We start from the raw sequence: 72,089 nt of genomic DNA on the forward strand, positions 1-72,089 counted from the left end.
ATCAAAGCAAACAAGGCTTTATAGAAAGTTTTAGTTTGGAGGGAATATGATTCTGGAGAGTTATGACAGTTGCAAAAAAGGGAGCATGGCTGTTTGTTTTGTTTGCATTTTTGGAACTATTTTGCTCTTTACTTTTCAAGAGGGCTTGATTATTTTCTTGATGGTTCTTTGGGTTTTATAAGTAAAGATTTGTCAGTGAGACACTTGGATAATTGTTTTGGGATTAAGTGCAGTTATTTTTGTATAAAATACTTACTAAAGATGCAAACTTTGATGTCCCATACTCTAGAAATATTATTATTTAACATATATATTATAGTACTGCTTAGGAGCAGATGATGGTATCATCACGCTAATTTACTATATGAAGATATAGGAAAGGTAGCTGAAGTTTTTTAAAGTTATTTTTATCATAGCCTGTTTACTCTGAAATGCAAACTTGTACTTGTGCTCCTAAATCAGGAGTTACAGTGCCTTGTGGTTATCTCATTATATAAAATACATTCAAACTCTGCTGTGTAGCTTGTTGTTTCATGAACATTTTAGACTTCTACGGTAACTTCAGTATATAGTACAATTTGCATTAGTACAGTTTTATTGAATGAGTTCCTGGCCTCACTGAAGTCACCTGTAAATCCTCATTAGTACTAGTCGGTGCACAGTTTCACCAAGTGACTTTAGTCACAGCAGTCCCATTTCTCAGGAGGTGGTTATTACCTTGATCAGATACATGCCAGTAGGATGTTTCCCTGACTGCTGCTGTATCTGAAACCAAACTTTTTCACACCTGGGATATGCCACATGCACAGCCTCATTTTCAAAATCTGTAAAAGAAGGATAATATTTATTAACCTCAAAGATAGTTGCTTACATGACTAGTTAAAAAGCAATAAACTCTCTTGAAATTTCTGCATACTATATTTTTCACTATTACAGCAGTGTTTAGTTGGTATTTGTCTTTCTGAAGTGATATTTAGTATATTCATAATTCATAAAATTATGACTTTAATTCACTGACATATTCATAAAACATACTCAAGTACCTGAGATGTCTCCAAATCATCCAGCCTTTCAGATTTGCATCTGTGGCTAAGAGTAATGTTTCTGAAACAAGATTAAATGCGGAAACAATCAAAGCACAGATCTAAAAGAATCCACTTTTTTTTTTCATTTTGATGTGGCAGAAGTTGGTTTCCGAGTGTAAGTGAACAATGAATTTAAAAGAATTAATGGTCTGAGGTTTGTTTTGTAGTATATTGTTCATGTTGTTTACTATATTCCTAAGGGCCTGGCATTTACCATTTATGGACAATTAAAAAGTAGAGTTAAGTGCTAGTAATTAGTACAAATATTAATGTTATTCTAATTATGGCTTTCTTTTGGTTTCTATTAATTAAATCACTATTTTAAAAATAGTCTGTAATTTAGGATTTTGGTTTAACATGATTTCTTTAAATATAATTTAACACAATGTCAAAATCTGCAGCTGGAAATAATGTCTTTTTTTCTAAGCAGTCACAAGGACTACAGCATCTTTTCTATGGTGTATCATGTATACCTGCACTTACTGAGTGTTCATTTCTAGAATAATTTTTTTTTTAATTTCTTTGAAAATAATTATTTTCTATATAGTATAAAAACTAGTTTTACATAAGTATCATTCTTTACCAATAAATGTAGACCACAAACAGAGCTGTTTCCCAGGGAGTAAGAATAGCAGGTATAAAGAACACTCTCTAGGAGTTAGAGTTTTACAGATATAGTTTTCATAGTTGATAGCATATATTTCATTGTACAAATAGTTGCACACTTTTATTTTTTCTCTGTATGTATATTTGGGAAAGGTGTTTTACCTTATGTTGTAACCTTGACTTTGCTTGAATAAATTAGGGTTTTTTTTAACAATTAACTCATCTTACAGTGATTTTCAATCCATTTAAGTGGTATATATAGTTTTCATTGCTTTTTGCACAGGAGTGAGAATTTCCACTCCAAATAATCCAAAGTCATCCATAGCAATGCATATGTATCATGGAGTGAGGGACCAGACTTTGTTAATTTTGCACATGTACTTTCAGTGACCCTAGCTGAAACACTGTCAAATTCCAAATTCAATTTAACATACTGCCAATTTAACAGCAACTGATTTGTCTCACTGTCTTCATAAGGGCTGAGTAAGTTATCCTTGTGCATATGATTTCTTAAGACAAGCCTTATATCCTGGGGTAACTCATCAAAGTGAACAAAACCTGAGTGGGAACAGAGAAATGCAGGGGCACGTGGCAGTATTCTTTTGTGAAATATTTTAAGCCATAAAGACACATTTCACACACTACCAGCTCTGGGCAGGATAGCTGACACAGAGAAATACTAGTTTTTTCCTTTTCTGGTTTTTCAGACTTGAATCTAGGTTAATCTTCCATTTCCCCATTGCTGACATCTTCTGTAAATCAGTTGAGAATTTTGAGCTCATTAGAACAAACAACACTGAAGGGGTAGGTACCTGCAAGTGAAGCATTTGTAAACAGAGCTGAAATAACAATGCTGCACACACAGAGCCATGCACTGGAAGGCAAACAAATTCTGACTGCAGACAGGTGCATCATTTGCTTATGCAGCCTATTGTTAAGCCTTCTGACTTTGAAGAGGCTTTAGAAATACAGAAACACTTCTATTCATGGTACTCTTTCAAACCTTCACATTCTCTTTTTTACATTAATAATTGGTACAAATGCTTCAGTAATTCACAGTAAATAATTACCACCTTGTTCTGAAATGGTATTGACTGTAGTTTTTATACAATCATATTATGTATTTTGTTTTGTTTTGTTTTTTTCAAGGGCTTTGTATTGTGAATTGCCATGTTATAAACAATGTGAACTATGTTAGAAGCCATGATTCTGTTATCACATATTTTTTTTTCCTCACAGGAATAATTCTATTGTGTTTAGACAAATCAGCTCTGACTTGTAGTCAGGTAGTTCAGAAACAAACTCTAGATACTTACAGGATCCTACTTTCTGACTACCCTGTGTTATTTGCTTTGTTTCACTGCATGGCTTCATAATTTTACTTTTTCTTACTGTGTTACAGTTTCTTATTTCATTAAGCCAGTTTAAAATAAAGGTCTTATAAATATTTAAGTTTCTGTGTTTTTATTTCTTACTGTTTTTAAATGATGCACATAATTTCCTGGTGGCAGTCTTAGTTTCATTCAAATTGTAGATGCTTTTCCCATTTAGACTATTCTAATACCCAGAGGCAGCTGAGATTCCAGACCTGTTCTGGAAGTCACTAAATTAACAGAAGATTACTCTCTGAACCTCCACAGTCCTTTCAGCACCCCTCCTCACAGGCAACTGTTTGACAGAACACTAAACTGATAAAAAAACAGTTAAACCAGTTTTATTTAGTCTGTAAATATCTTTTGGTTCATTTAAAAATACCATCCCAGATTTTATGTAAAATTGGCCTTGCACTGTTATCACCATGCTAATACATTGTGTCTTTACTGGTTTCTGTGCATCTTTTGCATCAAAGTTTGGCTCCTCACTAAAGGTTGAGCTGTAATGATTGGTTCCAATCTACCTTTCAGTCCACTATTTGTAGCTTAGCTTTATTCTACTCCAGAAGAATCTTTCTTCCCTACAATAATATTTACACGTTATGTAAACCAACTGGTTTGAGTGGAACTAATGACGAGCAAATTAAGCTACCCGATTTCTTGTGTAATGAGATAACCAGACATCTAATATCTGGACTTTATATCACCAACTTATCTTTTTCATATGACCTCAAGTAAAAAAAATGTTGGATGGAAAAAACCAGAACCCATATAAAGCAAAAAACTAAGCCTCGGAGAGTTTTCTGGTAAATTAGGATGATTTAATTCCTTTACTCCTAAATCTGTAACAAGTGACTGTGTTTTACTTTCCATGTACTCCTATGGGTTAAGATGAAGAATAATGAGACCTGTCACTGCTCTTCTTCCGAGTACTGTTTTAGGGGACTTAACACGGTGTAATTGTCAAGCAGTTGACCAGCTGCAACTCCTAAGTGTTTCCTTAAGTGTTTAAAGAGCTATTCTACCTTTTGCATCAAGCTTAATATGGCCCATGATACAAAAAGACACATTAGTGAGGATTTAATTAACAGCTTTTCTAGCAGCATCAGGAGAGAGGTCCAGAGGTGCATTTTTAATGCTCTGCCTCTGGAGATGGGCATTCTGAACAAGTGGACAAGGAAATACACAGTAACTACCACCTCCACAAAGGAGGTCCTGCACATCTGTGGAGTGGCCAGTGTCCTGTTCTTCCTATATATATAGCTTATGTACTGAGAAACTGGAGAGTTTATAGGGTTATTGTCTTGCTTTTTTTCAAAGTAAAAATGGCCTTCAGTGACACAGTTTTTGAAGTAGAGACAACAAATTGGAGTTTGATCTTCAAAGACTCAAGCCTTTCCCAAAAGTTAGTCTTGTTTGAAATGGAATGGGGCAGGAAATCAAATATGGAGGGAGCTACAGCCACCAATCATGAAAAAAAGTAAGCCAATCCTTCTGTCTTTATAGAATACATAAGTTCCAAGAGTAAATAACAAATTCCTTTTCAATCTGAATTCAATATTTTCCTTCTGCTTTGGGCTCCCAGTTGCATTATTTCTACTCCTTTCAATGGTCTATTGGTGCAATGAGTCACTCTGAACTATAACACATGCTTTAGTGCTACCAGTAAAGTTTGTGCTGTGCCTTTCCTGTAAATTAATCAAGTACTTCAAGGTCCAAGAACCTTTCAATAGCAGTAAAATCTGTATATTATTTTCATAGAGGCTGATAATAGCAGTACAGTGTTACTAAAATGTGTCTGGGAACCATGATGCTGCTTATTGTGATTACAAAACACATAGGTCAGTTGGATGCAAATACAATAGAGATTTACTTCTGAACTCAAATCTACTTCATTTTATCTGCTAATTCTAGCCTGCCTTAGCAAGAAACATCTTGTATTGATTAGCTGGTTTTAAAGACAATGAATGCGTTTAAAGTACATGACTCAGGAAATTAGGTACTTTCTGTAGTCTTGAATGCTATGTCAAATGTCTTCTTTCCAGGCTGAAGTTTGTATATCTCTTTATGTCGAGTCCTTTCAAATGTTTTCTATTTTACTTACCATTTCTTTTTCCCACAGTAGCTGCAGTCTCTGAGCTGTGATTTAATGCTGCTTGTTCAGCCTTTCACTGTGAAGCTGGGACATGGCTTAACCAAGCAATTTTCACCTCCTACTCAAATAAACCATACATTTTAAAAAAGCACAGCTCAAATACACAATACACTAATGTTATGGGCCCAATGAGGTATAACATAAAGTCTGACCATGAATTGCTTTTTTCATAGTCACACTATTAAAGAACAACAGCTCAGGTAAGAACTGGAAGGGGTCACAATGTGTGCTTGTGCTTGCCTCTTGCTGAGCATCTGTTCTCAGCTCCCAGCGGCTCAGGGAGTCACTGCAGCTGTAGGAGTCAGTTCTGGAAACTCAAGAGTTGCAACCAGACCACCAGTGCCACAAGGCTCTATCTCAGGCTGAATGTTCCTTCTGCTAGGCCACTGTCAAGCTTTACCTTTGCAAAACGTTTCCATCCTTTTATTTGTCTGCAGTAGCAGACAAATTTGTCATGCAGTATGCTGTCCAAGGAACTTGAGATAATGACAGTAACTGAGAGAAGTAATGGGCAAAAACTCAGACTGGGTGTTGCCAGGGAATTCAAAAATTATGGGGAGCCCAGTAATTGTGGGGAGTCCTTTGTTGTTGTAAAATGGAAATGGGGTGGAGTTTTGTTGTGTGAGTATATTGTCCCTTTTTGTTGGTGTTGTGATGATGTGGCTTTAATGTTGGTGTAGATTATTTTGTTGATGTAAATAAGTGCATGATGAAGATATATTTTAATGACAATTCAGATCCCTAAGATCTATGACTAATCTACAAAAGAGGACATTGACTATTGAATTTCATCAGTTTGCAGGGACTTTACATGAGCATGGTATTAACTTACTCCTTGGAAAAACATATAGCACTATATACATAAAGTAGCATGACAGAGCTTACATAAAGTAACATGAAAAAGGAAATGGGAAGCTGGCATTGAAATCTATGAATTTATACCCATATCAGGCTGCAGAGAGGGGAATCAGGCTGATACACTTCCCATTTAGAAGCTCAATCCAAACTTCAAGCTCCCTCAGCACATGAAAAGGTTGTAAATGGAAACTTCGTATGGCTGCCCTTTTCTTTTCTTTGCTGTTGACTTGGGGTGGTAAGGTTTTAAGGGGAGTAGCGTGCAGACACGTCTGTGCTGACAGGAATACTGTACTCCACACACTGCTTTGTAAAGGAGTGGCTGCTTAGGGTCTGCACACAGTGATCAAATAGCTGATAGCTGCTCCTGTTTTTCTTTTTTTATTCAGGCATCCAGCATGAGAGTTGGACTATGAATACTGAGCTGTTATTGTTGGCTCACAAATGTTGAGCTGCTGGTATTGATTTTCTGAAAAGATGTCTGGAGCAGTAATACAAATAAAAAATAAAGTCAAGAATGATGAGGCTTTATAAATAGCCAATAAAAGAATCCACAAAAAACTTAGTAAACTCTTGGGCTATTCAACCTTGACAATGTCCTTTTCAATTTGAATCCAATCTTCTCCTCATGTTTTGAGCAGCCAACTGCATTTGTTTCTACCCTCACAATGCTCCACTGGCTCAATGAATCAGTCTGAGCTACAGTTTGCACTTCTAAGCTCTCACACTCTACACAGTCACCCTGGGAAAGCAGAGAAAGAAATGGGTAGTGGAGGACCTGCAGTAAATGATAAAAGTCCTGTTCATCAGAAGGAATTTCTTCTGAAGTCAACGGGAGTTCACAGCATGGGGTGGCTGTGAAGCTAGACCCCTTATCAGGCTTCATATGGACCTCCAAAGCATACATGCTGTCCTTTTGTAAACTTTAGGATTTACAGTGTTTGATTTACCCATGAATACATGAAAAAATGCAGTCATTTTTATTACAAACTTTATTACCTTACTGAATTTTTAAAAATACAAACACAAAGCAGTTGATGATCACAGTAGTTTAAAAAAAGCAGTTTAATTTTTGCTGTAAAATGATATTCCACAAAGGTAGCCAAAACTGACATATAATCATTCCATAACTTTCAAAATAAAAAAATTAATTATCCAGAATTAAATGCTCCATATGTAAGCTTTCCATAAAGGAAGTCCCTGAAGAGAACTGACCCTCAGTGTCTGAATATTTCATTATTTCTGACACAAGGGACTTTTTTTTGTGTAAAAGCAGAATAATTAGTCTCATTTTATTTCATTACACCAACATAAAACCAGAGTAATGCAGCTATAAATTAGGTCAAATATTTCTAGAACTACTGACAAAGATAAAAGATTAAAATAGGCAATATAATGTTCGTTATGGACAGATGGTAACAGCACTGACTACATGGGATAATGTCTTATCCTACCAGCAGTTCCATTAAACTTACTGGGGAGTAAGTTATAGCATAAAATACAGCACACAGTTTACCAATATCTGGCTGTGTGTTTGCACAGTGCCCTCTAGGATGGGGTCCCTGTCTGGATATTACAAAAATACACATAAAGGACAGAATAAATTAATGTGCTTTGAAATGTAACAAAAACATTGAGGTAACTAGAATAAGAAAAGCTCTTTGAGCTCCAAGAGCCCACTTTCCTTCAACCATTGCTGCCTTTGCCTGTGATTCCATTTTCTCCCAGGTGAATACAAATCAGCACTGTAAATCTATTCAAACAATCTCCGAAGAAAGGACTTTTTTGTTGATGTTGATAACTTCATGGCTTTCTTTTTGCGCAATGGTTTCATGGGTTGCTTTTTCAGGCACACCACCTTTTGGGGAGTCTGTAGCCCTTTATTAAGGTCAACGTGGTTGTTGCAGAAGTACTTGACATTTGCTTCTGAGAGACGGAGAAGCATGGTCTCTGAGAGATCCATACACTGTGCGTGGACCCAGTGGCCAGCCCCACTGGAACACAGGATCATTGCAGGCTTGTTGAGTTCTGTCGAATAGAAAGGGACCCAGGTGTTAATGTCAATATTGCAACTGGCACAGCAGGTGATCCAGTAGCCCGTTTCCGATTCATCTTCTTCATCGTCTTCATTGTAAGTGTCAGCATCGTCAACGTCAAAGCTATTGGCTTCAGCACTAAAACAAAACTCCTCCGAGTCTTCAAATGGAGTGGAGTCTCCAGGGTCTTCACTTGATGTCTGACTGCAAATTTGTGTTATTGATTCTTCTTCCTTGTCCTCTTCTGCTCCTTTGCATCTCAAAATGTAAAAGTAGTTTGCATCTGGGCTTAATTGTTTGTTGGCCCCTGGAACGCCCAGCAAAACAGACCCTTTACCCATATCACAGCCAAACCACGTTCTGCAGTGTTTAATATCGGGTGTCCACTCTGGGCTCACACTTTCAACAATCTCTATCTTACTATCTTCCAGAACTATGGTGTTACACACCAACCGTTTCTGGTTGTCAGAGTGGTAGCCACCGACAAGGACAAATTCAGTTTCACTTATCTGGGTCACTATAGCACTTGACACAGACAGCCCCCCTGGCAGGATGGTGCAGGTCACAGCTGGGCTGCCCAGGGGCAGATCAATTTTTACCTTGTACAAGTTGGGGGACCTGGTGTTATTCTGAAGTGAGTGGCCGCCCAAGATGTAGATTGTATCATCTCTGGCAATTGAAACGTGGAAAGAAAGTCCATCTTGAAGCTCTGGAAGGATGTATGATGTACAACATCCAAACTCAAAATCAATGAGAAACACAGATGGCAAGCAGTCAACTACACTGTTCCATTTTTCAGTGGTTCTTTGTGCAAGGGGAGTATACGACCTCCCTCCAAAGAGAACACTCATGCTTTTTCCCCGGCTACGAACTACATTAATTGTATGCCCATATCTAGCTTCAGGGACATCTCCACCCAGGTCTTTCTCAATGCATTGGAACGTCATTTTCTTGCTAGTTTTGCTTACCAGACTCATAAAGTAAATCTTATCAGAAAGGTCATTGTTAGGTGTTTTACCACCATGGATGATATATTGGTACTCATCAGCCTTTGCATCGCTTCTGAGCATGCAAAGAGCGGGATAACGGAGAGGGGGAAGGTAACACGAGTCTTTAGAGAAGAAGGCGGGTTTCATTTTCAGCTCATTCTGCTTTATATCGAGGAGGAAAACACCAGTGGGGCAGGATCTTTTTGGCCATCCTTTCTGACCAAAAAAGAAAACATGCCCATCAAAATTCAGGAGAGAGAAGCCCGGCTGAAGCAAGGATGAGTTACTGACGGTGGATACCATCTGCAGCGACATTTTGTCTGTTGAGTGTGCCATACTGTGGCTGGTAAAATAAAAAAAAACAAACAACAAAACAAACAGATCAAACATGCATTAGATCCTATCACAATTATTTAACAGAACTAGAATAAATCGTATATAAGTTGCGCTGCAGTTCGCACTCTGAGACCCAAAAAGACACATTTGTCTGTGACTCAAGAGATGAATCAAACATGAGGTCTGCACCGGTCCCGCGGTGTTTTGGGGACTTTGTGCACACTACGGGCTGTCGGCACACGCAGCCCGCACACCGTTCGGCCGCAGCTCTGCGCCGGGGCGGCTTCCCGGGCCGGCTCCCATGGGAACGCGGCCCCGTGGGCTGCTGGGGCCGGTAGTTCCTGCTGGGCTGCCCGGCTCGGCCCGGCACGGCCGCCGCTTGGCTCGTCCCGGCCGCGGGGAATCGGGACCGGCGGGCTCAGAGAGCCGGCGGCGGTGAGTGCGGCCGCGGGGCCGGCGCCGGTCTGCTGGCGGCGGGGTTCGGCCCGGGGCGGCCCGGGAGGAGGGAGCAGCGCCGGGGATGCCACAAGCCGGGATTTCCTGCCCGTCTGTCGCCTCGAGGCGGCCGGGAATGCCGGGCTGAAGCCTCCCGGACGCCGCAGGCCCGGGGCCCCTCGGGTGCGGGAGGCGCATCCGCCCGCGGCGCCCCTCGTCCCGCGGCGGCTGGAGGCTCCCGCCCATCCGCTCCCGGCCGGGAACGTGCCCGAGGGCACGGCAGTCGGTGCGCTGGAGGGCGGGCGTGCGCTCAAACTACAGATTGCACGTTTTGTTTACAGGGTAAACGTCGGGATGTGGTGACTGCATTTAGAAGCAGGCGGTGCCCGCTGTCTCTCCAGCCGCGCAGGGCTGCCTGGAGAGGCACAGGCCGCGGGTTCCAGGGCGAATCTCACGCTTGCGCTGAGCAGCCCACTCGGGATCGGGGGCTTGCGAGTCCCGCTGCTGCGGGTCTTCAGTGTACTCGAATTGTCTTTCATCTCTGCTCTTTGCTCATGCTTTCATGAGTAGGTTTCAAGGGGTATCTTTTATAAACCTGTTTGTTTGAAAGGAGTTTATGTAATCAGCCTGGATATTGACTGTGAAAGAGCTTTGGAGAGCACAGACAGCAGGGAGGGAAATAACTGGCTGATTCAGTGGCACTGGCCTTTGGTGACAGCAGACTTGTGTCCTTTAGTAAATGTCCGAGGTCTCTGTCCCAGCCTTTGCCAAACTCCCGGAATTTAAAAGTATGAACTGAATATTAGAAAAAAACCCACTAAATCCTACATTTTAAAATGTAATTACTTTTTTTGAAGTCTTTAGGATTCATATTTTCCTTGTTCCTGCTTGTCGTTTTGCTCTAACAACAAAAACAAGACACACAGTTTCTTTTTTAAGGGAGGATTGGTATCTTCTAGTTATGTGACATCAAAACCTGGGGGAATCTGAACAACATCGTGTACAGGAAGAGTCGCTGTAAAAACAGGGGAACTGATGACACTACATCAATTGCCTTGTTGTACCTTATTGCTGCACTGCGTACCCTCAAACTGGAGTGCAAACTGGTGTGCTAATACAGGGATCTGCCATGGAATGTTTTTTGAAGGTGAGATGTTTTCAGGCCAGAGTGCACAGAGGCATAGCCATTACTGAGTCTGTTTGAAAAACAATCCATGGAATGGCTGTTTTACGTTGTGGAGTCATCTAGAGATCATGGTTGGGTTCTGTTCACTGAGTTGGCTAATACCTTTGCCCTGAAGGTGGTAGTTTTTTCTACATTTAGATTTCTTTTCAGAAGTACTGCACTGTAGGTGAAATTCAGTTATAAGTTAATTAAATTAGTGAACCCTTTTCTAAGCATGTCAGTATACACAGCAGGTTTTGTCCTTATTATGCATGAAGAAAGACTCAGGAAATTATTTACCTTCAGGTGATATGCTAAACAGGAATCTGCTGCTTGTTTCTTATAAGCATTCAAAAATGGCATCATCAGAGGAGCTTGCACTAAGTTGGGTTTACTGGATTAGATGTCATTTGTCTCCTTTCATATTGTCTGGTTACTTAGCTTCTTTGGTTTTACAGGATCTTTAGAAAAGTACAATGTCTTCCATACTGAAGATGCCATGAGAAAATTTCTGTTCTATATGAGAAAATAAAAATTCATTGTTTTGTACCACAAGTGTTCTACATTTGACTGCTGGTGTATATTTGAAGTCTAATGAGAGTATTAAAAGTGGCAAACAATTTAATTAATATATTGGTATGCATCTTATATTTTTACATACTTAAAGAATCTCCAAATATGACAATTATTAGTGTCCACAGTGCCACAAACTGAGCAGTACTCAGTTCTGAGGAGTTTACTGTCTGAAGAGTCTGCAGATACAGAGAAAAATCAGTGGAAATGATTTGATTGATAGACACACGGAATGTACTGGTTAAGCACGTTTAGACACGCTTCCTTGTCATCTTGTAATATTTCTTGAACTTTACATAAGCAAGCAGTTTAGTAAGTATTGGAGGGAATATTTTTCTGAGATTTTTGGACAGAAGTAGCTGCTTAGGCACTGACTGGAATTGTTTTGGCTTTCCATTTTTTAATTTTATTTAGTATTTTCATGCTAATTACAGTGTGTTAATACAATGTGGTTGCTCTTTGGCTATGCTGACCTCCACCTCTAACCTTCCAATACCACTGATTCCTTTGGGCCATGGCTCATCTAACCCTGAGCAGCTTTGGGGAACCCAAAAGGTAAAGATCTAACCTTATAAGCAAAGAGTTTAAAAGTGTTTTTTTGTGGCTTTATGCTCAAAAACTGTCACTGTGGAGTTGGATTAGCATTACAGCTAGTGCAGAGGAAACAGACAAATGCCTTTGTTGTGGTGCAGCACAAGATACCGGGGAAGAGACACTACAAGGAATAAAGATGAATAAAAAGAGAGTGGGGGAGTTACATAAACAATTACCAGTTATGATGACTTGAGTCATGCTTCATCATATTTGGTGTTTTTATAAAAGATTAAGATGTAAGGATTATACAATTAAATGAGAACCCCAGCATTACCTTTATAAGCCCCCTCTTTGGGAAGCAGTAGAGACCTGAGCTGGAAGCTAAGCTAACAGAAAGAAGAAAACTAATATTCTCGTGTTTATTTTGAAATCAAACAGTATTTTGAGCAGGTTTTTTCAGATAAGAGTTGTTTATATGTCAAGAAGAGATGATAAGGAATTCAGATTTAGATAGCTGCATTGGGAGATACATGTATAGAAGGATCAAATGAAGAGAGAAGGTGTTTTTTAAAAGCAGTAGCTAATGTAGTTTGAAATGTGCTTACTGTGGAAATAGATAGACATAGTTACAATTTTTGGTGGTGTACCATTTCAGAAACCATATTAAGTGTTCACCGAGAAGTACAGGATGAACATCTTTTAAAGACAAGGGGTAGCACTGAGTGACCTGAACAGCAAGTAACATTACATATACCTTTGGATATTCTTCCTTCTAGCTTCTTCTATGGAAGCAAGTCTCCCATTGGTTTTGTGTCCCAGGTTCTCATAAATCTAGGCTTTATGAAATGTCGCTAGGTGACAATGTTTAGGCACTGAGTCACTCCCAAACTGTGTTTTTTACTTCTTGTCCTCTTTGACCGTATGCAGAAACTGTTTATTCACCTATGTGGTTTGCCTGTTACCCAGTTAGGCAACAAAAACATTCTAATCCGGAGAACAATGACTAATCAGTGCTGCTGTTTAGTGTGACATCTCATATTTTTCAACATTGAAAGTATTATTTGTAATAATTTCACAGTAATTTGAATGCTGTGAAATAATGAATGATGAATGAGTTGATCTTATGAACTGTAACAAACACAAAGAACCTTTTTTCATTTATATAAAAATAAGATGTTTCAGCTGTACTGGTTGGACACTGAGAGAATGGAATGCAGGATAACATGGAGTCTTAGTTGGTGAACAACCATTGCTGACCATTAAATTAATTAGTTTGCAGTTACTTTGGCATAAAGTAAATTGATTTTGCAGTATTTTTTTTCTCTGACAAATCTGTTTTTTCATTTCCAAAGCAGCATACCCCTGAAAAGCAAGTGCTATTTCCAAATTCTCCACAGTCAATATCATATCCCGACACACAGAGAGGTTTGAAGTCCTCCATAAAGAAGCTTAAGGAAGGCAATTTTTTATATAGTATTTCTCAAGAAATTTTCTAAGTGTATCAACCAAGTTTGTTTTGGGCAAAAGAGTAATTTAGACATACCTGGCTGATAGCAGTTTTTTGCGTCCTCCGTAATCTTTCTGTGTAATTGGGATTCAAATGTGAGCAATGTGAGGAGTCTTCTGTGACAGCACAGGGGGCTCGTGGCATGGAGAGACAGCCTGATGGAGGGGAATCTATCTGCTTAATTTGCAGATGTGCTCCTGAGAACTCAATCTACTGTGGCTAACTGGCTGTGACTGTTTTTTTTTTCCTTTCCTCTCTTGTCTTCAGATGGCACAACAAGAAACCCACCAGCCTCCAGAAGCTTTAACTCTTTACAGTAGAACAAGCTCAGAGTGATGGCAGATGCCTCTTAAATTGTAAATATCTGCAGCATACACTTCTTTATGGTTGAATTTTTTTACACTGTAAACCTATCAACCTTGTGATCATCTTCAGAATTTTGCAGTGCTATTTTAAAATGTAATTTAAAATATATTTTGAGTTAAAAGAAAAAATAATTTTAAGAGGTAGCAAAAGAAAACAACTCTTGCTGATTGGCACACTACTTTCCCCAGGAATGCTCTGCTGTAAGCGGGCAGTAACACTGAAACAGAGCAAAGGAAATGACAAATGCATGCAGTTCACTGAGTGAGGGCTGACTAAAAGTCCAACTCAAAAGGCCACTGAAGTAATTAGAAATGTCTTTTTTTTCTACTTCAGTGGCCTTCTGATCAGACCTTGAAAGACTAATAAAACTTTGCATCCTTCTGTGACATTTTTCATCAGTTTCGCAGTGCTTTTCTCCAACAAAAAATAATGAGACGCTGGGAAGTCCACTGGGAACATATCCTTTCAACAGCTAGCAGTGCTGGGGCACAGAGGATAAGCCACTTGCATTACACACCACAACAAATAAACAGAAAAACCTGGAAAACAATTTACTCTTCATAGCTCCTGCTTTTGTTTTCCTGGCCCTACTTCACCCACTCCTGAGTTACAACATCTGCTACACAGTATTTTAGAAATGTCTCAACTCCCATTTGAAACTGCTGTGAGAATAGAAATAGAAGGAACTTGAAATGGAATTTGATTAGTACAGCAAAGCAAACATACCAAATGTTTGCAAGAATTGTCTTGAGACATTGAATAACTGTAATGCAGATAGGATGTGGTGATGTTTCTCATCTGAAATACAGCAGTGCTAAGGCACTGTGCCCTGTAGAATCCATATGGACCTTTTACTTCTCTACTGAAACAAAGATAAAGGGAGACTGTAGAGCAGAGTTGAATGCTGAAGAACTTCCCGCAAATTTAAGGGCATTCAGATCACATTTATTTGTGTTTTCTGCAGGGCCTAGATAATACTTGACATCTTCTTATCCAAGTGTTTGACATATTCTGACCCTCCTTTGGGTCTGTGATCAAAGATCTACTGGCAAAAAAGATACAAATATTTAAGTGAAAAATCCAGTCCCCCAGTTGTGTCACTTTAATATTTTACATTCATTTTACTCTTTTTCTACCAGTTGACATGCCTTATCTTTAGAAATTCTTTTTCCAATTATGTGGTTGAGAAGATGGAGAAATTGAAGTTTTTTGGCAACAGCATGTCATTTTTGGATGAGGACATGGTCTGTCCAAGCTGCTCTCTTTAACTGTCAATGACAAAGTGCTTTGGAGAAGCTGCAGCAAATAGCTTCAGAATAATGTATCTACACGGTAGGGAAATTATGTTCAAAACTGTCCAGGTCATAGCAAGAAGATCTTGGATTTCCATCCTGAATTTAACTGGCAGAGAACCCGTGTGGAAAGGAATAAATAGACTTTTCCTTCACAATTTCTATTTTAATAACATTGACATAGGTAGTATGTTTTCAGCAGATTGCTCACTGTTACGGAAAGGCTTCATTTCACTTGGTTTTCTTCTTCTATAATTAATTTCTTAAAATAATATGTTGTTTGCATCTTCTTCATCCCAGATCATTCCAAATTGCATTGAGATATTTCCAGGCTTTTCAGCATATTTTCTGCCAGTAAAACACAGTCATCTCTGAGCTGAAATGTAGCTGGCTTCCTGTGGGTTGCAGTAACGCACTCCAGCTCAGCAGGGAAAGGGAAGGCTGCCTTACTCATTTGTGTAGTATTTGCCAGCCAGAATGCAAATATGCTGGATATTTAGCCAGGACCCACAGGCTGAAATCTGTAAAAAAGGGCACAGGGAGTCCAGCATCCTAGTCTTCAATTTTCTGTCTCATCTAAAACTGACAGTAAACAGTATTTAACTTGTGAGGGAGAGGGCTTTATTTAGAGGTCTTATCTAAAATATCTGATTGAGTCTGGCTGTGCTTTGACTGTCAGCTCCCAGACAATTGCATTCCAGGGGACAGTGGCTACTGTGGTTTGGATGAAATGTTACCCTTGCTGTGGGCCTCCAGGTTGTCTTTAAAGGGAGCAGTACTCTTGAAGCCATTGGAAATTCATTAAAAGAAAATTCTGCTCAGGTATGGGGCTGGCATAATAGCACTGAAATCCAAGAGGATCAATATGCTTGCTTGCAATTAAAGCCCTTGGATATATCCTTTAAAAACTCATGCGAGCTGGGCATGAGAGGCACATGTTTTTGTCCATCTAAAGGTCAGCTCTCAGGCTCAGTAATGCACTCAGGCAAGCAGATGCAGCTCCCATCCACACAAATTGCTGATGCATTAAGTGTGTGCCTCCTGCTGAAGGCAATGGCAAACATCCAGTTGATTTTAACAGGATTAGCTGTCGTAGATCACATTGAATTGCAAGATGTTGGAAGGAACCTCATCTGAAAGTTTTTGTCCTTTGTAACTTTTAGTTTGTTCCCCCAGCTGGGTTGACCTGCACCTGCTTGAGGCCAGAACTTGGTGCCTTTGGGTTTGCTCCTGGAGCTCTGCCTCCCCACAGGTGGTGGTGGTAGCAGGGAGGAGGAGGGAGAAAAGTAGGGCAGGACAGTAAGGCAGGGAGGGCTTTCTTCTGCAACTGTAGATTTGCAGATGTCTAGACAAGCAGGAAGCAGTGTTCTGCCTTCAGGAAAATGGGTAACCTTCCTCTGCTGTCTGACTCAAAATGCTTTATGTCTTTCTCGAGTGGGAATTCCCAGAATCACTCCTTTCACTTGGCCTACTTTTAAAGCGCCATCCTGGGATGTTTGTTAAGGCAGCAACCATGGTCCATAGCTAATAGCAAGCACTTGTTAAGGCCAGGCTGGAGTTCCAGCTTTGCCTGCCTCTTGGCACCGTGGGGGCTGATGAGTTGCACTGCAGAGTCCAGCTCAGCGTGGTGGGTGTAGGAGTACACTGCTCCCATCTGCTTTTGCAGTGTGGGGAAGCACAGCTTTCTGGGCCATTTGTGAGGGTGTTTCTGATGAGGCTGTGCTTTCATGATTGCAGAAGCAACTATGACAGGGTGCTAAAAGTGCAGTCCTGTATCCTTCCCTTGCTCCCACTGCACGGTCCCACTGTCCCCTTGTACAGGCAATCACAGTCATGCAGCTGTAAGGCGTATTAGAAGACATGTCTTTAAAACAGAATATATGCATTTGCTCTGATTACTCTCAGGTTTTGTACTGGTAGTTTATTTGGTCTGCCCAAGACATGGACTGGAGTGGTAAACCAGGACGTGAAGAGGAAGTGAAGGTGGTGGTGGTGGCCTTTTTGGGAGCAGCCAGAACCTCAAGAGACTTAAATTGAGTGCGCTTGTCTGATAAAATCTCATTCTTTTTGCAAAGGTGCTACCTCATTCTTCATTGCTGTAACAATATTGTTAAAGGTGCAGTTACTGTGATAGCTCTGTGGGGAAAAGAGATGGGGCATTGTCCAGAGTATAAGATTTAAAGATAGTGTATTTATGTTCAATCTGATTTTTGCAGACATAGATTATAAAGTATTGATAACAGATATACCTAGTGGATATTTTCCATGAACCTATGGATGAACTATAAAAAAAACATTTATTAATCAGCCCCTTTTTAAAATTGAGAATGATTTCTAGGAGAGCAAATTCATAGTGTGAAAACCTGACTGGAACCTATGCCAGAAATGCTAGTGAAGTTTTTTTTTTTTCTGAAAAATTAAATTACATAGGATTTTATTGAGTTTGTAGAGGGGATTAGGTTATTGCTCTTTCCACTTAAAAATTCATAATCTTGATATTTCTTTCATTGCCTCTGTTGTATTTTTAAAAAAACATGAAGTTCTTAAAAATGCAGCATAAACGAGGAAGTCTATATTCCACCACATTTTGTGTTGTTTAATAGAACTAATCGCTGTATAATTGAAAACATGCTAATACTCACTTGACCTGCCTCTGCGATTCAATGCAGAGATTTCTGATTTGTCTTAAACTGCTTGGAAGAAGACAGCATTTTGAGAAATAAAATTGATTTTGCACAATCTGCTGATGATCAGCAAGGCTTAATGAATGATTGCCTCAGGTAACCTCATTAAAGTCATTTGGATGGATGACCAGGAGTGAAATGCAAAAAGAAGAAAGCGTAGTTGCTGCTTGAATGCATCACTTACTGATATTTGACTCTAAAAGTCTCCAAAGCCAGAACAAGGAAAGGATCAGACACCCTTGCTTTACTTTCCTTGAGACCTCCAAGTTTCCTTTTGGGAAAAAAGAGTGTAAGTTTTTGATTTTAGTAGTAGCTATTCTTTAGCAGAACAATGAAGTAATTTCATTCCTAGAAGTGTCATTGTACCCACTTCATAAATTGTGGAGGATTCCAATCCATTATTGTGTATTTTTTCATTTTCTTAAAGAAAATTTAAAGAAGTCATTGCCTTGAGGCTGTGAATTGGGTGATTGTTGAAGCCATTTACTTACGTAGAATCTAGTGGTTAGCTCCTTAGCAAAGGTGAGAATCTTCTGGTCAGCCTGGTTTCAGCTGTTCACCTCACTAAACTTCTCTGCAACTGACACAGTGTGGTGATCATTTAAGAGAGACTCTGAAATAAAATAAGTGGGAAGCAGCAGAAAACGAAGTGGAATGAAAATGAAAAATACCAAAACCTTGATGGGTTGAGATAAGTTTTTGAGCACCCCTCTTGTACCCTCTCTCCTAACCACATGTTCAGTTTCAGGGATAGTAGGTATTCCCCACATACCATCCTCTGCACTTGCTTTCATTTAGGGCCATGTTACAGCATTGGGCAGTTCTTCAAAGTAATTGCAAATGGGGGGGATGGGTAGTTCTGGCTGCCAGTCTCTCCTCTCTGTTGTTTGAGAGAGTGGCTGTTTTTCTGACAGAACCTTGGCTTTCATTAGGACCTAGCTGTTTTTTCCTCTCTGTGAGGAGATGATTCTGTAGACCTGTAATAATAACAGCTGTGCAAGGGAGTATCTGAAGTGAAGTTTCCCAAATTCTGTAGGAGGTGGAAGCTGCACAGCAGAGTAAGAATTGAGATATATGATTTTGGTGTGACCTGGTCTGGATGCTGAATCTCAGGCTGATGATCTGGTGGCTGTAGAGCATGGCATTCACTGAGAAAGCTGTCATGCAGCTGGTTAAGGATACAACTATGCCCCCAAACTGCATATTAATTTTCTAGTTTCCCAGAGAATTTTAGAGTGAATTAATCTAAGATTTGCTGTCAGCCTTCCACTAACCTGTTTTTAAATCATTTAAGTTCTTGGTGACTGGATTTTTTAATCTGTTATTGGTAATAATATTTGTTTGCTCTTCCTTTTGGAAATATTTTTTAAGTTTATTTCATTACTGTTTGTAAGGGAGTTGGATATCCTAGACACCAGACTCCAAAGAAAAACAAAAAGTAATTAACTTTTTCTTGATTAGATATATATTTTTTTCTTTTACAGGAGGCTTACAAATCACAGCACTGTTTCAAATACTGGTTTTAATAACTTAACCATAATGAGGACTAGAAGGCACTGCTTACCTCTCAAAGCCCTGTAATATACATTAACAACTCTGAGAGTCTGGTGAGTTATATTCTGCTTGGTTGGTCCACAGAGATTAATAATGGTTGAATTTTTGTAAAACATTAGAAAACTTTAGGTCATGTGGGTGTGCTTGTATTTTGATATCTTCAGAACATTAGTCTTCCTTGGAAGCAGGCAATTCAACAAAATTGAGGTTTTATGTTAGGAGTCACACTTTATTTTCTTTCTGGTCTCTGAACAATTGTCTTTTGATCTTATTTAGCTTCAATATCAGGTTGGCAGCCTTTCCTTAGTATAGTTGACTTGAAGTTTTGCTGAAGAATTAAGCTTTCATTCCCAAAATCCACTTCTTAGTGTTGTGGTAAATCAAGAGAGGAAACAGAAGCACATGCAAATCAAGCACTTAGTGTATAATGAATTCTTGCATTTTGATCAGGTTTATGTATGCGAACTGATTCTGTTAGTGTGGACCTATGTGTATAAAAAATAAGTAATATGGGTAAGTGTTTGGGATCATGCAGCTGTTAACATGCATTTACACAGCTTTTATGAGTAAGGGGCAAGGTTAACTTCAGCAGACTTCACTGAGGGATGCTTCAGGGCCACTACTTCCCATAGAGCCTGGTTAAGTGATGAAGGTGGGCTGGAAAGCTGTTGCTGTGTGACTGGAGAGTGGAGCTTCTTCCTTCAGCTCTCAGCATTTGTTCCCTTCTCAAGAATGGGCCTCACATTCCTGTGTGGCTGTCCAGCTCCAGCATGCTCTGCCTGTCCTGTGTGCTGCCTCAGCGTACACACACACAGGTGTCATTGTGATTTAGCGTGTGGTCCAAAATCTGGGTTTGTGGCTTTGATGGTACAGTGAGTAGTGCACCTGGAGATGATGGATTCAGTCCAAGTTTTGAATGTACAGGTGTGTCTGGGTTGACAAGTACAACATGCTGATGAGGGGTGTCGCTGTTTCTGCAAAGAAGGCAGGGGTTGAAAGACTGAACAGCTTAAGGCAATAAACACCACCAAGAGAAGCTGGCACTTCTGTGGCCCATATTACCCAAGGTCATAAATGTCAAGCATAAGTGATCACAATTCCTCCATTTGTACTTAAAATTTCTATGTCCACATGAATTTTTGGAGAAATATTGAACAATGTTCCATAGACAAGATCAGAACTTCCCAAGGAGAGAAGAAAAATTTTACTTTCTAGTGCCCATCTATGTGAACTAGAGACTTTTCTGTTGATTTGGTTTCTGCCTGCAGATGTATATAGCTCTTCACTTTCTATTGCAGATATTCCTGTTCAACTCTCAAGGTGTGGATGATCATGGGAGAACAACTGTTAAAGAACAGCATCCTTGATCAATTTATTAATAGCCATGAGCAGTCATATGAAGAGTTTCTAAATACGTTCACATATCTTTTGGAAGGTATGTAATTTCCCAAATCTTTTGTTAGGTACCATAGACAGAAGGGAAGGTAACAAGAGAAGCAGTAGTATTCAGTGTCTTTGTGCTACTCACCTGCTTTGTGACTTTAGGCAAATCCTTGTGATGCTTTTGTTTTTCCATTCAGCAGTGGGAACCCTAAGGACAACTTTTTACAGATTGGCTCCCAGGCTGCTATGTCTCTACAGGTGGTTAGCCATTTATGCTTGCTTTAGGGAGGAGGGGAAACATGCAGTGTTTGGAAGGATAGATGTTTCCTGAGTACATCTTGTATTGTTTTGCTTGAGAAGTCTCCATAAAAGAAGAGCCTAAGGAAACTACTGAATAGTGATGCCTTAGGATTTTGGCTTTTATATTTTTCAGATCCTGTACTGCTTTACTATGTAACTCTAAAACTCCGTATAGCCTGTTAGCTACTGTTCTCCCGTTCTGGTCAGAAATAACAAATCCTCTCTAGGCCTGGATTCAAGGGCACCTTATTGTCTCAGGCCTCGAAATATGTAAGCTAAGGCTCTGAAAAGGGGGAACAAACTTGGGGTAAATTACTTCATTACCTGAAATTGTAAATGGAGAATTAACCCTGATATTCAAATGGACCAAACTTATAAAAGTATGAGAAGCTCGTGAGTGTGTGATGGCTTGAGATTATGAGTGTTCAATTTAGGTACTTTCACAGGTTTTCTAACACTAGCCTGCTCTGCTATGCCGCTGTGTGTGCCTTCTACAGAGTGATTGCCTTCTATGATGAAACAGCTACCTGGAGGGGTTTGGATATTGTCTAAATCAATTTCAGCAAGGCTTTCAACACTGTCTTTCACAACATCCTCGTAGGCAAACTCAGGAAGTGTGAGCTGGATGAGTGGACAGTGAGGTGGATTGAGAACTGGCGGAGTGGCAGATCCCAGAAGATCATGATCAGTGGCACAGGGTCGAGTTGAAGGCCTGTCACTGGTGGTGTCCCCTGGTGTTCAATGCTGGGCCCAGTCTTGTTTAACTAATTCAGCAATGAGTTGTAGAAAGGGGCAGAGGCCTCCTCAGCGAGTTCCCTGCAGACACAAAGCCGGGAGGAGCGGCCCATACCCCAGAGGGCTGTGCAGCCCTTCGGCAGGCCTCAATGGCTGGAGAGATGGGCAGAGAGGGACCTTCTGAAATCCAGCCAAGGCAAGCGCAGGCTCCTGCTCCTGGCCACCAGGACAGGCTGGGGGCTGAGCTCTTGGAAAGCAGCTCTGTGGAGGTCCTGCAGGGGGTCCTGGTGGACAACGAGCTGTCTGTGACCAGCAGTGCCCTTGTGGCCAAGAAGGCCAGTGGTGTCCTGAGGTGCATTAGGAACAGCACTGCCAGCAGGTCGAGGGAGGTGATCCTGCCCCTCTACACACCCCTGGTGAGGCCTCAGCTGGAGTGCTGTGTCCAGTTCTGGGCTCCTCAGGACAACAGAGACATGCAGCTCCTGGAGCGGGTCCAGTGAAGGACAACAAAGATGACTGGGAGAGTGCACCATCTCTCTTATCAGGAAAGGCTGAGACAGTTCAGCCTGTTCAGCCTCAAGAAGAGATGAACGAGAGAGGACCTTATCAATGTCTATAAGTATGTGACAGGAGGGTGTCAGAGGATGGTGCCAGGCTCTTCTTGGTGGTGCCAAGCAACAGGACAAAAGGCAATCGGCAGAAACTGATGCACAGAAGTTCCACCTGAACATGAGGAAGAACTTCTTTACTGTGAGGGTGAATGAGCACTGGAACAGATTGCCCTGAGAGGTTGTGGAATCTCCCTCAATGGAGGTATTCAGGATCTATCTGGATACAATCCTGTGCAAGGTGCTCTAGGATGAACCTGCTTGAACAGGGAGGTGGGGCCCACTGTGGTCCCTTCCAACCTGATCCATCCTGTACCAAGCTAACAGGTAACTTGGATGAAGGTACATACAGCAGGACATCAGATAGATGATTAGGCTGAAAAGATCTCATGCTCTGCAGATGAAATAAAAAGTGGAGCTTAACTTTGATCTGAGCATTGCTGAATTACAGAATTCCAATTCTGTAGCTCAGGTTCAGTTTTTTTAGCCATGGTAGGTCAGGTGCCATAAAAATGAGTGCAAGCTACATATTACTCACAATTCTTTTTACCACTGCTTTGCACTAAAAGTTATATCCTCCTATTATTGCAGAAGCCCTGTATTTTTCAATTACAGCATGTGGCATGCCCCGTTGATTGGCACTCAGAAGTCTGTCTTGTCCTTATCCTTCAGGCAGAACTAAGTGTCAGTCACAAGCATGGAGCAGACAACCACTGGGGGAGTTGAAGCTGCCACAGAAATAATCTTGTGGCAACTTTCTCTCTCTCCTCCCTATAAAATATAGAAGAGAAAGGAAACACTGGGGGATGAGATAAGAGGATTGAAAATCCAATCTGGTTTTCTTATGTATGATTGATACACTAGGGATAGCTCCTATCTTAGTAGCATGCTGCATATCATGATGCTACTTGCAAAAAGCCTCAGTGTGTATTTCAGTCACTTTCACTGTAGCATTTGCCACTAAAATCATATAAAAGGTAGAGCTTTACCTGAATCAAATGCTTAGAAATACAGGTTCCTGTGATGCTGTGAACTGAACAGCTCAACTTGTTTTCCTTCCACTTCCATTTTCCTTTAAAAGTACCCGGAGTGCTGGTTTGCATTATAAACTAATGACCTGCAAAATATTCTACTTAAAGCATAACACATACATTGTCATCTGATAGAATTTTGTCTGTCATAACATTGGAAACAGAAAAAACCCAAAACTAATTGGATGCCATTGATTTCACAGAGTAACGTATTTACAGCAGGTGATTTTCACTTGTGCATGAATTATACTAAGTGTGTAGTTGGCATTGCAAGGATATTTTCACTTGAAGTTTCTATGTTATTCTTGAAAGCATCTCATAAGAATCTGATATCCTAGTGATTTTTTTAGTTTTTATTCATTTGGTAAATTTACACACAGTAAAGCTGTAAAGAATGTCCCTCGAGTAGAAAAACCCAAGACCAAAGCATCCTTGACTGTTCTGGCCTAGCTAAAAAGAACCCTTTGAGGCTATAAATAGCCTGGTGTGACCCTCTGTGAACACATTAGGATCTTCTGCTGAGAGTATAGTTTCATTCTTACAAATGTGGAAAACAGGATTAATGCATTTTTACATTCCTGACTTCCATTGGACTTTTTAAGAATTGCTAATATCCTAATCAAGAAAATCACATTTTTGGAATGTTGTCTTTTTATTATATCTGAATGTGTGATATTGCCTTTGACTACTTCTATTCTTCCTTGTGCTGTTTGAAAAGATATTCTCTTAGTTCACATAGAACAAGATCTGGAGTCAAAGTAAGTCCTTCTAAATTCTGTGTAATTGGTTTTGTGATGTGTGTTTGGTTTTAATAGCACAGAGATATGTTATAACTTAGCTGGACCATAAAATTACATCTTTGATATGGGATTTTAATGTTCCAGATTTTAGTATTCCTAAAAATCCCAATGGTTCTGTTTTTTAAAATGTGGTTGGTGCAGTGAGAAAAGGAGAGTTCACAGACTAATTGACAAGTAAATACTGTACTAAGACTGTTACTTCGTGTCTACAGATCTGATGGAAAATGGATAAACATACATAAGTATATTTTTAAAACTTTGACCTCAGCATTTAAAACATACCTCTCCAACAGAACGTGACCTATATATATTAAATAAATAATATTCTAAAATTATAGGAGTACTTCCTCCATAAGTGGAAAAATTTTAAAACTTTTTTTATTGATTCTGTAATGGACGGACATTTGAGGGCTAGGTTAAGATTCTAGCTAAGTCTCTTATTTTTCCTATTTAGAGCATCCAAAGTGTGTTTTTTGTCATAGGGATAATATTAACAAGACAAATATATAGGTGAAAGGGCTGGTGAACCCATGGGAATGTAATTTAGCAATTAGAGCACGAGTCCAGAAAGATGGAATTTTTCATACTTGCTGTAAAGCTTTGCGGCTGAAGGAGCCTCAGAAGAGCTGAATTTACAAAGGAGTGGATGATACAGATTTCTGTAGTTCTGGTCAATGAGTGGTATGTTCAGAACTACACACTTCCTAGAAAAACTTTGGACAAAATCTCATGGAAATGCATCCAACCCCGCTTTTGAAAAAAATTGCCACAGAGGACAAAAGTCTCTTTCAAGTCTTAGGAAGAGTGTTTGAAATCTGGTGCGGAGAGCTATGATGCTCAAAATTAGAAGGCAGCATCTGCTCATTTTTCAAAACTCAGAGGAAGAATGGGAAATTCGCTGGAGTACAAAATACCTCATTTGCCCTTGTATGAAAAATACAGGAAAAAAAACCCAAATGGTCCAAGCTTCAAAATTTTGATCTAGATTTTAAATTACTCCTCTCCCACTTCTAAAAATACAGGATGCTGGATCATTCAGCTGCATACGAAAATGCTGCCATGAATAAAATTCTTACCCAAATCTAAGTTAAGATTTGTATTTTTTTCATGGTTCTGGGCATTTTACCACTGGGATTAAAAGAGTTCCATTCCTGCTGTTAATTTTGCTCTATTTCATAGACCTCCCACTGCCTGGCAGTGCATTGAAGTCCAGGGACCTTGATTAAACCCATCTAAGCAAACCACACCTGGGATCGAAACTTCGTAGCCTCAGTGCTGTTGTTTTGATGCTTCTGTGCTGAACAAACTGTCAAGTGGAGGAAGTTTGGAAGTGACTGATCACTTCTGTGCTTACAGGTGGCATGCAAGAGCCGTATTCTGTGTTGTGATCAGATGAACTTAATTCCCCAGTGAAAGCTGGGCAAGGTAGTCAGTTCACAGTCCATTTGACTGTAGCTATCTGCTTCCTTTTTCATTAACCACATTTAGGAAAAACAACTTTAAACATCCCATATAAGTGTCAGTGGGGGCACTTTACAAATGTGAGTCTTCACAGCAGAAAGCATAGCAGAGAACTATAGAAAAGTGACAGTAAATGAACTTTTATTTTAAAAATGGACCAGTAGGACAATGCTAACCCCAAAAGGAATTTCAGCCTATGAGTAGATTTGCCAGTAAAAAGCAACTAGACTCAATAGAGTTCAATAAAACTAATCAAATCAAATTAATCTGTCATCCCCAGGGAACTTAAACAGGGCATGAAATAGGCAAACAGCTTCAGAGCTTTTTATTGATGTGCTGTGGTGGATCATTTGATAGAATTGGTTGGGAGGCAAAATTTGCAATTTTCTATTGATCATAAATTCAGTAGCTATCTCTATGTAGCCTTTATTCAATATAGAATAAAATCAAATATCATAGAGAGCCCCTAAATGGAGAAAAAATCCCAGTCATAGAGATGCAAACTTAATAGATTATTCTTGAAATAACAATAACTGATCTGTTTTATGGATATTTGTTGTCCTGGTATTTGCTCTGCAAGATACTTCATCTCTATTTTACAGACAGAAAAAAATAGGCCTAAAGAAGGGAAATGACTCGTGTGCATTTGTGCAGTAGCTCAGTGGCAGCACCAGATAAGTACAGAGGCACTCAGACTCCTGGAAACTTGGACAGCCCTTCAACAGTAGTGCTTCCCTGACAGCAATTCCTTGTTCTTTCTGTGATGCCTTTATTATTAAACAATTTCTAAAGATTATTTCAGATGGGAAAAAAAAAAAGTATTTTCATTCTCTTGCATAACTTAGAATTTCTAGAACATAGGGAAATACTTTGTAATTTTGCTGTTGATACTTTGGTACAGGTTCTATCCTCTGGAGGCATATTGGCAGTGATTGGATTGTAGTGCTGTAAAAAGCAGTAACACAGAGTCACCTGTGCTGTACCTCATCACCTTGTCTAAAAAGGCATCGAAGTGCAGTAAATGCAGCTGTTGGCTTAGTTTCATGCATTGCAGTGGGGTGAGGAAGCCCTCTTTCCATACATGGGAATGACACAAAGCAAATAATGTCAGAGATCAGAGCTGTGTGTAAGTGACTCAACAGGACAGTCAGAAACAGAAGTCGAGTGACCTCACTTCCAATTTTGTGCTGAACTCTTTGTAGAATTGGGTGCTTTTTAGTGTTCAGTATAAAATTAAATAGGAAGGCCTCATTTAAAGAAAGTATATATTTTCCTTAAAAAAAAAATCGTCAGGCTTTTTAAGGATGCCTTAATGTTCTGATTATAATGTCCAAATTCAAGCATTTTAAAAACTCATGGGCTTTCTGACATTTTATTTTGTTCCCACCTGCTGTCATCTTTTTATACTACTTGTTAAGAAAGGAATACTTTGTATGGAGATGTCAGATGCTTTTAATTATATACAATTTGCTTGTTTCTTACAGCACTTATCTACCTGCCTATTAGTGCTGAATTCTTCTAGGATGCAAGCCCACAGAAAGTTTTCATAATTGATTCTGCCCTGATTTATTAGTATATCACATGTTCTTTTAAAGTGCTCCCAACATATGTATTTAATGTAGTTTCCTTGTGTTGAGGAGAACTTTAAGCATATTTGCAGTTTCTTTGACTGTAAAAAAAACCAAACCCAAACCCAAGTATTTAACAAAGAAATTCAAGTACATTCTGTTTTTCTTAGCTAAGATTCAAAGTATGGCTCAGCCCAAACTCAGAAAGAAGTCTGGAGTTCTTGTACATCTGCTGAAAAAACCAGGATTTTGCTTGTACAAGCTACTGAAATGATGAAGTGCACACTTGCCTTGTTATTTAACTGACAGCATTAGTATTCAGATGGAGAAGGTATCCAGCAACAACACTGCTGAGCTGTGAAAGAACCATATGAATTTTTAAATGATCAGATGGGGTGAATAAGGAATAAACAGGAAATATTGCCCCTTTCCTAACACTGAGACTATCAAAAGCACAACAGAGACATAGATACTGATACAGATAAACACTACATAAAATCAGAATACATAGGTCCCATTAAATAAAAAGGGAGAGATACAGTAAAAAAACAGTTGAACTTTTGAAAATTAAGAGCTATTAGTTTCAGAGAAGTATTGCTGTACATTAAGCTAGAGCAGGTGTGTGAGAGTGGCTGAAATATACTTGAGAGTAGCAGTCATTCATCTTTCCCCTGAAGGAGCACATAAAAAAAAGTCCTTTCCTGATTTATTTTTAAACATACTACAGTAAGTATCCAAAAACGGCAGTCAAAAGTGACAATTGAGATTGTAAGAGTTTACCCTCTTACCCATTGTAAGAGTTTACCCTTTTAGGTTAGAAATAGTGCCACTGAAATTACTTGTCCCAGTCCATGGAATATGTATTTATCCTAGCTGAGGAGATGATATAGTCGAATTTCCTTAAGAAATTGGTAAATTTAAATTAAAGAATCAAGCCCGTGTTACTGGTAATAGTAGAGCTTGACCTTTTTTTTTGAAGGGGAAAAAAAAAGCTAAAAAATACTTTGTGCTGATTATTTGTCATTTGATCAGGATAAGATCAAAGACATTAGGGAAAAAGGCTGTACCAGCTGAATTTTTGTGTTACAAATATTAATTTGCACACTGAGGTAAGTGTTTTAGGTGAGTCATTTTCTCTGCTGTAGAGGAGTTCTGCTTGCTCAGTGCTACTGTGAGATCACTGCCCTTGAAATTAGTGTGGATTTTGCTGGAGTAAGATTGGAATGGGCCTTACAGGAATTCAGATAGTTATGGGATAGACAATTCACATGCTGAGTGTGGGCAGATATGGTACACTATCTGTAAAACATCCACAGCCTTTTTGGGTGGCATCAGGAGGCTAAGCCTTAGACTCTTAAAAGCAGGACTACATGATGAAGTTTAGGTGCCTGAATTACACCTGAATTGCTCTTGATTTTGGATAGGCATAGGACTCTAATACTGAAATCCTCCAGATACATGCTATATGGGATAACTGGACCTTTTGCGTTGAAAAGTTGGACAGACTTCATTTATTTACAGCAATTTATACATAAAAGTACGTGGAAACAGAAAGGTACCTGGTGAACACAAATCAGAATGGCTTTTTTGGGCTAAGTAACTTTAAAACTCTATGTTCTATTCCCAGCAGGACAACATACAAGCAGAGGGAGGCTGCAAATTTTGGTTGGATTACTGCAGAAAATGTGGGAGCTGCTTTGGTTACCAAAAATTAATAGAAGGCTTTAAAAATTATCTTCTCAGTAAACTGGATTTTCAGCCTTGAAATTTCTTGTTTTCCTCTTACAGCTTGTCATTTAGGGTAAATGAACTCAGCGTTGTGCAATGGTTTACATAGCTGCACAAAGGTAAATACAGGTAGTTCTAGAGTATGTTACCACCTTGTGAACATGTCAAAGTGGTATTTTATGGAAACATTTCAGTGACAGCCTTTTTTCTTGTTTTAAAATGTTTGCTGACAGTGTGTTTGAAGAATGGAGAAAGTGAATGAACATGACATTTGTACTTGTGACCTCTGTTCAAGACAGTGATTATGGTACTGTGAGTAAAATTGGATTTTTTTCTTCAGGAGTCCTGCAGAAAGTCACTGTAATATTTGAATTCCAGGTTTTCCATCAAAGTGTAACTTGGAAGAGATTTAAGGGATTCATAGGCCTTCTGTTGGCCCTCAGTCCAGGATTTTAGGACAAAAAAAAGTAAATTGGAACTTAAAATAGCAGCTTTGCTATATGGGTTTTTTTGTTGTTGTTTTATAGTTAAAGGGGCCTGTTTCTAGGTGTCAACCAGTTTTTGGTTTTGAAGTTAATTAATTCAATTGAAAAAAGGTGGGAAGTACCTGGTAATTTGAATTGTTTTGTCCAGTGTATTATCCCAAGCCCGGTATTCTATGTTATGTTATTGATTGCTGTGTCTGGTCTGGCTTTGAAATGTTTCAAACCATGAGAATTTTATCATTCTTCTGGGGCTACTATGTCTTCTTAAGAGATTTCACTGACAGTAAGTTTTTCCTGATAATACAGGTAGCTCTTTTCTCTGCTTTTTTGATAAGTGACTCCATTATTCTTTGAAATATGTGGGTGATCACTAGACATTCTCAAAAAATTCCCTTCCAAACGGAAGACAAAGAGAATTTTAGGCAATATAGAGGATAGATAGCAGGAGTGAAAAAAATTTATCAAGTTGGATATCCTTTCTGATTGAAACACGTTTCTTAAGTCTGCACCATACTCTTAGTGACACACAATTATGATGGATACTACTTGTGAGAGACTCAGATGTACTTTTCTAGAGACCTAAGTTGGCTTGTTATTTCATTTTTAAGATACTGACAGTGAAATGACTAAAGAGTGAGACAAAATCTGTCTGCAGAATAAATATGTGAATCTTTCCATCATTTCAACTTTCTTCCTCTGCTACATTTTGTTGTGTTTGTATCCCTTATTTTTGATTTTTATCACATACTGTGAAGGCCAGTGTTCTACAACAGGATCTTGGCAGGTTGAGAGCTGTGACTGTGAATAATGAGTCAATTATCACTTAGTCAGGGGAAAGGCAGAGTGATCCTCTTGCTGTCTTGAAAGTGATCCTTCCTTCTTCCCCTTCTCTTTCAAAAGTGAGGACAGAAATGGTTGAAATTCAGAACACTATCAAAGAAATACTCTGATACTTGTCTGTAGATTGTATTTCTTTAACTTCAAGACAACTTACGTGTGTTTTTTTCAATAATATTTTAATGTTCATTACAGATACTGCTTCAAGGGAGCCAGTTATGTGATGCATACATTGGGAGACTATGGGTGTCAGTAGCTACTTTGGGCAGCTGAAGTTGGCTCTTACTGGTCCTGAGGGACTGTGCTCAAGGCTGGCAACATAATGTTTAAATCACCTGCTCCCCTTTAATTTATATGAAATGGCCTCATTATGCATATGGTTGCATAGCTGATATTCTGTCCACAGAATAGCATTTAACAACTGCTTTGGGTTGCTTAGACATTTTTATTCTGAATTTTTCTTCACAAGCAGTCAGGAATCTAGTGTCACATTGCAGTGGTGAATGTTTCATCAAATGTAAGAAGGTTTAATATTCTCTAACCCAATAACTCTGCAATGGTCTTAAGCAGAAAAAGGTTTCTGTCAAAAGTTTATGACTGATCTCTTAGGAAAAGGCATAGTGCTTCTAAGCTGTCGTCTGGAGTTGGTAAATGGCACATAAATACTACAAATGCACCTGTTTTCTTACTAGCTCATTTAATCTATCTAGGTTTTTAGCTGTGACAATAGCTCAGGTGTCCAGAAAATATATAACCTAATAAAGCAAGTTTGTCAGCTCATATGTGCTGCCTAATTATAACTGCTCAACTATGTGTCATAGGTCTTTTGATGCTAAAAGTGGTATTATTTTCTCTGGAGAATTCAGAACCTATATTTTTGAGAAAGATGATCTGGTTTATATCCCAGAAGAATGACCACAGTGGTATACAAGAAAAGCATGGGCTAGTGCAGGAATATCATGTTTATTCAGAGTGTGTTGCCTGTATGATTTATGCTTCAGATCATTCCGGTGATGATTTCTTTTGTCTCTCTGTTGGTCTGGTGAGAAAAGTGTATGGCTTCCAGAATCTTTTTATCACTTCTCATATGTAAATGCTCCTGATGTGCACAGGGAGGATACTGGGTTGGTCCTCAGGCCTTGTTGTTACTCTATAGGTCTGGAGGTGTTGGGCTGCATTATTTGCATATACACATTTACCCCAAAATACATTAATGTTCTTTTGTGGCTTGTCAGTCTTTAGGATAAAACTTGCAAGTTCTTAGGGTAAAACAGGAAGCCCATCCTGTTTTACTACTAAAGTAAAAAAAGACTGAAGTTTTTTGAGCTAGCCATCTAGTTCTTCCTATAAAGTAGGGTGTCAGTAAAATTATCTTCAGATATTGGGTGACCGTTTTACGGGTCAAGAATTTAAAGGAGGGTTTCATGTCTAATAGTGCTTCATTTCCATGGCTTAAAAAGAGAGTATGTTGGAAAAGTGGTGGCTCAAATGTACTGCTGTATCCAAATACTGTTTTAGGAAGGTACTTGCTAAAAAAGCAGGGAGAAGCAAGGTGTTACAGAGATCTGGGATTTAGGAGTTATTCAGAGGATCCATCTGTTACCTGAGCATTAAAACCTGTTTGCTAGATTGCTCTGGTGTGATGCAGTTTGCTTTCTATGAACTGTGACTCTTGTAAGTGTGGACTTCAGGTTATGTCCAGCCTGCCAGCCCCTTTCTGTGTGTCATAGTAACTGCAGCACAGAGCTGTCCCAGGAGATTAATAATTCTTTGCTGTATGTCTCAGTGTAGTAACCCCAAAGGCATCATTAAAACTCTCCACAACAATTACTTCAATGCTTATAGTACATAATTATGCTTTGGAAATGCAATGCACTGTTTCTTATTGTTGCAAAGTAAATTTTTCAAACTAAACCCAAAAAGCTTCATTAAATGAGCATTTCTTTTTCATTAAGAACATGTGGTGCAAAGTTCATTTTAATTGATTGTCCTATAGCCGCTCCTTATTTGATAATGGGACTTTAAAATAAAAAGTACTGCATTTTTATTTTGGTCTGATTACTGTATTTTTTGCCAGTGTGAAAGAAAAAACCCCTGCCATTCAGCATGGGTTTGGAAATCCATACTTCCATGCACATACTTGTCTGTAATTAGCTTCTAGATTCTGTCTGTATTGTTGAGATTTCAACTGATGATGACCTAGCTGTATCCTAATTCTGCTGGCTGCTTTGTGCTCCATGATCCTGGCTGGTAGGATAGTCAGAAGCACTTACAGTTGTCTTAACTTTGCTCTTGTTGTCCAAGGAGTTGTTAAAGGTCTGAAAGATGTCAAAAGCTATCATTGAAAGACTCAGTTCTGTTTCTGAATAGTTCCCTATTTTCAGCAAGGACTCAATTAACCGCTATTAATGTACAAAATAAGCCCAAGAGAAGTTATTCTGATACTCTGTCAATACACTGGAAATGCATTTTTCCAGTTTGTCTTTCAAGACCAAAGGAATCCCCTGAGGGAACAAACCCTGCTTGAACATCTGTATTTATTCTTTAATCTCAGATCCTAAACTTTGGGCAGCTCAATATCACTGGCATACTGCTATTTGCTAGTCTGATCCCAATAAAAAAAATATTTATTTGCAAAATTTTCTCACTCACATTGTCGACATGGGGAGGAAATCAAATTGGGGATAGGTAATTCAAGAGCATTGTATAGCTGCTAAACACTGGAAGCAGCAGTGTGTAAAGAAATCAGCTCAAATTAGATGTTTTACCAACTAAAAATAGGGGGGTGAGATTATAGGACCTGTCAGTGCATCTCATCATGTGGTCCTGGACTGGTGGAGGTTCTGGGAGTGGTGTCTGTGGACACCCAAGGGCTCTGTGGATGCTGGCCCTGGACCAGCCAGTATCAGTATCAGCTCTGACAAGAACTGCCAAGGCTCACTTCTGTACTAGACAGCACGGGCATTTGCTCTAGTGGTTGTGGTTCACACATGGGGCATGTGTTTGTGTTGATAAGCAGTTTGTGCTGATAAACAGGGTGATACCAAGATACTGATGTACAAAATACAAGGGTTCCTCCATTTTTGGCCCAAGTCATCACTGTACTATGATCAAAATCCCAGCACTTTTTGACAAGAAGGTACACCCTGGATTAGGTATGTAAAGGAATAGGTGTGCTTGAACTCCTTGAGATGTTGAGTGATTTTGTGGGCACAGATCCCATGTAAGCACAGTTGATGGGCTTTTAAAACGAGAGCTGCAGTGTTGGGAGCCTGTGTTGGTGTTGGGGAATGAGGGTTATTTTCTGGTTTTAGTGCTATAAGTGTACATCCAGAATATCTCTACTGACTGGGCAGTTGCTATTGGGCTCCTGTGTAGTGGTGTCTCAAAGAAGAGACTTTCATCATATATGCTGGTGTTTGCAGTGTCAAATGAAGACATGGGCACAAATGTTATGTGCATTGTCCCCAGAATTCAGAGAGAATTTAAACAAAGTTTTAAAATAAAAGCTAAGGTGCAACTTACTCTCTCGCTTTTTGGGGTATTACAACTCTTGGTTGATTTTATAGTTTTCTGTATATTGCATAAGCTTTTGTGATAATGAATTCTTCAGTATTGAGGAATAGGTGGAACTCTGGGCACTTGAAGTTCAAACTGCATATTCAATTTTATGGTAAAGTTTGCAAAATGCATGTATATGTTGGACATGGAAGCTTTCATGGGAGGAAACATGAATGTCTAAAAAAGTCAGTATTAGATCTAATGAAAAACACGCTTTTCTTTTTCTTGGATAGTGCATTATGTTTTCTGATCTGCGGTTCTCCTTGCAGAGAAAGAGGGGAAGAAAATCCAGGGAAGTAAAGTGGACTCCTTAAGAAAAACTTGTTCTACTTCTGAATTACCAAACAGAAATAAACAGGATGGCTCACCTGAAAGAAGCAAAGAAATGTGGGTGTCATTTCCACCAGAGATGCCAAATGAGAATGAGGTAATGAGTTAACATTTGTCCTTGTGGACAAGTACCACATTCAAACAGATGAAATATGGAGAGATGCACTGTCCAAATGTTAGAGGCTAGTGGTATTTATCCAATTTGAGGCAAATATTTAAAATACTATCTAAGTGTTAAACGCTTAGAGGGGCACCTGCAGGGATCATGTTTGGCAGTGGCATTTGCCCTGCTGAAGAGCTGCCATAATCTGACTATCAAATAAGGCCCCCTGCAATGGGCTATGTAATGCTTTCACTGGAGAATGCAGTTAGTGGTAGAGGTTGGCAAAAAGGAAAAAAAAATCCTGAGAGTATGAATGCCACCATGGACAGATTTATTTTGTTGCTTGTAGATTTTAGTAAGTACAGAGTTCTGTGTTACTGAAGTTATGTTACTGCCTGAAGTAAACAGTGGGCAGGCCAGGGGCATTTTTGATCTTCTGAAACATAGGGGATTAGGGATTTAATGTGTAGGGACAAGAGAACAACAGACATCATCTGGAGGGAGTGAGATGGAAGTCTGAGTCAATTTGTTAAGAACTTCTGCCTTCCTGCCTGAATAACAAATAATTGAGCTGTGATCTAACCTGTACTCAAAATTTCCCTTCATTAAACTTTTATTAAAAAATAAGTAACAGGTCCTTTTGTGAAATACACAGAGCAACACACTGAAGTGCTTTCAAATGATGGGTCTGCCAGGCCTCCGAGCACAAGCTGCCACCCTCCTCCTTACTAGGACATGTCTTTGAGGTAGCATCAAGCAAGGCTTTTTAAACAATTTCATTCTGTCAGTTGATTGTGTAATAATAATGAGAATATTTTTGCCATTTTTTTCATAAAAGGTATTGTTTTCTCATTGGTATAATTTGTCTTTGTGTCTCTTACTTTATCCACATTGAATTGTCTTTCTGCCACATAAGGCAATGTACAACTTCCATTATCCTTGTAATGGAACTTCCACAATCCTTTATGTATGTCTTTGTTTCTAAAGAAGAAAAAGCTTCAGACATGGCTGCACATTTTTGTCACATTAGCGGTTTAAGAAACAAATACAATAATAATAGAATGCATCAGAAAAATTGCAGTGTAGCAGCAGGAGGAGGCCATAATGCAGTAAATAGACCACTGTAACCTTTAAGCCTGCCCTGAGGGAGGAAAATGGGGAAAAGATGGCTGTTGAAAACAGTGCTACTTTTCTAAGTGCTGCTTTTTAGGCATGCTGTGATTACTTGCACTATTGTTCCAAATGATTCAGTCTAGTCCCATGTAGGTTTTCAGAGAACCTGTACCTGTTCTATTTTCAGGAGCATTCCATTCACTTCTTAAATATTTTTCCATAAAATATCTATAAAGCTGTTTGAACACAATCCTGAGTAATGTGTTCAGTGGGACTCTACTTGAGCAGGGAGAGTGGACAAGGTGACCTGCTGTGGTGCCTTCCAACCTTACCCCTCCTTCTGTGATTCTGTGAACTGTATGTATAAATCAGTAGGAGCTTTAATTGTGATTTTGATTCTGTTTCATGCATGTAAGTACTTCTGCCCATCTATCTACAGACAGTGATGAGTGAGAGCTCGACAGCTGGTGTCTCTGATAGAAATAATCTCAGTCTGTCTGAAAGAGTGAAGGTGAGGTTTTCTTTGATTTTCTTCAAAGTGGGGGTTATGAGCAGAACATGACTGATTTTTGCTGTATTAATTTACAAATTACTTGCAATTTGTTGATGTATTTCTTTTCCATCTGTGGGAAAGAAGAATGAGAGCAATCCAAAATTTTTTCTAATGTTAGTGAGTATGTACTTTTAAAGTGTAAAGATTATGTAAGTCTTGATGAGAATGTTTTCAAACCAGGTTGGAAAAAATTATCTAAGAGCATCTTTAATTACTTCATGGAGAAGCCAGGGCATGTAGTAAATCCTCCATGGTAACACTATTTGCAGATAGGCTGGGAAAAAAAACGCTTTTGCTCTGACCCTGTGCATCTATTCAGTGATACCTGAAATGAGAAATGTCTTGTCTTTTGTACGTTTTAAATAGTTTAGATTGTTCAAGGGACTTTAGCCTGAGAAAACAGTAGAGCAAAGCCCCAGGTGAAATACTAGATGTAATAATTCTTAGGGTTTTTTTGCTTCCTAATCAATTCACCATTAGTGTCAAAACAGAAGGATCAAGCTCTAGTTTGCCTACAGCATGTACTGTCTTTGTGCCATATGAAATGAGCCTGCAAAATTGCAAAGTAACTTACCATGTATCATTTTTCTATGAAAATATTTTACTTCTTCATCTTCCCACTAAGTTCCTGAAAAAGTTACTGTACAGCTTGAGCTTCCTTCCCATCACTTGAGTTGATGTGCAGCAATTTTGGCAGTAAATCTTTGCCTATACCTAAAAGTATTTCCTTTGGGTTACACATTTCAAAGAAAACTCATATGCTTTCTTGGAAAAATGCGGGGAAGAATGGAGAAGATGAAGCAGACAATTTACTGCATTTTTGCTTTGCTCTAGATTGTACTATAAGGAATGGAACTGATCTATTTTAACCTATTTTCCAATTTGGGTTTTTATGGCAGGTGGACAAGTACTTAAACTTGGAAGATGTAGACACAGATGAAGAGACATGCAGTGGTAGGTTCTCCCCTTCATATTCACCATCATTTTCTGTCTTTGAATGCAAGTGTGTGAACACTGATTGAATAACTGTTTCTCCCCTAACGGAGATGATCTTCCTCAGTTCTTCTATTGCTAGAAAATTCCCCACATTGCCCCAGTTCCCCAAACTGAAGTACTAACTTCCCCACTCTAAGAGGTAATGAGATAATAAATTAAGAGGAATATTTATTGTACTTTGTGCTGGTGAAGTTTTTTTTTTTCAAGCTTTTCTAGAAGTGCAGAGCGCTTCTTGTTAGCAACATCTCTACATTTTTCCGCATTTCTAGTTTGTATCAAAATTACTTTGATTGCAAACGTTTTTTTGCAAGGTATTGTGGGTGCTAAGAGACAGTTCTGTAAAGTGGAAATATTTAATGAAAATGCTGTCCCTACCTATTAAAACAATTTGATCCTGGGCTTAAAATAGATGAGATGAATTTTGAATTCACAGTGAACTTCTTTAAGAATTCTAATTATGAGCATTTTGAGTTGTGTTGAACTGTTCTGTACATCTATAGTAATTTTAACTCTCCCGCCTCCAAAAAGTAAGTGGAATACTAATGTCTGTAGTTATAGGTCCTTGTGTGATCTTTATTACAACCAGAACTGACAACCTTTTAGCATTTAAATTCATTTTCCTCATCTATACCTGTGACTGTCCAAGGAAACCAAGCCACACAGATTAAGGGATTTGCCTGAGGTCACAGACAGAAGCTGCAGGGCTTTGATGCTTGGTTTCTTAGTTATTGCCACTTGATTGGTCTCTGCACTCTTAACAGTGTAGTTTTGATTAGTCTTTCCTTTCTGTGTGTCCCAAGCTCCTATGAAGTCTGAGGGCTTAGAGACTTGCAGTATCTCACAAGAAAATAATAAACCAGCATAAGTCAGGTTTATGGCAAATATTCTTCAGCCTTTCAGAAAGGAGGTAGTAAAACAGCAATCCCAGATCAGGTACAGATGTCAAAGATTTCTTTTGAGTGCAGTGTTCATATATGCCCATTTTTCCCTTTGTAGGGCATTGTTCTATGTTTATGTCTTAAATTCTGGTAATATCTGTTAAAAAACCCCTGGAGCTCACTGGTGGAAGCACAAACCCACATTTCACTTGTCTCATAATGAAATGAAAAATGCCTATATCTAGTTCATTAAAGTATTGTTAAATATCTCTAGTTCCAAACAGGCCACAAATTGGTTGATGAGAATTAAGCCCAATGTTCTAAAACAGAGCTTTGCTTGACATTTTACCTTTAGATTTTTAGGAAAAAGAGCTCTGCTTAAGCTTGGGGATAACTCACTGTGTTCAGTACTGTGACAGACCTTGCCTCTCTCCAGCTTTTGGGTCATTTCTGTGTATTTGTATGTGTCCAAGAGTAAATGTTAATCACATACATGTGGAAAGCCCTGGTAAAACATGCTTCATTTGAGGCAGTCTGCCTCAGTGCAGAATGAGGCTGCATCAACAATGCTCACTACAACATTAAGCTTTTAGATTGTATTTTATAACATTGAAACACTGCCTAGCCAGAAACTAATTGCTCCTTCTAAATGCTGCAAGGAAAGCGAACAGCATCCAAATTTATACCTGGGAAACCCACAGCCTGGGTCTTGCTCAGGGCTTCTATGGTGAAGGTAGTCAGGCTGAAAAATTTCCCCTTGACTCCTAGGTGCAGAAAATAGCACTTACAGTTTGGTAGTTATCTTAGACATCAAAATCCACTTGATAGCTTCATACTAAGAGAGTTAAATCTGCAGAAACCATGGCAACAAAATGCAATTTAAAATATAAAATTATGTCACCTATTGTTTGTAATGATAAAGTAATCTAGAATAGTATCACTAGTGAATATCTTAATAAAGGATTAATTCTGAAGAATTCCATTTAGTTTATAAATGAGGCAAATTGTGACACAAATTAGAAAGACATTGTTGTTGACCTTTTTAAATGCTGCCACCTTATGTCAGAACAAATGATTGATTTAAGACTTTGTATTGTCAAAACAAGCTAAAAAATATCATAGCTTATTCTACCCAGTAAAAAATATCATACCTTGCTAGTATAATTGCAGCAAACCTTTATCTCTCCTTGTTATTGGCAGCAGTTCAGTATCTCTGTGCTTCACTTGGCTTTAAAGGGCAGATCAGTTAGCTGAGTTAGCAACTGTACATTAATACAATAAATATTCACACTTAAGGGCAACTAGCTCAAAGCTGACAGTATGAAAAGTGTGATAGAAAATAGGTGTTAAAACATCCCATCTAACCAGTGCTGTCTGGCAGATGTCCTGGAAGAGTCATTCTAGTGAAGGGTTTTTTTGTTGTTTTTTTTTTTTTTTTTCCAATGTATCTTGCAAAGTTCAATGTCTTTTAAGATGTGAATGAATGTGACTGCTTCTTACGAGTAAGAAAAGCAGCCCACAGATTTGGCCAGTATGCAAATTCATTGTAGCTGTTTTTGTTTGACAGCACTGGGCTGAAAGCTTGAAACAAGGGCAGTGCTTTGCATTGTGGGACTTTGGCACAGAGAACCACGATTGGCAAAGTGAAATTGCTGCCCTAAACCATGGCTTTAATGCATCGTGCAGACAGCATGGGTATGGTGTCCTGCCTAATCGCTCTTTCTCCCTGAATTTAATCTCTAACTGTAAGTAGCTTAAGGCAACAATGGAGGTGATCAGGCTTCCTCCAGGGATGGATGGAGGCGGCCGAGTGCCTGTGTTTTGGCAACAGAATTCCTTTCCAGGACTGGTTACAAATTTCTTGCTGCAGGGCTTGAGGGATAGCTAGGTGATAATAGGTAATATTTGAATAAAGTACAATATATATAAAAAAAAGTCTGGAGATCTCGAGTGTGCTATTGTTTAAATAGAAGAGAAAATTAAAACAGGACTAATTAAATGTATGGGTAAGGCTGCATAGCCAAGGATATAATTGTCTCATCCTAATCCAGCTTGGAGTACTGAAATACTGCAAACTTGTCTTTTCAAGGTCCCAGTTGTCTGTAACCCTGCAGAGGCTGAGGAGAAGCCAATTGACTCAATTACTTTGAAGCTGAGGCCAAGCATAACTATTGATAATTTAAAAAATTCTTTAGGCATATTATATCAACATCTGTTATTTTTCATAATCTGTGCCTTTCCATTTATATTTTGAGCCTATGTTTATATCCAGAAAAATCAGGTTGAGGAAGAGGATTCAGAGTTAAATGAAGTGGATTTTTTAAAGTATGGGGCTCCCCCCCAGCTGGTGAATCCTTTTCTTGTTTTTCTTCTGCAGTCTCTGCAATCCATTTAACACTGCCTTGAGATGATTTCACACTAGGCAGCTCTTTGGGACTAACAGCCTGAAGCATGAGAATTAGAGGAGACTGCAAAATTTAGCTTTTAAGCTTTTTTTGTTATCACTCTCTTCTCAACTCCCCATCAACAGCATTTTTGTGAAATGTGGTGTCTGAAAGTGGTAAAACCTGTGTCAGTGTATATATATAGCTGTCAGTGTATATATAGCTGGGCATCATTTGGCTACAGTAAAGTTATAGACAAAACTTTGAACTTCTTCACTCTTGAAAGTTAAAAGCAGACTTGTGCCAGTAGATTATTTTTTTCTATACTCATAATTGATGTCTATGGTACACAATAAGCAAAAAACTCAACTCAGCAGCATTGACAGATATAGTAATCACTTTCTGGGATGTGGTAGGGAGGGACTAAAGAGAATTGTTCATTTTCCAAATATGCTGTCATTAAAGTATGCTGGACTTGAGTGAAGTTGTTAGCCATATCATTCAGGGAGTTGATTCTTCATGGTATGAGAGGTGCATTTCAAAATGTCTTCTCAGTTTTTTGGTATCACTGCCTGTTCAGTTATCTCTATATATGGTGCTGTTGGCAGTATCCAAGGCTTTCCTGTTGCTAATTAATCACCTCCACAGAGAACATAATTAGCAGCTTAATTAGGATCATCATCCAGTAGTGCTGTAGCAGCAGCCTAAACAGGCTGTGAGGTACTGGCTAGAACTTACAATAGCCTGGAGTTCCTTTGGGTGCTCCCACTGAGAAGGAGGACTGTCAAAACTCTCTAATTTTTCTCTCTGAAGGGGTTTCTTTATTAAACATTATCAGGGAAAGCAGCATTTACCAATTAGACTTTCATATGCTGTCACACAGCCAGGATAGAGAGAGACAAAGCTCATTTCTGGCATGTCTACTGGCAAACAAAGGTTGATTACATTCTTACGGGGTGATTGAAGGGAATTTGAAACATTGTTTGCATTACTAACAAGCCTTAAAAAGTGGAATTGACATTCTGAGTATGACAAGCACTTGCTAAAAGCAAAAATAATTTTCCTTCTGTTGTCCTAATTCTTAAGAGTTATCTTTCTGAGCCGTTGCCAGGCTGTTGCATAACAGTGCTTCCTCCTCATCTCTCTGCAGATTGGTCTGTTGAGGGGGAGAAGCTCTTAGTGCAGAAGTGATCAGTGTTTATATCAGTAGGTAATAAAAACCTCTTGATGTCCAGGCTTCCCTTACTTTAGTAAGGGTATAGGTTTAGGTTGCAAGTTTGAAATAGTGGAAGATGCCATTGTCTTTAAATGAGCATTTACATCTTCTTTCTGTCCTACAAATACTTTTGACCCAAATTATGAAAAAAGCAGCTGCAGAGCACGTGAAGACATAGCCTAGATACCCGTGAACTGTGCTGTCCTTTTCAGAAAGCTTTCCATATAACTGGTGCAGAATCAGAACAGATGCTATGCTAAGAACAAGGACTGAAAGCACTTAGATGGCTGGAGATAGACATAAGCAATCAAGAGACTAGGGATGAAAACAAACCCACTTATATGTGAATCATGAACCAAGAGACAAAAATCTAGAAATGAAATACCCAAGGGAATTGATTCAACTCTTTTTAAAATAACATTCTACTTTGCAATTTGAGGCCCTGTTGGCTTTTAAATGTTACACTATTCCCAGAAGAAAATTAAATGAAGAATTTGATCATGTATTTTTTACAAAGACCTAGCTAGGAAATCTTTATTTTCAAATGCAGATTCACAGGAGAATGAGAGGTCCATAACTCCATTACCATGGTAGAATTGTGCAGGTAGAGATAAATAGCCAGTTCATCCTTTTCACCCTGGATCTATGTACTCTCTTGTTGGTTCCATTAACTGACATTTAAGCAATGCTTTGAAAATTTATTCTGAGACAAGAGAAATGTAAATGCAGTATAAAACTGTAAAGAAACTTGTGTATCAGCTGAAAAAAATAGTAGGTAGATTTACATAATCCTTTGACTGAATTGCAAGACATATGGTCCCCTTAAATTCTTTCATAAAAACATTACTGAGACACGATGGACACATCTGTGCTGTGGCAGAGCTGAGATTGATTCATGTTAAAAGATATTTCTAAACCTAAGGCATATCCTTCTGATCTGTCACAGAATGCAAACCCACTGGTCCCAGTATGAAGGTTTTGCTGAAGTTTGTAAAGGAAAAGTGATTCAGAAAAGCTGTGCATTTGTGAACTGTGGAACACATCTTGCCCGTTTGGAAAGGTTACACGTCACTCCATCCCAGATATGGGGAGGTCCTCTCAAGTACCTCTTTTTGGAAAGCTCAGGGAGAAACAGACATCTGTGAAATACCCTTAGACGAGAGAGTCATCTGGCACTGTAGTGGGGCATATTAGTACTTCTACCAGGTATTTTTACTTAATGTCTTATGAGAGTCATACGAAGATGTTTTGCGATGATTCTTTATGCCCATTGTACCGATGGTGAAGTTCTAACAAAAGAGAAATGAATGAGCCTGCTCAGATCATCAGTGTCAGGTGAGGTATCTTGTAACTTCTACTGCAGGCATCTGTGCTGAGGACCTTCCATCTTTGTTCCGAAAGAAAGGAGTGTAGTCCCAGGTGTTCTCTGAGTTTAAGAGCATGTGCATCCAGGTTTTAATTCAGCACCCTTAAGAAAGAAGGCTGTCTATTTTCAGCCAAGTTTGAATTTTCCTTACTACAGTATTACTATCTATATTTTAGCTCAGGACTCTATGGATCTGTTTTAATGGTAGTTTATGCAACAATAAGTACATCACACTGACTAAAAAGCTACTGCCCATGTCTGAGCACTACAGGATTTTAACAGGATTTTTCTAATTTTGCATCGAGTGGAAGGTTAACGTTGACTATTTTTATTCAGCAGGGTCATTAGTTCTCCCAGGAGAGGTGGAAGAGGCAATGACTTACTGTACACCCTTCTTTGATAAGCCTGTTCAGCCAAAGCTCAGAGCGTGGTCAGTTCCCCAGCCATCAGACAGCAAAGCCCAAGAGGTATGAGGTCAGATGTAGTCATTCAAACTTTGGGGCTTTGGGCTATTTGTTTCTTCCCTGTTGGCTTCTAATGTTATTTTCACAAGAACAGAGGGATATAGATGGAAGATGTGGAACTGCTGTGAGTTAACAAGTCATATTACTAATTTTTAAACGAATCATGAATTCTTAAATTATGTTAAGAATTGAAATAAACACTATTTTATCTCGCACACTGCTACTATATAATCCTACATTTTCAAAATGTGTACTTCAATACTTCAAGTGGTATGTGGGATTTTTAATATTTGATTTGTCTAACTCACAGAATACTCAAGTAAGCTCTTGCACTTTTGAGCCTTTTAGCAATCCTTACATAGAATGATGGACCATTTCATTTTCCAGTGATCTCATGATCTTATGGCATACTCATTGGCTTAATATAGGAGCCATTTTCTGCAGCAGGGAGGTAGTGAATGATCCCTTCAACATGACACACATGGTTTTAGAATATATTGTGGTCAGAATTAAGATCTGGTCCCTCAGAAATGAGTAGTAGCAAGATGCTGCTGAGAAACTGCATTGTCAGGGTCTGGTGTGGAGAGGTTGCTTTATGGACTCTGAGCCTTTTAATCAGACACAGTCAGTACAAGCTTTAATTTAGAATTGCCGTCTTCCTTCACAAATCCAGTTCTTTTCAAACTGCAACAGAAGGTGTGGATTGCTCACAGGCTTATTTTAAGTCATTAAGCTTCCTATCCAAATAGTCAGCGTGAGCATTAACTTTTGGGGGTGTTTCTATTGCAGAGAATTCTTCACTGCTCTTTTCCCCTGCCTGATCATTGCAATAGAGGCTGAAGTTAGCTTGCAGCTAAAGTGGGCCAGTTTTGATAGTTTCATGTGCTTATTGATGTTTCTGTGAGGCTTAAATCAAGTTTATAAATGACGCGTGACCAATGAAGGTTTGGTGTTATAGCACTGCATATGGTGCCTCCTTTCCTGGCTCAGTTGTGTTTAGTTCCTTGCAATAAACTCTTTACTATAAGGAACAAGTCTGCTTTGGGAAAAAGTAGAAGTTCTAAAATGACCTTTCAAGCTTTAATACCCAACATTCTGTGAATAAAAATATTCACTCTTTTCCCTGAGGATTGACATAATTCAAGGTTTTTGCCTTTATGTTCCATTGGACACAAAATAACATCAGAAAAACTAGAATGAGGTTTTATAGCTTTCTCATTTCATAACTTCTGTATAAAACCAAAGAAGAAGGAGGTTTGTAGCAGCCTGCAGTGTTCATAAAGGACTGCATATGATTCTTTAAACTATAGTTCATGAAAAATAGATAAAGATCCGACTGCATGCAAAATTCATTTCCATTTGAGAGAAAGTTGGGTTATGAAAGAAACTGAGTATTATTACATTGGCTATGAGTTGCTGCATTTTTCAAGAAGAAAGAAAATTTTCACAACCATTTGGTTGGTGCCAGGCTACTTAAAATGAAGACAGTCTTTCCCCTAAATTATAAACATATTTTTGCCTTCATTTAGGTAATATAACTGTGGCCTGATTTTTAGAACTGTCAAGATTGAACAGGTCCATTTTAAAATCCCTCAGTGCTTCAAATTGTCATTGCCTTGAAAATTAAGTCTTGCATTGCTTATGGCAGGACTACTTCAGAAAGAGAAAAAGATTTTCCCTGGAGACATCTCTGCTTTAAAATGAGACTGTTCTCTGTCCATCAAAACAAATCTGTTAGGGAAGGGCAACAGAATGTGGCTGCCTAATTGGTTTTCTAAGAGAATGGAAGACCATTCTCTATGAAAAATAGCAGGATGAGAAATGTCTATGCTATGGAAACACTTGTGAGGCACTTCAGGGTAAATTGTATATCTCTCAACATATTGCTAGGGAAAATTTAAAAAAAGAAGCTCTGCTAAGACCCAATATATAACCTGAATAATTGTTAGAGAACAACTTGTCTCCCTGAAAATGTTTTTCTGTCAAAAGGTGTTAGAAAGTGGCTTAGTGAATGACACAGAAAATTATTTGTGTTGTCCACCACTGTTGCTTCATCTTTCTTTCCTCACTTTAGACACAAAATATCCTGATTCCAGGATATCAACATTGACAGTGGAGCATATATGACCTCCCACAGGCCACTGCAAATTGAACCAGCATTCATTCTGTGTTTGAAGTACACTATCACAAAACATTTCCCTCCCCTACCCAGAAATTTATTTTCTCCTTTAATTCTAATTAATAAATTCTTTCATAAAAGATATCATAGTATTTTTATGTCTTAATGCCTGCTTCCTCATGTCTTTATTCGTTATTGCCCTCTCTGCATACATGAGTGCAGTTGATGCATATTTTCCATTCACTTGCTATAAACATGCATGCAAAGTGGGATTCATCTCACCTAACTTCAGCTTTAAATGTAGTTTTAGTCCTCCAGTCACCAAGAGGCAGAGATAAGCAGCTTCAGAAAGTGATTAATCCCACTTCCTGTAGGAATTTGTTGTAAGGTGTAATGTATCTTCATCCACAAGCTCTGGCTGGGCTATTTTTGGCGAATTGACTACCTTAGTCTAGAAACCTAATTTTTGTATGGCTAGGATTAGGAAAGAAGAATTCTGCCCTTCTATTCTCCTTTATTTTTCTGTAGTTTGAACATTCAAAAAAGTATTCAGCATGTCTGTCATTTTATCTTAATCTGTGACACGGCAGCTTGTATCCTGTGAAATACAACTTCCTTTGAGTTCCTTTAATTTAAGGTTCTACTGATAGGCCTCAGCTGAGGTTTGTTTCTGCCACATGCTATGCATAAATGCAACAAGAACACGGAAGAACTTAAAAGACAGCATTGACTAAGTGAGAGAAGATGGAAGAGTTATATCTTCTCAGAGGCCAGTAAAGACACAGAGATTGAAGGACTTGTCCAGAATGATGAAGCAGAAGTAGAAAATTGGTCAAGATTTATTGACTTCCAGTCCAGTCCCCCAAGCTCAAGACAAACTTTCTTTTCTCCTAAGTGCCCCAGTATATATTAAGCTTATATGAGACCATCATAGCATAAAGCCTTCCCCCCACTTTTTTTTAATTTATTGTTAGTGAACTAGTAAGTTTTCCCTTGAGCATGCGATGAAATCATTGGTGAGTGTATGTGCATACTTTACATAATTTGAACAAGTGAATCATAGAGTGCCATAATTACACAGAAATACAAGTTTTAGAAGGACAGACACAAGCTGTTCAGCTAAGTGTAACTCCACACAGATTAATAAAAGAACTTAGTTGCCAATTATTAATAGATTTTTGAAAATGTCAACTTTACGGTATTCTATTTACAATATTACTTTGTAAAAAAACCTCTAGCAAAATACTTCAGTTATTAATATGAATATTACATTCTTTCCCTCCTTTAATTTGGACATGTAGGAACTGTAAATGAAAGTGATTTTTCTCTTCAGAGAGTAAATCACAGAAGCAATCTTAAGCAAACAGGCAGTTTTCTAATAGAGCAGGATTCTATTCCCAGAGAGCTCTCAAAAAGATTTCAATTAGATGTTAAATTAGACACCTGAAATTCAGATATTTCTCTCAGCTCCTTAGGCAAAAATAACAAGATAATAACTTGATCAGCTCAGAGGATTCAGTGTTCTTTTGTAAAATGTCTTCCTTTTGACATAGAACAAAATTGCAGTTTGCAGTATATAAGTTTTAGATTGCTTGTCTTCGTGGAAGTTTGAAGTCAATGGCTTCTTGGGAGAAGAAGAAAGAAAGGAATCCCTAATGCTTCGAGTATTCATTTGAGAGATGAAGCACACTGATAAATATGCAGTGTGAATAAACTTTTCAAATGTGCAATGAGTGGGTAACAGAAAAATTGTTAACAGGGTGAAGTTGGGTATGTTTTATTTTGGTATCTTATTTCAGTTAGCATTTTGGGGTTGAGTTTTGTAAACAAAAGTTTTTCCAGTATTTTGCTGTATCTGCATAAAATGTTCCTGGAATGGCATGAAGGCCAAGACAAGGTCATAGTGGATGTGTGTATACTTTCTGTAACTCTGTTGACAGAGGAAAATAGATTTGCTTTTGTAGAATCCTTATAAAAGCTTACTGTAGTTTGAACTCTTCTTAGCTGAGTTACCTTAGGTGTGTGTCCTGGTTTAACCCCGGGCAGACACCAAACCCCACACAGCTATTCACTTGCTACCCACCAGTGGAATTGGGAGAGAATGGGAAGAGTAAGCAAGAAAATTATTGGGTTGAGATAAATGCTGTTCAGCAGGGAAAGCAGAAGCAGTGCACACAAGGAAAGCAAAACAAGGAGTTAATTCACTGCCTCCCATGGGGTGCGCAGCCATCCCCAGGAGAGCAGGGCCCCGCCATGTGTGACGGTCACTTGGGAAGACAAATGACATCGCTCCAAACTCCCCTTTTCTCCTTCTTCCTCCCACTTTATACACTGATGGCATACGATGTCATGTGCTCTGGCATATCCCTTTGGTCAGTTGGGGTCACCTCTCCCAGCTGCATCTCTCCCAACCTCCCGTGCACCCCCAGCCCCCTCACCACTGAGGCTGTACAAGAAGCAGAAAAGGCCTTGGCTCTGTGTGAGCCCTGCTCAGCAATAACAAAAACATCTCTGTATTATCAACCCTGTGTTCAGCACAGATCCAAAACACAGCCCCATACCAGTCATGGTGAAGGAAATTACTCCAGCCAAAACCAGCACAGTGTTGTAAAAAATATTGTTGCAACCAAAATAACTGAAAAATATTTGTGCCTTGCATTGTATTTTAGAAGAGTGCTTTGGATTTCTGCAAATGAAAGGTATTAGAACCCTGGTTGCTGCTACCATTTGTTACCCAGTTGCTGGTAACCTTACTGACAAGGAATTCTATGAGGTTCTGCCAGTGGAAAAGATGAAAATGAACAGGAATATGCTGAGGAGGTCAAGGCTTTATCTCTAATGGGAATGAGAGCTTGTGTACAGACTTTATTTCCTGTTAACATTTTCCAAATGTGCTATTTATAAAAGTTTATGTTGGTTTACCTGAAATAGTATGTGGATATAAGCAAGATAATCATTGTGTGCAGAATGAATAGTGTTTTCTAGAGCAACTCTATCTGCAAAGTTTTTCCCATCTATAAATGCCCATGGTCTACACATCTGCATCCAGGATTATTTGGATGCTCCAACATCTAATGAAGCCAATGTAAGCCAAATCCCTAGAAAATTGGGTAATACAGATGACTAATAAAATGATTCTACCCCAGAAAAATTATTTCCTGATTATTCATGCAACATGATAGTTTATTAATAAAGGATGTAGATACTACCCAGATGCTCTCTGCCCTGTCTATCAAGTGCTTGGCCACCAGAGAGGAATCCAGCTACCACTTCTCTGACCTATTAACTGTGTCAATGCTACTTGTTACAAAATGTCACATCAAATTGTGCAGGATACTGTGCCTTCTAAACTGAGCAGTGATCGTAGGATGCTGAGTGTTCTTCTTGCTTTTCAGCAAAAACTTGTGTTCTTAATTTCAATTACATCAGTAGTTGTGGAGGACTTGTCAGAAGCTTGGAAAAATAAGCATGTGTGTAAACATTTTGCTGATTTGGTGCTGAAGTGCTTAAATCTTTGAAATACATTTCTAGACATTTTATATTAACTTCTCATGGGATAGGGAGCATTCTTACACAGTTTTAATGGTGAAGATGTGTCTCTTGTGTTGCCCTGGAATTCATTTTTTGTAACTGCTTACCATAAACCTTTCATGTCATGGACCCTGCAGCTTCTTATCAGCATGGAGCCTGCCGTAGTTATTTGTTTTCATTATTTTATTTTATAGGCAGAGTGCTTATTCTGAGATATTTCAACCAGAAGCAAAACAGAAATGCTATACAATATGTCAACAAAGCACATGTTGGCAAATGCAGTACGATTCTTATGTTCATCATGCAAGAAATGCAAACCAGCCAATTCAATGTCTCTGAGATGGTGAAAAAAAATTATTGGAGTCTGAAAATTGATTATGTGTCATTTTGCTCATTGCAGGCCTTTCCTTCACTGAAACTGTGTTCTGGGAAGAATGTTACGTTAGTATCAAATGCATGTATGCTGAAGCTTTAGGTAATACTAACCCAAATTTTGAGGATATGGAATCTGTCTTTGAAATTAACATAGCTGCATATAATATGTCCATATCCCCACAGTCTTGCTGCTACAAGTGGCAGGAATATAATAGATGTGTGCAAGAGAGGTTTTTAGATTCCTTGCCTTGAGCAAAATTAGTTAATGATGTTCATTCAGATACAGTACAGTACAAATGGGGCACATTAAATGGCTTAAATTAGGTCAAATTGAATAATTGAATTTATTCTTTTACTTAAAAAGAGCTTAATCAGCTGAGAGTGTTAGAGTCAGAAAAAATAGTTTAATTAAATATTAATTAGAAGTTTACATTTTGAGCTTCCTTATTATCACTTGCAGCAATATTATTTATGTATCTGTTTTTCCTCATTACAGCTACTGGGCAATGATGTTCAACCATTCTCACTTGATGAAGAATTTGATTATGACAACGTGGCACTAACCCCTAAGTTCTCTGAAGCTGAGCTGAAGGCCATTGTAGAGTTTTCTGAGGAGAAGAAAACGAGTACAATGTCAAATCAGCATGAGCTGAAGACTGAGTGAAAGGTGTCCTGTGCAGGGCTGTTGGAGTGATCCTTTTTATGGATGAATGTAGCTCCTCATTGTACCCTTACTTAGTGTTCTTATCTGCACAGCCAGTAAATGGCATTCCTGAGATTAGTTATTTGTTCTGCCAAGGTGCCTTGGAGCCTGTACTGGCTCAGGATAGGTGTGCTGGAGTGACTTCTCCACAGGACCAAAACAACAAAACTGGTGGATTTCAGAACAGCATCATGGCTACTCTTGCTTATATCTGGTCTTGACTCACTTCCTGAGTAGTACAAAGCTGGTCCTAAAGCTGCCTTTTACCTCCTTCTTTCAGTAATGCAATGAAGAGCTTTTTAGCAGCTGACAAATCGGTCTAGGAACTCTTTCCTTTAAATGTGTAGAGATACATGAGTGAATAAATCTGGGAATATTTTTTGTCTCTGTCTTTTGAGTTACTTCAGTTCTGCAAAAAAATAAATATTCCTGTTTCCAACAAACTTTTTGTGTTGATCAAAATTGATGTGGTACAACTCCTAAAATTAAAACAGTAACTGCTCAAAAAAAAAACCCTCTTCCACACAGAGGAAAAAATAGCAATCTCATCCATTAAAGGAATTGGCATTGAAAGGCTGTCAGATTTTACATTTTTTCACAGGAGATGATTCCAAATAACAGCTTATAGCTTACACTCTGCATCACTGAAATACAGCAAGCTGGAGTTGAGTAAAGGTCAGCTATATGGGTGGGAGAGAAGAGTGTGCATCTCTGTGTCCTTCTCTGAAGAGTTTAGCATCTTTTTTTTTCAGCTGACTGTAGAAGCTTTGCTATTGAGGCTTGGTTTAACATCACAATGCTGCATTGTATTATTGGTCATTTTCTGGTATAACTGCATTCACTAAAGTTTACTGACCAGCATTTTGTCCTTGGCCTCTCTCTGTTATTTCTGAAGTGGGTGATTAGCATGATAAATATGAGAAGAGTGCCTGAGCAGACTGACAAGGCACCAAACCATAGATTTGTTTAAAGGCTGTGGATGAATTCTCTGTGGCCGGTTGGCTGCTTCATTGTCAGTAATTTATAAAAGCAAAGAAAGGTGTTCTAAGGTTCCAAGGGAGATTTTCTGGATCAGTGATTTTGTAAACCATAATCATTCTCCACTGAAATCTGAATAGCATTGGTTTTGAGGAATAGTATTTACCTTGATTAGGGGATATAATTTAAGAGTGAGATTCAAAAAAAAAAAAACAACAGAAAAGAAAGAGCTCTCACAGAAGATATTTAAGGAGACTGATACAAAATTACAAGTATGTTGTGTAGAAAAACTGATTTGTACAGGACCTTGCTGGTAGAAGGTAATGAGAATGTTTTTTTAACACTTACACTCAAAAAGATGCCTGTGCTGTAGTTAAAATGTTTTTTAAAATGCTATTGGCTGTGTAGCAGATTCTGCTGGGTTTTCTGAAACTTTTTCTTTAATGTGAATTTATTTTAATTCAATGAAGTGTTTTGTTGCACCCAAGATATTTTAAATTGGGTGGTTTAGATCCAACTGGAATTTTCCAGTGAAACCTTAAAGTTAAAAATTTCTGAACAGATCTAATTATTAATTAATCTTCTTCTGAAGGACACAGATAATGTGTATACATGAGAAGGATAAGAAGTAAGTTCTGAAAGAGCTCCATAACAAATCTGGGAGAAGGAAATGGAGAAGTGCTGTATAATGATAGCAAGGTCAGCCTTTGAAAGCCTCAACAGAAAAATAAGGGAGACTACCTCATTTACATATGTGTGTATAGCAAAGATAAAGTAAGGAACCTTCTGTCTGAGAGACCTCTCTGTACAGAGTTTGCTATCCTGCAGACAAAGAATCAGCCATAAAGGTGAACTTCTGTGGCTTTGTGGAATGGTGAATTAGGTGTTTCTTGTGTGTGGTTTTTTAGAAAGGTGTGAGTCACACAAACTATAGATCAATTCTGTGGGAATCCTACTTCCAGTAGAGTCAATGAGAAAGCTTGTCTAGGGGTTTATAATATTCTTCAGGCCAAATCTGCTCTGGAATCTCTTAAGTGCATTTTCTGTTCATTTCATTATCAATTTTTTCACTGTACATTAGGGATACAGCCAGCCATTCAGTTCCTTCTCTCATAAGCAGATGATTCTTACCAAATGTTCAGAGTACCTATTATGCTCCATAAGTGTCATTCAGTATAGTCATTATATGGTTTCCTTTGATATAAAGAAACACTTTGCTGCAGAATACCCAACAAAATTGGAACTCTTTAGTGACATTCATCTTACACAGAGAAATGGGAATAATAATTCACTTACATTTACACCACTCATGAGTTAGATTTTTACTCTTTGTTAACAGACATGAATATCACAGTGAAGATTAGGCAATAATAGGCTACATTTTCTGAACATGACATTTTATTGGCCTGCCCCTGTGGTTGTTTTTGGCTTGTACCTTTCATTTGATTACCCTTCACAGAGGAGGCATATTTTCCTCTTAGCCATTACCAGGTTGTCATTTTAAAGAACATACTTTATGTGCATGTTAAATTTTATACTTGCTCATGGAGTTAGTTACCTGGAATTGTTTTAGTGTTTGTGAGGTGGTTGGAAGTCAGAATAATATATATCTTTTCCTCTTGTAGCTTGTATTCTCTTTAATATTTAATATTTTCAGCAGGGGTTGGAAAGGGACATTCATCTTTTCTATTTATGGCCATTTCTAAACCTTTTTCCTGTTTTCCAAAAGAATTAAAGGCAAAACTCTCACATGGAACAGGAAACTTGGAGTGCTACTTGGGATCGACTTAGGGGCTGCTGCAGTAGGGAACAGTTTTCTCCCTACCACACTGACAAGGATTTTGAACTGCAAAATCTCTGACATTGGGTGAACCCATTGGAAGTGAAGGCTGTGTGGTGCATCTCCCTAATCCCTTTGTATTCATGACTTCATTGATGTCTAAAGTGCAGTAGACATGTGCATCCTTATCAGTCAGTGAGCTTATCTGTGTTGAGCTTGTTGCTACTTTTGGTGCTGCCAGGAGGATACTGACTGTTTCTCTCCACAGTCTTGGTGGATCCTCAGTTATGGAGAGGAACTCTTTTGAATTTTAGGAACCCTTTGAGTTTTATGGGAAGTGAAATAATCCTTCCACTGGGGCAGGAAACTGAAGGGTTGTTTCCTTGGCTGGCTGAGGTGAAAGGTTGGATATTGTTAATGTTCAAGGTTAATGTTCACTTCTCATGGCTGTAAAAGGAACAGTAAGTATTTGTTGAGATAATGGTTGTGGGAGAACAAGATGAAGACTGAAGAAATTAAAAGAGACGCAGACAAACCCGACTCAGACGTTATTATAGGTATAAATATATTTCTATTAATGCACAGAGGCATCCTGGTATACACTTGTAAACACACAGTGCCACTGAAGGAAAATAATTTTAGTATGGAGAGTACCCACCAGATAATTCAGAACCTTATGAAGAAGATGGCATGGAAACAAATCCCTGCTCTTAAGGAAAAGAATCTTTGATCCTCTGGCCTTGATTTTCTGCTGCTATAAACTGGCAGAACTCCACTGAGGCCATTTGTATTCATACAGAGCAGACAGGAGTCTGGTATTTACAGTCTTAGCTGAAAGAATATGGAGCCAAATCAATTCCTGATTTAACTTCATTGAATATATAGTTATGTATATGACCCATTATCATTATGGGAAAAGATTTAAATGAAGAGCCAATGCAAATGAAATGTAAAAGACATATCTTGTAACTGTTCAGATACTACACAGGTAATTTTGGAGTTTCTGTAGTTCTGTGTGCTTAGAACATTGCTTTTTGCTTTAATAAAAATATCACATATATTTTAAAGTTCTGTGCAAATCATGAAACTTGATTACATGCATAACTACTAAAGATTCCAACCTCCTTTAAAGGAGTTTTTATCCCTCTGCATCTTGGCAAGGATTGGAAGTGGACTTTGCTTTATCTTGGAACTGTTTTTAAAATATATGACATCCTTTGTAAAAACATACACTTTCTTATAAAGGTAGACTCTCAGTGATGCTACTTTAAATGCAAAAGTAAAAATAGGACCAAATCCCTGGTTGCTCAGCAACTTCATTTACATCATAGTGTGGGTAAACAGACATTTGGTATCAAAGTGTCTGCTTGGATAGCAGGCTGATTTATGTCCTGTTGTCCTCTACCTTGATTTTTACCCTAGAGTCTAAGCAGTAGCTCAGTCCCACCAGGGTATGCATTTTCACAGCCCTGCAAAGAGACCATGAGATAATTCAGATACACTGACCAAAGGAGCTGAAGCAGCAGTCTTGTGCTGGGGCTCCATGCACACTCCAGTATAGTTTAGGCAGGTGTGGCTATTCACCTCTGTTCAGCACAAATTTGTGTCACATCAGTAAGTGAACGTTCTGCTTCTGAAGACGTGGCTGACACATGTTGGGGCAGAGACTCCTTGGACCCTGTTCCCTTTCTGGGCCATGCTGAGCAGCCAGCTCACCACCCTCCTTCCCAGGCTGCAGCTCAGCCCCTCCGTTTCCAAATCCCTGAGTGAGGTGAGGAAACCCTTGCCCAGGGTTCTGCTGGCCTCAGGAAGCAGCTCCCTGCCCACAGAGCCAAGTGCTGGTGCCAGCACAGGGCATTCCCACCGTGGAGTGCTTTCTTGTGGCCAGCTGTCAGTTAGCACAGGTGGGCCTGGGGTGCCACATCTGTCCCGGGCTCCTCTCGCTGAGAGCCGGCTGCCTTTGCCAGTCCTGGGCATGTGCAGCTCTCCCAGGTGCCAAATATCTGCACATCCCTTGGGAAAACGAGGCAGACAGTTTTCTCTGTAATGGTATTAAGTTGTAGAACATCTCAAAAGACGGTGAGTTTGGTAAATTTTTGACTGGTGGCTGTTGGAGGTGGCACCTTGTGTTTTGCTGGCAAGATACTCTAAGCCAATTCACAGGTGTATGGGCTGTGAATACCACAAGTTAGACTGAAGATGGTTTTAGTGCTTGTCTGTGACAAGTTTGTAAGAAGAAAAGCAAGTGTTAAAAGGTACTGTCATTTTTATAGACAAGCTACTTTATCTGCAATTGCAGTGCCCCACAGTTAAAATGGAAATCAATTTTAATGCCTTATGAAAATGCAGAAATATTTGTCTCATTTACAGCACTTCCAAAAAGGACAGATAATAAAATTCTCCTGATTAATGATCTATAATTTTATGTACTCTGTGCTGTCTTGTTCAGTGCATCTCTCCACATAACACTTTCCAAAAGAATAAGTAAAGATAGAACAAGATTCCTGAATCTAACTTCACACTGAATTTCAGATTGTAGAAGCTCTTTCTCTTTGTATTCAAAGCTCTCTTTGATCTGAATATTCCCAAACTTTGAGGAAGTAGATGCTTAACTTTAAAAATCACAAAGCAAACATTTCTCTAGCAGCCCCATACTACTGATATGAACTAAAAAACCCAAAGCAGTGAGTAACCTGCCTATAGAAAAAGAACCAATGAAATGTGAAAACTGGCATAACTGCACTCTGTAGGAAGGTAATGGGTAAAAGGACTCTAAAGATAGTAGAATTAAATGGCAGATGTTATTTTTCTAGAGAGTGAACCATACTAAAATATTCTGTTGACTTCATTCAATTCTTGAAAGCCTTTGAACGGCCAGCTGAAAAATTAGAGTAATCATTTTGTAATTCACGTGGATTTACAACACGTTGTAATGTGTTGTAACACATCTCTTGAGCCATTAAAATGAGATTAAAATTTGTATGAGATTCTTCAGTATATTTTGTGGCAGTGCTAACACCATAAATTAAGACTTTAGCCTCATTCTATCATATGTTACAACAGAGTTTGTTCTTATGTGGCTGTTGTGGTTGAGGGTTCTGGTGGCAGTTTCTGGAGAGCAGGTGTGTACTTGTAGCAAGTAAGCTCTAAGTTTTCTTGAATTCATCTGCTTTTATGTCCATATGCATAAAAACTTGTAAGGTGCAATATGATGTGCATAATTCTTAGAAAGAAGCAAGTGTTATTTATTATGTTGCTTATGCTCCTCAGAATAACTTAGCAAGAGGACAAATTCTACTGATTACCTAAAGTTTTGATTCTGCCATTTAGATTTGCTGCAGATTGCACATTTGGTGTTTGAGAGAGAAATGCTGGAATGAATTTTTCATCCTCTTTTCCTTATTTTTGATTTTGTCTTTCCTATGTCGGTTTTGCAACTAGCTTTCCAGAAGTTGACACTACACTAATCTGATGAGCTACTTTCCTGGTGGATAAAATTTTAAAGTAAAAAGATGGAAGGCTGGTGTGTGGGCCAGGAAGCATCAAAGCATGGTTAGAATTTCATGCTCAAGCTCAGCATTTGCTAAGCTGTCAAAACAATCAGGAAAATACAAATAATGGTCAGCCTACTTATTGAATGAAAATTTAATTCCAAATTGCCTTTGTTTAAATCAGCTGCTTACACTTTGTCTCCTCTGCTTACCAAGGATTGTCTTAACTAACATATTTCAAAATCCAGACTGTCAAAAATACCGACAGCTTTCCTTAGCTGGACAACATTTCCCACTACAAAATCATGATCCTTTAAGGCTCTTTGTTTCGGGTTGTGACACATTGCCTGAATCCCACGGATTTATTTCCCATTCATGAACATTAGTAATGTAAACTGTACAAAACTCCAATGGCCCAGTGGATATCCTTCTGCTTAGAGCAGGAAGAGAGGTAGTGGGAAGAGAGGTTGGCTGAGCAGCCAAATGTTGCTTGTGCTCAGAGTGTGATGCTTGATATTTTGCTTTTGATTCCTTTGCAGTGTTTGTGTGAGAAGCTTGGTTGTGAAAAGAGCCAGCTGAATATCACCCCTCCCCACTGCACCCCCAAACCCCCGTGTATGAAGGTGCTGGCAAGCAAGCTAACCAAAACTAGTATTCATTATGGGGTGTGTTTTACAAAGTGCTCACAACTAATAGCATTTACTAACTGATGGGATTGGGCTCTGCTCACAAATGTGCAAATGAGTGTTTATCTGGCACTGCTTGTAATCCTATACCTCCCAAAATTTAGTTTTAGAAATGTATATTCTTTTGATACTTTTCACTCTCTGCCCCAGAATCAACAGATCAAAGACATCCTTCAAAGATGATACTAAAATAACCATGGCTTTGAGTGCTCTGAACAGAAGTGATTAAATTAAGAATGAAATAAAATTAAGTAATGTTAAATTTAGGAAAAACAGCTTGCTGAAATTCAGATTCACTAGACTCTGCAAGTATCACAAAGAGAAGTTGGTGGACCTGATTTGCTGAGGTCAATTAAAAGAAATTTGGAAATAAATATCGGAGAACATGCCATAGGGACAGAGTAGTGCATCAGCCAGCAGCTGGATTTCATTAATATTTTTCCTGCAAGATTAAGGCACATGAGAATGAATGGTTGAGATTTGAAAAATTTTGCTTGTTGAGATTGTTTTGTTTGGAGTTCCAATTCCTATAATGGAAGAAAGGATGATTCAGTTTAGTGAAGCAGGTTCAGTCTGGTTGTTTTAGTTCCGGAGCATCTCTACCAACTCTTGATTTGTACACAGGCTGACAGCCCATTTGTGAAGCATCACTGCCAGCATTTGCAAAAATGAACAATGATATATTATTTAAATATTCTGCTTTTTTTGAACAGTCTCACTGCATTACAATTGCACAGTAAGATAGGAGAGATGGCTCTTTTTTTCTGTTCTTAAAACGTGACTTAGATTAGAATTCGGAAGTGGAATGTTGGATCAGAACCCCATAAGGGCTTTGAGAAAACCTGTGTCTGTATGTAGATCTTTGGCTCATGGCTGCATGGCTCAGCCTTGAGCTCTTTGCTGAAGTAAATGACATGACATTTGATATTACTTTGGGATAAGTGAAGTTAATTTTTTTCCCAGGATCCTAAAGCTTTGTAAGATCTATATTTGCAGGGCATGCTTCTTTTACTGTTTTCTCTCCTTGCCTTTATTGGTCTCAGCTGCTGCTATACAGCATTCAATATAATATAGGGTGCAGAGAACAAGCTATGGCATTGCTACATTTCTCAACAGGAAAAGGGAATCTTCTCCATACTGAGAGCTGAAGAAGCTGTCGAAACCCTTTGGCTGACCATCTGTCAATTTCAGTAGATGCATATTGGGGTAAGCTGGTACTTTTGTGAAGCACTTGTTCTACCCAAATCAAGGAGGTGCTGCTGGTTGAAATAATTCAGAGCAAAACTCAGTTCAGGCAACTTCAAAATAGTCTGTCTTTTGGTCACTACCAATTCCCCCTGATACTCCCATCCCACTGTAGCCCTATCAGAATCAACACAGCAAACACATGGACACTCCTTATCTTCTGTAGCTGGGCTCTTGTATAATGCTGCCAATTCTCTGGGACACTTCCAGGGAGCTGCAGCTTACCAAGAGACTCCTCTGAGGAGAATGGAGTTTTTGTTTATTTTCTATTCCAAAACAAGCCTCCATATAATCCTGCCTCACCCTGCCCTCCCCAAAGGAATGACTAGGGGAGAATACTAACATCTAGATTGATTACTATTTGTTGGTGTAACAGTGTTCAATTTTGCTTTTCAGTTCACCTTCCCCAACCTTTCTTTTCCAGATGGAATTTTTCCTCTGGTGCCAAGCACTGAGGAAACAAAAATGTGTGTTTCTTCAAACTGCCCCTATACTATTAAGATTCAGAAAGATGTTTGCTGATGTGTTCAGTAGGAGAGGAAACTGATTGCCACCTCACAGTAAAGTTTCTCTGTTATAAATGTTAATTGTTTTAAGCACTCTGGAGTTTTCTGTGACCTCTAGGCAATTTTTCTTTTCATGATTGTTGATACAATCTCTCAGAAGAAGGAGAGCAAAAAAGTACTTTGCTGGCCTAGTTTCAGGTAAACTCTAAAAGTTCAAGTGGACCAATTACATCTAAAAGAGCAACAACTTTTGTAAAGCTTCATTTGAATCCCAAAGGGGAAAAATGATACAAAATCAATTAACTCCCCACATGAAAAAATAGCTCATACTGCAAAGCTTTCCTTGCATAGTTTTCTGATTATGTTTGGAAGAAAATTGCCTTGATTATACCTTTGATGGGAAGGAAAGTCTTTTAATTAATGTAATACATGCTGTAGCAGTGCTAAATTGTATCATGGAACAATTAAGTGGGTCTACACTGATATTTTTGCCCTGTTGAAAATGGATATTGCTCACTTAGTGAGTCATGCTCTTGCTGGGTTGACGCAATTATCCATTCACTGCAGAGCATGTGACATAAAAGTTATTAGGACCTTTTATATAGGAGGGAGGCTGAATGGAGTAAACAAAAAGCCCATTTCAGTGAAGAGTCAGTGGAATTTCAGGGTTAGTACCTCACTGGGGGCTGAACCCAAACCCTCAAGCCCTAAAATAGCCCCTACTTTGGGAATATTCAGGCTTGCGATGTGTTTTGTATTGGTCTTGGACTGAAATGAGGAGTGGAAGTGATTGTCTGTTAGTCATGTACTGACATGATCCTCAAACCCATGTGCAGCTAAGAACTATTGATAGGAATTTGTCATAGCATCTAGAGTAGTTGCTGCACTAGCTGCTTCTGAAACCAGTTTTTGCATCAAGCTGAAAACAATTACATTTGTAGTGTTTGCTGCAAAGAGGATTTTTAAATGACAATTTTAATTCAAATGTTCTAAATATGACAGGAAACAACATGTGATTTTTTTTTTTTTTTTTTTTGCAAATCATGCATGTTCTTATAATGATGCTACACTGTATTGTTGAAAGAAAATAACATTAGGAATCTTCTTGATATGTCTGTTTGATATTGGACATGTTCTTGTCTTGCTGAACTAGTACAACTGAGTCACAACACTTTCCCTGATGGATCTTGTCTGCTGGGAATGTATTTGCCTGCGTCCTGCTTTTCCTGCTGAGGTGGGCCAGGTCTTTTCTGGTGAGCTGTAGAGTCAAATATCCAAGAGCTGAGTAATAAAGACTCCATCACCAGTGAATCTCTCATGAATTCACTCATAACTGTCTAAACTCAGATAAAATATTATCACACATTTCTCGAATGTCTCAAGGCCATAAACAACGAAAAATAAAAAGCTGTACAAATGAGGAACAGTATTCTCATTGCATGCTCTCTGTTCTTTCAGGTTTCTTAGAGAAGGGCCAGCTGATGAGGGATTTGTTTATAAAAGGAAACTAGTAACTATGCTTCTGGAAATACTTGGGATAGGAAGCTTTCTAGCAGCAGTGTGGAGGAAAATCTGTACTAGAAATGAATTTCAGATGTGCAAAATCATGGCTGTGAGCACTGTACCACAGGACTGGTAAATTCTGAGCTAGTACATTCAGCATTATTTAGACATTTAATTTAGTTAGGGGTCTTAGATTTCATAATTAACATTTTGAATTGTGACAGAATTGGGCTGGAAAACAACAGTATGCAAGGAGTGCTGTCAGATGCACTCTCTAGTCTTGTGTACCAATAAAAAGGTTTTGTTTTGACCAGAATGGCAAAGCCAGGAACCAGAATGGCTGCATGACACTGCCTGGCATTAGGTAGAGAAGTGCAATTTGTGCCAGTTAATTCAGTAAAGATTCACTTCCTCGAGGATATGTTTCAAATTTGCTTGTGGCTCACTGAGGGTGTCAGTAGGGTGAAAGGGCCAGCTCAGTACCTGCCCCTTCCTGGTTCCAGCAGGTTTCCTGCCTGTCTTCTGGACCAGCTGGGGACTGTAGCTTCAGTGACCTTGACTGTGGTGGTCAGGCTTCATTGACTGTGTGTAGTCAGTAAATGTATCCACACTGCTGGTACAAACACATATTTGCTTTTTGCATCTGTGGCATGAATGTAGCCCTCCACCTTCCCATCAATGCAGATTATGAAACAAAAAGATCTTGTTTCTTCTTTATTATTTAAATTTGTCTTTCCTACCATCGCAGACACCACACATTTATGTACTCCTTTAGTTCTCCCAAGTGAAAAATACCAAAAGCATAGTATGCCTTCACTCTACTGTAGTTTGATTGCACTAAGGTCCTATGTTTAATGTTTAGCCTTTTTCATCAAGAGGGAGAAAAAAAATTCTAGCCTTGTTGAAAGGCAAAGATAGATTGATTGTGAATTCTATTAGTGCTGAGATCAGCATCACACTTAGTCAAGACCTGGCCCCTCTGAAAAAGACCAAGGTTGTGTCGAAGGTGATTGAAAATGTCACTGATCCTTAGAGGCAATCGTGTATGGCTAATCATTCCCACTGTAACTAGAATGTGATTTTCTTTGGATTACTCTAAGAAAGAGGCTGCTTGGCAGTTTCAGCAAAAATGTTAAAGAAGTACGGTATTTTTAGAAAAAAACCACTCCCTCCTGATCTATTTCAGTTCTTGAATTTTCCACTTAAGCCTGGGATCATTAATTCCTAATGCAATTCGTGTGCCCCACGAGAACAACAGACCAATAGGGGACTCCCAAGTGTGCTGCCTGCTGGCTGACTCTCTAAAGAGACTGGTGGCTGATGGGCAATGCTCCAGACATAGCTTCCCACTGCCTAAATCCACAGTAAACCAAAATTTTTTTGGGGGGAGAAATGACTTACTTACCCTTAATTTTATTTTTCTTTTTCTCTAAAATAACGCAGACAGGAGGGTAACTGTGCTGACTCCATAAAACCAGTTCTCGGTGCAGAGCACATGGTGGCAATGTTGCACCGCTCCTGAGCAGCTCTCACGTGGCACTCACCCAGCCCATATTCATTTACTGTGCAATAAATAGATAGATGCAGTAGAGTGCTGCTTTACCCAGGGAATATTATACTTGTACATGGTAGCGCTGATTGTGTTTTCTGGTAAAATAAAGAGTAAGGTATAGGAAAATAATTTTTCTTCCTTTCCTTTTACCACTTCTGCATTATTTGCATGCATCCTAGGCACAGAGATACAGTTTAAGTTTTGCAGAAATAATGTAGCTGGTATTGGAAAAAGATATGACAATTTAGTTTCATTCCATAAACCAAGTACACCTGCCTTAGAGGAGCACTTAGGATAATGAAGCACTCTACCCATCACGCACACAGAGGAATCAGAAACTGAAGGCTTCTCTCTCTGAAAAGAAAGCTTTACTATTTAAACAAGTTGGCCGTGAACTCTCTCTTTCAAAAACATCTCCAGCCTAAGTATAAGCTTTCCTAAATGTCTTCAAAGAAATGGAATGAAACTGGAGAAATTCCAGGCACGTGTGAGTTCCTGCGTTCAGTGGCCATGGATGGCCCTTAGCACAAAGCCCCTGAGAGCCAGTGTGGTTTGGCTGAACTCTTCAGTGATCACTGCAGCAGAGCAGCCAAGGATTCATGTACCTCTGGCTTTCTTCTCTGTTCAGCCTGACAGGAGGGCCCTTCAGAGGCAGACAGAGTAGGAGAGTACTTGCATTACAAAGCCAACACTGCTGAGTGTTTCAGGTCTCTGGGGCTGTTGTCTTTCATATTTGTCCTGCTTTTGGTGTGCTGTTGCAGCTCTAGCAGCTCAGTTCCCAAGCCACGGTCTTCCCTGGTGTTCCTCTGCTTTTAATGATCTCTGTGCCCTGGCAGATGAATCTTTCACTGTGCCTGTCGTGGTTCACCTGATTTCCATTCCACCAACACAAAATGGATGAGGTTTTTTCCCCCTTCTGTTTATTCAGCTTTCTAGATCTAGACAAGTTATCAGCCATTGCCCAGTTATTCTAATTCTCCTTAAATGGTCTGGATTCAACTCCAGATGTTGGTAGCAGGAGCAATGAAGTCAGCAGGTATCCCAAACTACCTCCACACGGCTTCCTTGCTCTCTGAGAGGCCAAGGGGAAAAACGAAGCTGCAAGATGTCAAGATGCCGTCTTAAAGAGCAAGAAGGAAAATACAGGTTATTTCAGCTAATAAGCAATATCGTGCTTTGTTCTCTTCTCCTGATTCTGTCAGACAGAAATGTAAACTAAAATTTAAAAAAGCAAATGTCAAACTGTGGGAGCAAGCGCTCCAAGTAAGCCACACAACCAACTGCTTAGATTCATGCTTGGGAGACAAGTGTATTCACACTGGTTCAGATAGGTTGATTTTTGTGAGCAACACATGCTCAGTTTAGCACAAACTACATATTAGGAATTAAATAAGTATTTGTATCATGTTACTGGTAAGGTTACTGTAAATAAAAGCCATCTAAAGCCACTGAAAATATGTTGAAGTAATTGATGCAGCAATAGCAGAGAAATGCAGTGGTGATTTTTTCAATGTGTAAGACCATTTTTAGGTGTACATTTCCAGGATGAAGATAAAGAGCTGTACAATTCAATGTCTTCTTTGTTGATTCACAAGAGGGATAACTTAAGTGCTAGTGGAAAAGTTGGAATGAAATTGGCCAGCCACTCTGCTAATCGGGAATCTGGTGTGTCTTGCCTCTCCCTGCATCCAAAACCCAAAATGAAGGCCTTCAGAAATGTACTGAGGGAGGAAACTTAAGTGCCATACAATTATTTTTCAGATGCGTAACATAGTCCAAATGTTATGATCATTATTTCTGCTGTCAATATTTTTTAGAAAGAGAAATAAGAAGAAATGACCATGGTAATGCATTTTCTCAAAATGTGTCATCCTCGAGGGATTCAGCTGGAACTGTAAAGGTCTCACTTCAATCTGTGCACATGAACCAGACCTGCTGCCCATGCCACTTACTGCCTGGGCCAGACTGACACAGTTACTGGTCTTTCAGTGCTGTTACCCACCCTCTCTGTGTTGCTGATGAAGCTTCTTGCAGCTTGCCATGTTCCCTGCCTCAGAAATGCTATGATAGCTCCCATACCATGCTTATTTTATTTCATTTCTTCCTATTCAGCCTCTGCCAAGTCCCTGCTTGCCCAACACTTGTCAATAGTGTGTCGGGATTGTACTACTTTGTGTGATTTTCTGTGCTTTTTGCTTTACAGCCCACACTGCTGGAGATTAACAATGCAGTGATATTTCATTAGGAGTCCTTGGCCCAGCTGCCTACAGTCAGAAGGCAAAGAAATGCACCACCCCGCTTCCCTCAGAGATTTAGCTCACCTTCATCTTTCTGTTTGGGTTTTAAATCTGAGTTTGAAAATGACAGAAACGAACTCAAATACTACTAGTAAGAAAATTATAAATCCCTTTTGTAAAAATTATTATCTGAGAAGTGAAGAGAAATAGCTAAGCTAAACATTTGTAATTTAGAAAGAAGGATATTAGGATCCTTAAAAAAAATCTTGCTGGCTTTTGCAGTAAAATATTTGTCTTCTAATCTCAAACAAGTGCTAAAAGCCCAAACATTTGCCAGTTGCTCTAAAAAAATTTGCTTTTGGCACTCTGTATAAATGGCATGGTGATCTGCAGCATCTTCTGCATCTTCTGCCAAGCTTTTTTAAAAGCCAGTACAAGTGTCATTTTTGCAGTCGAGGCCTGAAATCCCTGGGAGTCTCAGCAAGGTTTCATTGGTGTTCAGATCTGTTTCCACTGAGCAGCCAGAGGTATTTCAGCAAGGGAAAGGTGCTGAAGAGAAATGCAATAGCTATAGATAGTAAAGGCAGACGCTGTAGAGTACTGTCTGAGGGCTTGAAAGTTACAGAGATTGTGATATTTAATGCTCATCACTAGTTCAGAGCTGATGTATCTTAGCTGAGGTATCAGGATGCTCTCCTACCCTGATAATATTTTACTTGGTCAAGGTTTGATGGTAACAAGCAACAAAATCCATAGTACAACATGTATTTTCTCTTCTGCAAGAGTAGCACAAGGAAAAAGTTTAAACATCACATTTACATGTTAAATTAGGAGTCCTGCTTTCATGAAGTGCATCAGGAAGGGATTCACTGTGTGGGTTTCAGATGTAATATAAGCTCCTTTAGAGGCAAAAACACAGAGTAGTTCAGACAGGACCATGGAAATACAATTGTCTGCAGCAACTAAAACCAGTTTGTCCTCATAGGAAGTGACACAGGCTAGAAAAGGGTTAGTGGAGACAATGGCTCTGCTATCCTGATTATCTCACTTTATTCTTCTCTACTACCCTGCAATCACTGGGCAATCTGTTTTGTAACAAACACCATTTGAGATTTTCTTTGGGAAACTCCCTTTTCATGTTTTATTACTTCTCAGTGGAAGATCCTTGTTTTGGGTGGTCTGGGCATCTGCAGCAGTATAGGAGAGCTCCTGCAAGATGCTTGAAGTATATTCCAACATGTTCCATGCTGTTCTGTGACAGATGTTTTGTCCTGTCATACTAACCCATTGTCTTGAAAATAAATTCCTATTAAAGAAAATGCAGACCTCATTTCCCCCCCCCCCCTTTTCCTTACTTCAAAAATCTGTTCCAGTGTGTTACTTAGGTCAGAGTAGTGAACTATCCATAGCATGCAGTAATTTTTACCTCTTCCATAAAGGTATTATATTTTTGTTTGCAGTCATATAATATTTTCCAATTTGAAAGTTATTAAAAATCCTTACTACTCAGTTTGTGTCTCAATCTGGTTTTTTTTTCTTGTCATTCTGGGATTAAGTGTATCTGGTTCACTTTACTGAGATCACTGGGGGTTTGTTTCTTCCCCAGAAGTCGTTATTTTGAGGTTCTCAGTTCCAGGAGCAATCATACTTTTGCCCTTATGTTCACCATTGTTGTTTCTACTGGAAAAAAATTAGGTTTTACTTTGGGCTATAAACCCAATGTCTTTGGCCTCCCTGCCAGATTCCTTGCCTACTGCATGATGATCCAATTTCTTCTCTAATTAGTATCTGTGATACAAAAGAATGTGTCTGATAGTGAAATTTACTGGTGGCAATGCTGGGAAGTGATTTAAATATAGAAAAAGGCTGGAACATCATTCAGAGGACAATGTTTTCCCTTGAAAATAGAATCATCATGAATTAGATGAAATTCAGAAATACAGAGGGAAAGGAAATTCACATGAGGAGGGATTTGCCAATAACCAGCTCTCTGGGGGTTCACCAGACTTCTCTTAAGAAGAATGGGAAGGGGACTTTGACATTATCAGCATAACAGAAATTCAGCCCAGCTGCAAGTCCACTCTTCTATCCTGTCCCTTTAAAATTTAGGCTTCCTTAACAAATAACATCTTGGCCAGTAACAAAGAAATAATGTATTTTTCTCCATGGTACTATAAAAACACTTATCTGTTAATTTAATTTATTAATGACTTGTTGGTGTCTTTGCAATAGAAGATTTTTGCCATTCCAAATATTTGAAAGACAGAAAGAAAAGTCAATTGTCTAAGTTTTTCTTTTCTTTAAATGTTACCTCTGAAGGTACATCTATTTGCTTGAAAATAATTGCAAATGGCATAACTCTGATTTAAGCCTATGTGTCACCTGATGTTAAGGGGTAGGAGCACTTAAGTTGCTGGTAAACTCCAGCCTAGAAATGCTCTGGCCTTTTCAGTTCCTAAAACATATTTCATAGGCAGTATTTCCCTTCTAGCCTGCAGCAACAAGATTTGACATTTATATATTGCCCCACACATACATCACATAATATTGCCAGATTCTTTATGATTAACTGATATAACTGACTTCTGAGATAAAAAGAAATTTATGTGGGAGAATCCACAGAATAAAACAAAGTTTCGATTGTATTCCAAAGCTGAACTAAGAAAGGGAAGAAATAGATCTTTCCTGAGGACAGCCATTCCTTCAGGAGAGCGAGTGTAAGAAAAGCCTCTGCATCAATACTGGTGAGAAGCAAGGGCATGCCAAATTTATCCCACACCTTGGCAGAGTATCAGATCAGTGTAGCACGGGGAATGCAGGAAAATACAGAGCAGACGTCAGGGAGGTCCCAGCAGGTAAGTAGCATTGTCCAACTTGGCAAGAGGTCTGCTGCCCTTAGGAAGGACTGACTGCTATTTATTCTTTGGACTAGACTTTCACTGCTCAAGTACTAGGCTTAGTAGTGTCATTTTATACGTTGGTCTTAATACACCTGCCTTGCAGATGTATTCCTGCTAGTAAAAAAAAAAGGACTTGAAAATATACAGTGGATATGAACATCAACAAACTTGAATCCAAAATTTCAGATCTCACATGACATTCTTTTACTACCTAATGTGTTGAACAGGCTTGTGTTGCTGTTACTACAATTTAATCCCACAACTAAAGCTTTGAGCACTGCTCCTAGCAAACCCTTTTAACTTGCTTTGAAACCACCTGAGCATCTCTGGGCTCACAACTGCAGATTTCTACAAGAGCTATATTCATTCAACATTTTTGTGGGAATTTGACAAAATGGGAAACAGAAACAGCAACCTTCAGACAGTGGTGTAAGCACAGCACAAGAAATCAGACAGGAGAGCAGCCATTTGAACATCAGAAATATTGCAGCTATGATGAGAAAAGGCTTTTGTTGGTGTCCTGAAGACTTTATGGTTTTGCTTGCAACTTTTACCACTGTATGGCTGAATAAAAGACTGCCAGGATGAATGCAGTTTTCTGTTTGCTTGATGATGAAAGGGTTTTAAATTAGTCAGAAAATAGCCTTTGTTGAGTAATTTCTTTTTCCCACTGGAACATGGTGTCGTTCTAGAAAACTTATCTTCCTGATGAGGACAAACTGTGAGATCCCACAACTCCAGAGAGAGGATCAGTGAGGCTGGGGTAATTTGTATCCAGGGAGTGGCGTGCTGTGCCTCCAGTTTGAAGGGTAGAGGAAGTCTATCTAACTTTCCTCACTGCATACATTAAGAGCTCCTCATTTTGTTTCATATCGCAGCTGTGGTTTGCAAGGAATGACAGACACTGCGTGAACCCCCAGCTAGTTAGCTTTTCAACTACAGAACTGAGCTGCAGCAAAGGGAGATAAACAAGAATACTTCAAAACCTAAAGAAACCTGTTGTTCTTGTGTTAATAAAAGAAAACTGAACAAAGGAAGGAATAAGACAGGGAAGATTAAGTGACTCCTTATCTCATAGCACAGTGACATTTCCTTATCCTTCTTAGAATTCATGGCCAGCTCTAGGAGTTGTGTTAGTAAACTTATATATTAAAATTCCAACTACTTGCTGAACTTTAAAATATTTTCCCTAATGCCCATTAGATTGAAAATAACTTCATTATTTCTCTATTTATGAATGGCTTCCTTCTATCAATGCTATTTTGTGAGGCAGGAGTAGCTGAGGCATTGCTTTACCTTTATTTATAGTGGTTGGAAATACAGAGTTATACATACTATGAAGTAAGCAATAATTTATGACAAGGTGTGCGGCATGCAAAATGGCATGTAGTTTGCAGAGATTAATGCATGAGCCAGGTGCAAATACATTAACTTAACCAACTATCTGGAAAGCAAGCTTAATGTAAGAGGGAAATGAATGGAAAATATGAAGAAAAAGGTAGTGACAGAAAGCCCCATATAGCATATGTATTTAATATAGGGACCTCTATGAATTAATAGCTCATCTCTGAGTCAAGTACAGAGATACTTGTCTTGATAGGGAAAGTCGTATAAATCAGAACAAGCCAACAAGCCAAAAACAGCACTGAAGGCTGACTTCAGCAAACCTTAGCCTGTTCTTAGTCTGTTAGGGCTGTCACACATCAAGGTATAGTATTTCAAAGTGAGTTTCTACCACATTTTAAATCAAGTGTCCATGTCTCATCCTGCTAAGTCCCATTTCTGCAATACAGATTAGTAGAAAAGTTAAAGCAACTCAGTGTCTTTGATTCTGTGCATTCCTAATGAATTGCTGCATGTTGTGATCTTTGGGAAAGGCATCCTGATACCCTCAGGCACACACATAAAACCATGACCACAAATTTTTTCAGTACTTATCTGTGTTCCATCCCCAAGTCAGCTTCAAAAGACTGTATGTTTCTTGATTACACTCTAAACCTGGCATGTTTTCTGTGCCAACACCAGAATTTACACTGTAAAGCTGTTGACCTTCAAGTCAGGCATTTTCTCTGAAGTCTTCTGTGTTGACACTGCTTGCCCTACTATTTGCTGTGATTGGCACACACTAATTTCAGCCTGTGCAGGCACCAGTAAACTTAGGCTTAATGGAGGCCATCAGAATCCCAAAAAATCCCACTATCAGAAACATGGACCTGCCATCTTACTTTCTCTTCCTATAGTGCCTGACTGTTTTCACCCCAAGACTTCTGTCTTCAAGTGCTACATCTTGTTAGACTGCAGAAGAAGCCAGTCTGTATATTCTCATGGTTGCAGGCCTGTGACATGCAGACTTTTATGTGAGAGCAGCAAAGGCATGAAAGAAAGTGAGCTTGGAGAAAGAGGTTTGGAGTGAAGCATCCATTCTGGTTGGTCCCCCCCTTCTGTCCTAGAAGCTGTGGCAGTCCTGCCACGTGTACACTGCAGGCTCTGCTGCTATGGCTTCTGGAGCTCATTACAAACTGCCATAGGTGATAAAGATGACTAGCTGTGTATTTATTCCTGCACAGTGGGCTACACTGTGAAATTTAAGAGCCCCTCAATATATAGGAAGTCCAACTAAATGATTGAATGGGCCCTTCTAGCACCACGAACTTCTGTCTATAGATATGTAACCATTAGGATCCTGCTTTCTGTAGGCTGTACCATTAAATTTATGAGACTTGGCAGTCTGCAGAGATAGCTGCCATTCTGTGAGTCAGAACATATGCTGCCTGCTACACTGAAACGCACGCTACATTGTTCTGAAAGTCTTGGTAGTTCATATGACTCTGAAATAACTAATATATATTGAAAACATACCCTGATTTTAGGGGCAAGGCAAAATATAATGCAGTCTTGTTTGACTTAACTTCTCTCCATTTGAATTTGGAGCAGAAATCATCAAACTGTAACTGGTGTAAGTGAACAGAAGTCAAGAAACAATTCCTCACAGGGTCCTTGCTTATAATTTTATTTCCACAGTTTCTGTTTAGAGTGAAATCTTATACTTAGCCATTTAAATATAGTCTCTCTTGTCAGATAATATTCTCAAAAACCCCTTATGCAAAAGACTATCACAATGGCTGTGATAAAATTAAGATGTTCTTAACTTGCATATGCAAAAATAAAAGTATTAAATCTCACTAATCACTTAGACAGTGATTGTTCATGTTTCAGGAAAAAATACAGTTTGAAACTTGTATGCATAATTAAAAAAAAGACACCAAGAAATAGAATGTTTTCTATCTTAATTCCTTATTTCAACTGACAATAGCTAGAACTTATGACAACAGGAACTATTTTCATATAAGTAGCAGAAAAGTAAGTGCTTTAGGAGTGTATTATACAGTGGAAATTCTATATTTTTAGCAAAACATACCTTGGAAGCCATTGACTAAAATGTCACTAAAAATATGTGTGTTCTTCTTTTTAATTAGCTTTTTCATAATTTCCCTAGATAATTTCTTGGTTAATATGGTAAGAAAAAAAAAAAAGTAGACATTCTAGTTCCTTTTTTATCCTTTCACAGCACATGCCTATTGCATGCATTGAAGAAAGCCATGAAAAAAGCCATGTCTTCTGCTCTGTCTGCTTTGGGGACTTAGAGGACATTAGTAAAGAACAACAGTAGCTGCTAAATTGGCATGAGGATGCCATGATGTCATGAGGATGAACAAAGTTGCCTTGGCTAATGTCAAACACTGGGTCTGAAGTTTACAATCAGTCCCTTTTTGGACCCAAGATTCAAGGAAGTCCCTTCAATCAAAGTTATTTATTGACTACTTTTCTCTCCTCACAAATTAAACAGTTCTACATATCCTGCATTCATAGCTGTCACTAAGTTAATATATCTCAAAAGTCTTTGTGCATATTAGAGAAAAAAAGGTCATACTCCTCTTAAATGCACTCTGAAGGCTACCTCACTGTTAGAAAATTCATTAATTGGCTTTTCCCTAACAATGCGTTCTCTCATGCCTTTTATTGTGTACACTGACTGTTTCAATTGTATCTAATCATAATTTTCAAGCATTGTTCGAGCCACAAGGGAGAAACTCTACTGACAGTAGTGCTAAGCGTTGTTTGCTTCTGGCAATCTGGAGAGATTTGATGGTTCATTTCTTTTCCTCACAGTCACCTCATGATATCCATGCTGCCTGAGAGTACTACAGAGAAAAACATCCAAAAATACATACTTTTTAACTTTACGTTGAGCCTGTTTACCTCATTATTTCCTTTTTCATCCTTCTCCATGAAATAACTCTTCACCTGCCTTTAAACTCTTTTTCAGTTATTACTGTTTATATTTAGGATGCAGAAGGCTCTTTGAGGAACCTGGGAATGATATATAAGCACTCTCTCAGGAGACAGTGGTGGTTGTGCAGCTGGGGTCAGGCTGTCTTGTGTAGAACACTAAACACTGGTCTGTGGGCAGGGCAGGAGGAGAAGAAAGGAGGCTCGAATGGGGAGAAGGACTCAAAGGGAGGAATGGGGACTCACTCTGCAGTGGGGCACTCTCACAGTGTCTTGCTCCAAATCATAGTGATGGAACCACTCAGTCCTCTTGGGGAGGACAAACCCTCCTGTAACCACTTGGGCAAGATTTGCTGAAGGGACCCCATTCTCTTTTGTTTGGATGGCTTTCAGTTTTCCTAGTGGCTTATAAACACCCAAAGGCCTTTTATATATCCTCAGGGGATGTTTCCTTAGCTCTCCCTTGGCACACAGGTGAGAAGAGAGCCATCTGGATCAAATAGCTACTCTTCATAATAAGGCTACAGGGACATACAAATGAGCCCAGCTATGTATGAGATCTGTATATGCATTAATGAGTTAAGACAGAGCTTAACAGGTGCAATTTAAAGACCAATTAGGCATTTCTACTTGGTAAATTTTGGAACAGCCTCTGCGTTTGGTTGTATAGTTAGAGTTTTTGCTTTTGATATCCATTTGCTTCTCACATGATTTGTGAAATTGGATGTCATTCATAGAGGTGAAATTA

General features: G+C 38.9%; 2 protein-coding genes across 9 annotated transcripts; one reads left to right on the forward strand and one right to left on the reverse strand.

The window, feature by feature from the left end:
- Positions 1-7,827: 7,827 nt before the first annotated feature.
- On the reverse strand, positions 7,828-9,861 carry RAG2 (recombination activating 2). The gene is made up of 2 exons (XM_069017132.1): positions 9,846-9,861; positions 7,828-9,419 (listed from the first exon to the last, which is right to left on the reverse strand). Exon 2 carries the CDS (start codon positions 9,412-9,414, stop codon positions 7,828-7,830), a length of 1,587 nt encoding a protein of 528 aa, XP_068873233.1. The 5' UTR covers positions 9,415-9,419; positions 9,846-9,861.
- IFTAP (intraflagellar transport associated protein) lies at positions 9,710-51,034 on the forward strand. Of its 8 annotated transcripts, XM_069017140.1 has the most exons (9): positions 9,813-9,870; positions 10,810-11,017; positions 19,476-19,598; positions 20,844-20,980; positions 34,312-34,469; positions 36,028-36,099; positions 37,041-37,095; positions 43,318-43,448; positions 49,967-51,034. In XM_069017140.1, the coding sequence occupies exons 4-9, from the start codon at positions 20,872-20,874 to the stop codon at positions 50,132-50,134; spliced, it is 693 nt and encodes a 230-aa protein (XP_068873241.1). In that variant the 5' UTR covers positions 9,813-9,870; positions 10,810-11,017; positions 19,476-19,598; positions 20,844-20,871; the 3' UTR covers positions 50,135-51,034. The 8 variants fall into 8 exon arrangements, with proteins under 8 accessions (XP_068873236.1, XP_068873237.1, XP_068873235.1 ...); XM_069017135.1 differs by lacking the exons at positions 10,810-11,017; positions 19,476-19,598 and adding an exon at positions 49,496-49,536 and having other exon boundaries at positions 9,710-9,870; positions 49,967-50,116; XM_069017138.1 differs by lacking the exon at positions 10,810-11,017 and having other exon boundaries at positions 9,787-9,870.
- The last annotated feature ends 21,055 nt before the right edge of the window (positions 51,035-72,089 follow it).

This window comes from Aphelocoma coerulescens, chromosome 5 (genome assembly GCF_041296385.1).
Source record: "Aphelocoma coerulescens isolate FSJ_1873_10779 chromosome 5, UR_Acoe_1.0, whole genome shotgun sequence".
In the NCBI taxonomy this organism is placed as follows: Eukaryota; Metazoa; Chordata; class Aves; order Passeriformes; family Corvidae; genus Aphelocoma; species Aphelocoma coerulescens.

Excerpts from the sequence above, each read along its gene's own strand:
- RAG2 (XM_069017132.1), bottom strand. The coding sequence starts at position 9,414 with ATGTCGCTGCAGATGGTATCCACCGTCAGTAACTCATCCTTGCTTCAG.
- IFTAP (XM_069017133.1), top strand. The coding sequence starts at position 9,737 with ATGGGAACGCGGCCCCGTGGGCTGCTGGGGCCGGTAGTTCCTGCTGGG. Across the intron at positions 20,981-34,311 it reads GTTCACATATCTTTTGGAAG|AGAAAGAGGGGAAGAAAATC; the intron begins GTATGTAATTTC and ends TTCTCCTTGCAG. Across the intron at positions 37,096-43,317 it reads AGATGAAGAGACATGCAGTG|CAGGGTCATTAGTTCTCCCA; the intron begins GTAGGTTCTCCC and ends ATTTTTATTCAG.